This window comes from Hypanus sabinus, chromosome 26 (genome assembly GCF_030144855.1).
Source record: "Hypanus sabinus isolate sHypSab1 chromosome 26, sHypSab1.hap1, whole genome shotgun sequence".
In the NCBI taxonomy this organism is placed as follows: domain Eukaryota; kingdom Metazoa; phylum Chordata; class Chondrichthyes; order Myliobatiformes; family Dasyatidae; genus Hypanus; species Hypanus sabinus.
In genome coordinates, this window is record NC_082731.1 from 10,184,444 (window position 1) to 10,256,532 (window position 72,089).

A 72,089-nucleotide genomic window follows, 5' to 3' on the forward strand; every position below is an offset into this window, starting at 1 on the left:
AAGTAAAATATCTTAGATAACACCTCAGTTCAAATGAGACCCCTGGAAGCTTTGCATTTCTGGTATGGAGCTTTCAGAGAAGAGGGCAGTTAACAGGGGAAACCAACATGAGATATTGAAGGAACTCAGCAGTTCACACAGAATCTATGGAGTGAAATGAACAGTAGACGTTTCCTCCACCGTTGATACTGCACTCATCCGCATCTCCTCCATTTCCAGAGCATTCATGGTTACCTGCCCCCTTAGGAATATAACTGCCCTTGTCCTGTGCTACCACCACATAATTTCCCGCATCCGACACATCATTCTTCGAAAAGTTCGTCATCTGCAACAGGACCCTGCCACCAAGGCATCTGTGTCTGTTTCCGCCGCACTCTTGCTTTCTGCAGGAATCGCTCCCTCTGTCATCACCATGTCTATTCATCGCTCTGCACTAATGCCCTTCCTGGCACCTAACCTGCAAGTGGCAGAACAACAACACCTGCCCATTCACTGTTATTTGACGTCTATTCAGGGCCCGAAACAGTCCTTCCAGCTGAAGCAACACTTACCCTGCATAGCTGTTGTGGTCGTTTGCTACATTCTGTGCTCTTGATGCGGCCGTCTCTATACAGGTGAGACACGATGTACCGTTTTGGAAGCACTTTGTCAAGGCCCTCAGCTCTATCGCTAAAAGCGAGATATTTGGGTAGGCAATTTCAATTCCTATCCCCATTCCCGTTACAGCATGTCAGTCCATGGCCTCCTCTTCTGCCACGAAGAGGCCATTCTCAGTTTGGAAGAGCCACAACGCAGACTCCCTCTAGTTAACCTCTAACCTAATGGAATGAACTTCGATGTCTCCAACTACCAGTAATTTATTTCCCTTCCCTTGCCTTTTCTTAATTTCCTCACTTTGACCTCTTGTCTCTTTTCCTCAGCTGCCTATCACCTCCAATGGAAACCCTTTTCCCTTTCTCGCATAGTTCACTCTTCTCTCCTATCAGATTTCTTTTCGCCAGCCGTCGCTGGAATTTAGTAGGATGGTAGGGAACTCATTGAAACTTTCGAACGTTGAAAGGCCCAGACAGAGTAGAGGTGGAAAGGATGGTTTCCCTTCGTGGGGGAGTCTAGGATAAGAGGACAAAGCCTCAGGCGAAAGGAGCGTCCATTTAAAACAGTGATGTGTAAAAATATCTTTAGTTGGGGGCTGGTGAATTTGTGAAATTTGAGGTAGATGGATTTTATTCCAAACATGTTCAAGATGTTGCACTTCAGTAGGAGAAATCAGGGCTTGGAGTATGGTGTGCAGTTTTGGTCACCAACCTCTAGGAAAGATATAAATAAGATTGACAGAATACAGAGAAAATTTGGAAGAATGTTACCGGGACTGGCAGACCTCAGTTATGTTGAACAATTGAATAGGTTAGGATTTATTCCTTGGGGCATAGAAGATGGAGGGGAGATTTTATAAAATATGCAAAACTATGAGCAAATATAAGCAAGTTTTTTCCACTGAGGTTAGGTGTGACTACAGTTAGAAGCCATGGATTAGGGTGAACGGTGAAGTGTTTACGGGGGGATTGAGGGGAGATATCTTCGCTCAGAGGGACATGCCAGCTCACCCGAACATGTGAACTTGATTTAAGAGAAGTTTGGATAGGTACATGTATGGGAGTGGTATGGTGGGCTATCGTCCGGGTGGAGGTCGATGTGCGTGGCAGTTTAATTCAATGGTCATGGACTAGATGTGCTGAAGGACTTTTTACTGCGGCTTACATTTCTATGACTTTGACTCTAACCTGCAGAAAGAGGATCTGGGTAATAGGCTGGGAATGAGGGTGTGGGAGGGGAAATAATGCCTATAGGACAAGAAGGATGAGAAAATAAGGAGAAGGAGAACAGAGAGGACTGGTCACCAGAAGAAAAAGTTTATAGTGATGACGACAGTATGGGGACTGTGAAGACGGAATATGAGGTGTTATTCCTTTAACCTGCGATAGATCTTACCGTAGAATTACCGGATGCGTTTGACAGATATGTCAGTTTGGGAAAGGGAAATGTTATTAAAATGGCTAGATGTTATGGATGACTGAGTGATGGTACTCAACGAAGCTGTCTACCAGGTTCGCCTCGTCACACAGTTGCAGAGGAGGCCGCACCGGATGCAATAAATGACCTCGGTGGATTCACAGGTGAAGCAAAGCCTCATCTGGAAGGAGGCTTTAGGGCATTTAAAGTCTAAAAATGTTGGGTCTCTGGCCAAAAGAAGTTCTGTGTGGTCAAGACCCTCCAACAACATCGCTTCTGCACCCGAAAAAATGCAATCATATTTTCCCTGCGGTGGGGTGACTAGAATTTAAGTTCATACTATCGCTTTATCTTCAGCCCTCTCTGCACCGGCGTTCCCTGCGTTTGCCAACAAAAGATTCAATATGCTTTCGTCAAAAGTTGTTTTTTTTCCATAAACAAGACGGTAATTTAACTACTGATCATAAAGAAGTTAATAATACCTTTCAAGATTTTTATAAATCTTTATATCATTCAGAATTTGATGGTGACCAGTCTATGATAGATAATTTTTTTAACAATTTGAATATTCCTAAACTGACTGATGAAGACCATAACCTGTTAGATGCTCCTATTTCTATAGTGGAAATAGGAGAGGCTATCTCATCAATGAATTCAGGGAAAGCTCCTGGTCCTGATGGTTATATAGTAGAATTTTTTAAAACTTTTTCTTCTTTGCTCTCTCCTTGGTTATGTGAAATTTTTAATGATGCGTTTGCTAAGAAGAGATTACCTCAATCTTTTTATGAAGCTAATATTTCTCTAATTCTTAAAAAAGATAAAGATCCTACTTTATGTACATCTTATCGCCCTATATCACTATTAAATGTAGATTCTAAGATTCTTACAAAAATTTTAGCTATTAGATTAGAAAAAGTACTATCTCAGATTATTTCAGAAGATCAAACTGGTTTTATGAGGAATCGGTATTCCTTTTTTAATGTTAGAAAATTGATTAATATATTTCATACTTCACCACCCACAATCCCAGAATGTGTTATCTCATTAGATGCTGAAAAAGCTTTTAATAGAGTTGAATGGATATATTTATTTAATACATTGAGAAATTTTAATTTTAGTCCTAAATTTATATCATGGATAAAATTAATATATCATAAACCTGTTGCTTCTGTTTTTACAAATAACTATAGATCCTCTTTTTTTCAATTATCTCGTGGTACGAGACAAGGCTGTCCCTTAAGTCCTTTATTATTTAATATTGCATTAGAACCTTTAGCTATTGCTATTCGTGAATCTCCTAATATTTTTGGTATTACCCGTAATGAGAAGTTATACAAATTATCGCTTTATGCTGATGATTTGCTGTTATATATTTCTGACCCTGATAGGTCTATTCCTGTTATTTTATCCTTGTTGGTTCAATTTGGTACTTTTTCTGGTTATAAACTAAATTTAGATAAGAGTGAATTATTTCCTTTAAATGCACAAACTTTATTGAGTGATAGGATACCATTTAAAGTTGTTACTGATAACTTTACCTATTTAGGTATAAAAATTACCAAGAAATATAAAGAATTATTTAGATTGAATGTTTTACCTATGCTTCATCAAATTCATCAACTTACTACAAGATGGTCTCCTTTGTTTTTATCATTAATTGGTCGGATTAATGCTATTAAAATGATGATTTTACCGAAATTTTTATACTTATTTCAAGCCCTACCAGTTTTTATTCCTAAATCTTTTTTGATAACATTGATTCAAAAATTTCCTCATTTGTGTGGCAAAATAAAAACCCTAGGTTAAGTAAAAAGCAATTACAAAAATCAAAAAAAGATGGTGGCTTAGCTTTACCCAATTTTAGATTTTACTATTGGGCAAATAATATTCGTAATTTATTGTATTGGAAACTAGATTTGGATTCACCACTGTGCCCACAGTGGGTAAATTTGGAATGTAATGAGGTAAAGGGATATTCTCTATTCTCTGTTCTTGGTTCTTGTCTCCCTGCGGATTTAGTTAAATTTAATAAACAAATATCTAATCCTGTTATTAAACATACATTACGAATTTGGTTTCAATTTCGTAAGTTTTTCACTTTGAAAAACTTTGTTCTTGATAGCCCTATCTTACTTAATTTCTTTTTCAAACCCTCTTGGACAGATCAAGCTTTTAACATATGGAAAAGGAAAGGTATAAAATGTTTTCGTGATCTTTTTTTTGAAGATAGTTTGATGTCATTTGATCAACTTTCTAACAAATTTGAATTACCTAAATCTATTTTTTTCAGATATTTACAAATTAGAAATTTCTTACATAAAGTTTTACCATCTTTTCCTAATTCAACTTTGGTGGACATTACAGATTTGATTTTTACCTTAAATCCTTGTCAGAAGGGATTAGTAGCTTTTATTTATAATATGATTATGAAGATACAACCAGAAATATCAGTTAGAATTAAACAAGAATGGGAAAAAGAACTTCGATATAACATATCAACAGATAAATGGGAAAAAATTTTGCAAATGGTTAATTCTTCTTCTATATGTGCTAAACATGCTTTAATACAATTTTAAATTGTACATAGAGCTCATATGTCTAAAGAGAAACTTGCTCGATTCTATTCTCATATTAACCCTCAATGTGACAGATGTCATTCAGAAGTGGCCTCATTGACCCATATGTTCTGGTCATGTCCCACTTTACATAATTACTGGAAGGACATATTTACTACTATTTCTTCAATTTGGAATATAGATTTACAACCTCATTTTATTACTGCAATTTTTGGCATACCAAATGAAGATGGTAATCAGTTTTCCCCTTCAATCAGACGAATGATTGCTTTTGTAACATTAATGGCCAGAAGGTCTATATTACAAAATTGGAAAGAAGTAAATCCTCCTACCACATTTCAATGGCTTTCTCAAACTATTTCTTATCTGAGTTTGGAAAAAAATTAGAAGCACTATTTTTGACTCATCAATTAAATTTGAAGAAACTTGGAGACTGTTTATTCGACATTTTCATATGAATTAATTTGGCCTTTTCCAGACCTTCTTTCTGCTTATTCATGTTCAGGTATGGAGTTCCGGAGTTCTTTAACACTATCATATACTTGTAAACTGTTATTATTGCCCATGTTAGTTTAGTTTAGTGTTTTATTTTTCTTAATATATACTTTTTTTCACATATTTTTATTTTTTTTTTCTTTTTTTAATGGTCATTTTTGTTTTTTTTCATATAATCATATGGACTTGATTGATTAAGGTATTTTCTTCTGTTGATGTTTAGTAGGATATTGTTATCTTATTATCAACGCGATTTCAAGTCTATTGTATTCATAATTTACTTATTATTATGTTATTTTTTGTGTATATATGAAAATCAATAAAAAGATTGAAAAAAAAAGTTTTTTTTCCACAACCACGAATCCTAAATCCTAATCACTGGTCCAAATCGCTCAGCTCCTTCCAGTAGTTCACATTGTTCAGATGCCTGACAATAGACCATATACCAGACAAGTATTGATACGGAAAGAGATTAAAAGGCGGTCAACAGGAGTTGAAAGATTTACTCAAAATCCCCTTGGGAAAATGTTGCACCCAACTGATTCCTAAACATTCCATGCCTGTCACTGTTTTAAGTGGTGATGCAGTGCGACTGATCATACTGAGAATCTTGCACTGAAGTACACTGATATCCAATATAAACGGTAAAAGTACAACATCCCATTCAGACATCATCCAGGTCTTCCTCCTCATATGAGGTGTATTCTGGGACCTAAACAAAACCTTTGTTCTGTAAAGAAATCCTCTGAGTTATGTTACTTTATGGAGTTGAATTATGAAGCAGGAACCTGAAAAGCCCCTGAACAATGCCACTAAAGAAAATTAAGATATGTTTTGAGGATATGCTGAAAGGACAGACGCACTACAGCACTGGAGGAAGCCAACATGAACAGCACCTCCATCAGGATAAAGCAACACTATGTCCGATGGGTAGATCATGTAAATGAAATACATAATTCGCTTCTCCCGAAAGAAATAGAGAATAGACAATGGACAATAGGTGTAGACCATTCGGCCCTTCGAGATGGCACCGCGATTTTGAGATCATGGCTGTTCAATTGCTATCAATACCCGGTTCCTGCCTTATCCCCTTATCCCTTGATTCCTCTATCCATAAGATATCTATCTAGCTCCTTGAAAGCATCAGGAGAATTGGCCTCCACTACCTTCCAAGGGAGTGCATTCCAGACCCCCACTACTCTCTGGGAGAAGAAGTTTTTCCTTAACTCTGTCCTAAATGACCTACCCCTTGTTCTCAAACCATGCCCTCTTGATACTGGACTCTCCCAGCATCTGGAACATATTTCCTGCCCCTAACTTGTCCAATCCCTTAATAATCTTATCTGTTTCAATCAGATCCCCTCTCAATCTCCTTATTTCCAGCGTGTACAAGCTCAGTCTCTCTGACCTCTCTGCGTACGACAGTCCAGACATCCCAGGAATCAACCTCGTGAATCTACGCTGCACTTTCTCGACAGCCAGGATGTCCTTCCTTAACCCTGGAGACCAAAACTGGACACAATACTCGAGGTGTGGTCTCACCAGGGCTCTATACAAATGCAAGAGGATTTCCTTGCTCTTGTACTCAATTCCCTTTGTAATAAAGGCTAACATTCCATTAGCCTTCTTCACTGCCTGCTGCACTTGCTTATTCACCTTCAGTGACTGATGAACAAGGACTCCGAGATCTCTTTGTATTACTCCCTTACCTAACTCTACACTGTTCAGATAATAATCTGCCTTCCTGTTCTTACTCCCAAAGTGGATAACCTCACACCTATTCACATTAAACGCCATCTGCCAAGTATCTGCCCACGCACCCAGCCCATCTAATTCACCCTGAATTCTCCTAACATCCTCATCACATGTCACACTGCCACCCAGCTTAATATCATCAGCAAATTTGCTGATGTTATTTTCTATGCCTTCATCCAGATCTTTAACGTAAATGGTAAACAGCTGATGTCCCAATTATGAGCCCTGTGGTACCTCACTAGTCAGCACCTGTCTTTCCGAGAAACACCCATTCACCGCTACCCTTTGCTTTCTAACTGCCAACCAGTTTTCTATCCATGTCAATGCCTTCTCCCTCAATGCCATGAGCTTTGATGTTACCCAACAATAATCTATGTGGGACCTTATCAAATGCCTTCTAAAAATCGAGGTACACTACATCCACTGGATCTCCCCCGTCAAACTTCCTGGTTACATCCTCGAAAAACTCCAATAGATTACCCTTGGGAAATCCATGCTGGCTCGGCCCAATCCTATCACTGCTATCTAGATATTCCACTATTTCATCCTTAATAATGGACTCTAAATTCTTCCCTTCCACCGATGTCGGGCTGACAAGTCGATAGTTCTCTGTTTTCTCCCTCCCTCCTTTCTTAAAAAAGCGGGATAACATTAGCCATTCTCCAATATTCAGAAAATGATCCTGGACCTAAGGAACATTGGAAAATGATTATCAATTATCCGCAATTATCCGCAATTTCCAGGGCCACCTCCTTTAGTACCCTAGGGTACAGACCATATGGACCTGGGGATTTGTCAGCCTTCAGTCCCATCAGTCTTCTCATCACCGCTCCCTTCCGAATGTCAATCTGTTTAATTTCCTCTGTTACCCTATGTCCTTGGCCCATCCATACATCTGGGAGATTGCTTGTGTCTTCCTTAGTGAAAACAGATCTAAATTACTCTTTAAATTCTTCTGCCATTTCTCTGTTTCCCATAACAATTTCACCCAATTTATTCTTCAAGGGCCCAACACTGTTCTTAACTATCATCCTTCTCTTCACATACTTAAAAAAAAAACTTTTGCTATATTCTTTTGTATTTCTGGCTAGCTTGCGTTCGTACTTCATTTCTTCTCCCCGTGTTCTCTTTTTAGTTAAGTTCTGTTGTTCCTTAAAAACTTCCCAATCATCTGTCCTCCCAATCACCTTAGCTCTATCATATTTCCATTTTTTTAATGCTATGCAGTCTCTGACTTCCTTTGTCAACCACTGAGGCCTCTTGCCCCCCTTTGAATCCTTCGTTCTCTGGGGGATGAACTGATTTTGCACCTTGTGCATTATTCTCAAGAATGCCTGCCATTGCTGTTCCACTGCCTTTTCTGCTAGGCTATCCGTCCAGTCAACTTTGGCCAGCTCCTCCCTCATGGCTCCATAGTTTCTCCTGTTCATCCGCAACACCGACACCTCCGAGCTGCCCTTATCCTTCTCAAATTGCAGATAAAAGCTTATCATATGGTGATCATTACCACCTAATGGCTCCTTTACTGCGAGATCGCTTATCAAATCCTGTTCATTACATAACACTAAATTCAGAATAGTCTTGTCCCTGGTCGACGCTCTTACAAGCTGTTCCAAGAATGCATCCCGTAGGCACTCTGCAAACTCCCTATCCTGTGGTCCAGCACCAACCTGATTCTCCCAGTTCACCTGTATGTTGAAATCCCCCATAACTACTGTTACATTACCTTTGCCACATGCCAATGTTAACTCCCTATTCAACTTGCACCCAATATCCATGCTACTGTTTGGTGGCCTGTAGACAACACCCATTTGGGTCCTTTTGCCCCTACTGTTCCTCAGTTCTGTCCACACAGACTCTACTTCTCCTGACCCTATGTCCCTTCTTGTAAAGGACTGAATCTCATTCCTCACCAACAGGGGCACCCCACCCCTTCTGCCCACCATTTCTGTCCCTACGATAGCACGTATAAGCTTCTACATTCATTTCCCAGGTCTAATCTCCCTGCAGCCATGTCTCCGTTATCCCAACAACATCATAGTTACGCATTCGCACCTGGGCTTCAAGCTCATCCGCCTTATTTCTGGCACTTCGTGCTTTAATCTCAGTTAAATGAAGTTCAGCAAGGATCTGATTGAAGAGGAAACGCTTCAAATACATCATCAAACTCAGACTGAAGAAAGTCAACAAACTACAAACATCTACAAGCCGAGAAGACATTGCACTTAGTTCATGTACCTGGAGGAACTATGATCCAGATGGAACTGCGATACATTCGAGTACCTGCACTGTGCCGCAAAGAACGTAAGCGGGTGATGGCACAGAGTGGGTTTCCAGGCTCTACTTCTCCTCGATGCAATAATAAGGAGAGGGTATGTCTCAGATGGTGAGAATGCTTAATGATGGATGCCGCTTTCTCGACACACCGCCTGCGGAAGATATTTATGATAGTGGAACAATTGTGTCTGTAATACAGTTGAATGAGCCTCTAACAGTCAGCAGCCTCTTCCAATACTTCACATTGGAGCAACTACAACAGCCTACACGATGCAACCAGTTAGAGCATTCTCCACCGTGCGTATGTAGAGATTTGCTTGAACATTTGGTGATATCCCAAATCTCCTCAAATTCCTAATTCCTGATTCCATCAATGTGTTGGGCCCAGGATAGTTGTTCTGAGAGTACGTCACCCAGAAGCATATCTAATATCTATTGCTTATTTATTTCACCACTGACCCATCAACCACAGAAGGACCAAATCACATTCCAGAAGCTTGAAAAAATCTGCAGAAGAGTTGATTGGCCCAGGACTGCACTTGTAGTAGTTTTTTCCATATAGACTACTGAAAAGCTGAACAAATGCGATGAGTTCTTTCCATGTACTTGATGCCATATTTCATTGAACTTTAGGTTCATTCACTGAAGTCACAACTGTGTTGGGTTTCTTTTTGAAAAGTCGAAAGCCGTTTTACAGGCGAATGCTTTTTCATCTCTTCAATGAATCTATCAAACTCAGGGACTTACCATCCCGTGCTCCAATAATTATTACAGTACTACTAACGTGAAAATCGTAATTGTACCTAATGCTCCCACCCTTTACATTTTTTTGGCCTCCGACACTTTCTGGAGTATAACCTCTGACGAAAATTGACACAAATATATTTTTAAAAAATCATCTGCCATCTTCTTGTTTTCCATTATTAATTCCATCACACTTTGGAGAAGGAGAGTTTTAAAATTTTGCTCAGTGTTTATTTGGACCCCAGAAACAATATTGGGAATGTGTGCATATGGCTTTTTCAATCGAATTGGTGAGCGGTTACAAAATCATCACTGTAGTGTGTCTGAAACCCCCATAAAAGCTAAATGTACTGAGGAGCCACAGGTTAAAATCTCAATTGAGTCATTTGCTTACATTTGTCCAACATTACCAAGTGAATGCCCATTGAATATGCTTATGGCTTTGATTTTTCAACGCAGTGCAGGTGGCAGATCCACTCACTGATACAACTGCGGCCTCTGCCCACCCTGTGGTATAATTGTATTCACTGAGTCATCCTGTAGTTTTACTTCCTGAAAGTTAAGTGAACACCTCCTTCTAAATGCAGTACGGGGCAAACCCGCCCTCAGATTTTGCGGTCACCAATGCAGAACAGATGGACGGTACAGGACGGCAACTGAAGATAGGTACGCAGGGGTCACTTACTGGTCCTCCTACACGTTACACTCTTTTACTGGGCTGTTCCTTCAAGACACCATGTTGTAGCGAAATGGAGAATGGTTCTTCAAAGCTCCATGTACTGATTTGAAGCAGCAACCTCCTTATATCAAGACGGTCATAATATAGTACCAAGAATCAAGAATAGATTAGACTGCTTGCATGAATAAACATATTTAAAGTCACGGCAATACCATCAATCGAAAGTGTTCTTCTTAGACTGTGAAAATTATGAATATCCATCTCAATTTGTTTAAGGCTCTGCCGCCTTAAATAGAGACATTAAATCGGCATGGGTGTATCACATCACATGGACTCCAATCTTGGTTCCCTTGCCCGTGCAGCTTATTCAGTCGATTGTCACTAACAGGAATTAACATTCCAGAATGAAGTAAAGAATAAACATGCGAGTAACGAGCTTCGGAGGTAGACTGAGATTTGGGTAAATAAATAAAATTTTTGGACAGGGCGAGAAGCGTCATTGTGTTTTGGGATGTTGAGAAAGGAATATATAATGTAAGTATTCTTGTGTTAAGAGGAACTAGGAAGTTATATAATACGTACACGACGCTGGAAGAACTCCGCAGGTCAGGCAGCTTCTATGAGAAAAGAGTAGCCAATGTTTCGGGTCGAGACCCTTCATCAGGAATTGGGTGGGGGAAGACAGGGCCGAAGCCCAGTAATGGAGATAGTGGAAGTGGAAGGGCTAGAGGCGCCAGGTGGAGAACCAATCAGAGGAAAGATAAAGGGGGGAGGGGATAAGCATGAAAGAACTGTAGAGATAAAGTAGCGGAAAGTTGAAAGGGGAGAGAGGCAGAGAGGGATCTAGGATAAGGGAAGGGGGAGGGGGGGGAAATATCGGAAATTGGAGAATTCAATGTTCATACCACCAGACCGGAGGCTACCCAAACTGTAGATGAGGTAGGTGTTGCTCCTCCAACCTGAGTTTAGCCTCATCATGGCAGTAGAGGAGGCCATGTATGGACATATCTAGATTGGAATGAGAGGCAGAGTTGAAGTGGGTGGCAACTGGGAGGTCCTGTCTATTGTGACGGACGGAGTGGAGGTGCTCGACGAAGCACCTCATCGACCGTCTGGGTAGCCTCCATTCTGGTGGTATGAACATTGTATCCTCCTATTTCCGGTAATTCCTTCCCCATTCCCCTTCCCCTATCCTGGTTCCCTCTCTGCCTCTCTCCCCTTTCAAATTTCTGCTCCTTTATCTCAACAGTTCTTTCATGCTTATCCCCTCCCCCCTTTATCTTTCCTCTGATTGGTTCTCCACCTGGCGTCTCTAGCCCTTCCACTTCCACTATTTCCATTACTGGGCTTCGGCCCCGTCTCCCCCCCCCCCATTCCTGATGAAGGGTCGCGACCCGAAACGTTGGCTACTCTTTTCTCACGGATGCTGCATGACCTGCTAAGTTCTTCCAGCGTCGTGTACGTATTCTTTGATCCACAGCATCTGCAGTTGTAAATTTTGTGTTTAGGACGTTAAAGAATTGGATATATAATTGCCTCAACAACATAACACTTTTACAACAAGCAACCAAGAGCAAAATTCTGCTCACTGCCTTGGCGGGATCAGAATGTTAAATAGAGCCCCTGCCAAATTCTTTCTGAGTCCTCAGCTGGAAAGACATTTGAAATATGTGGATATGTGGATAAATATGCCTTTCGAATGATTATCTGGTACACATCGTTTTTAAAGTTCAGCAGTTTAGATATAAAAGGCCATAAGACTATACGGCATGGAACATATTTCCTCAAAGAATTACAATGTCAACTTGGTGTGAAAACATCGCAGATTCCAACAGCTTACTGCAAACTTGGAATTCAAAAGTGATGTGCCTTATTGCCTGAAGCACTCTTCGCATTATGCATTCTACATTCTGAAAACTAGTAATTTGTGGATTTGGCGACCTAGCGTAACAAGTTTATTCTGATTTTTACCCAGAGCAAGGGAGACCTTTATCTTCACATCCATCTTCCTTCGTAAGCACGCAGCGTCTTCCCTTCATTTTGTTCTCCAAGCATATGTTGAACATGAAGATATGTTCTGATTCGCGCATTCAATCTTGCCTTGATCAATGCCCAATTCACTTAAATATAACCTTGTAATCAATGAACCACAGTTTTGAATCGTAATCTACTGGAGACTGTTGCTTTCAATCTATCCGGTGCTAAGACATCATTTCCAGAGGCATTTTCACTACAACAACCGTTAATCCGAGGAACACACACAGAATGCTGGAGGAACTCAGCAGGTGAGGCAGCATCCATGGAAAGTACAGTCAACGTTTCGGGTCACAGCCATAGATGCTGTCTGGCCTGCTGAGTTCCTCCAGCATTTTATGTGTGTTGCTTGGATCTCCAGCATCTGCAGATCTTCTCTTACTTATGATTGAATCCTTAATCTGAGATCTTCAGAAGGACGCCTTCCGTCTCATCGTTAGTTTTTCCCTATATTTCGTCAGAGTTGGACTGATTTCCAGAGTATATCAGTTTGTAGCTACTAAAGCCACTGTACCAATGTAAAATGAAGAAAAAAAGCCCTACAATCTATAATGATGGCTCAAACTGAAAAAATCTATAATGATTGCTAATCTGCCAGTTATATACTACGCTTATGATAATAAGTTCAAGTCATATTATTTTATTGTTAATGTTATTAACCAGAAATTTTAATTCTAATTCAGCTAATGATGCATATTTACATTCATCCGTTCGGCCAGGACATGATTCACCGGCTCCCCCTCCCCATACATGCACACAGAATTCTCTGTATTTTCATGTGCCTGTGGAAGACCATCCAGAACATCTCCATTGTATCTATATCTGCCATGACCCTTAGCCGAGCATTCCAGACACACATCACTCTCCATGTAAAACGCATGCGCCGCATGTCTCTTTTCAATTGTCCCTCACACCATAAATATATGTCCACTAGCACTACACATTTCGATCCTGTGGAAAATATTTCGGCTGCTTACTCTTTGTATGCTTCCCATAAATTTATAAGCGCTCTCAGGTTTTCTCTTGCCACGTCAGTCAAGAGTAAGCAATTTCAGTTTCCCAAGCTCTCCTTATACCCCATACCCTCTAATACAGACAGCATTCTCCTAAACCACTTTTGCATTACTGAAACATTACTTCCTGATGCTTGAACACAGTTCTCTGATTAATAAAGGCAAACATGACATTTATCTTCTTTACTCTCCTATCAAATGGGATGCAACTGTGAGATGTCGACATGGATTCCCATGATCGCTCTGTACCTCAAAGTTTGAAAGGATCCTGTCGCTAACTGTGTAAATGGGACTTTACATTAGATCTTCAAGAGTGCAGCATCTATATTTGCAGGGCTAAAGCTCTATCTGAATTTTCTCTGGCCAGTTCGGCCACCGATCTATTTTCTGTTCTAACACTTGACAATGTTCTGTATTATCCATAATACCACCTACCTTCCTGCCATCTACAAACTTAATATTCCCCACATCCACGGTTCGTTTAAAGCAATATTTATGTAAATATAATCACAATCACCAAAAAATCCGAGAACAGAAGAACATTAGTGACGCACTTGCAACTGGAATAAGAGCCATTGATTACTGCACTCTGTCTTCTGTAAGCACAATTATGAATACAAACAGACAAGTCGCTCAGGATGCAGTGCTTCTTAATATTCTATACGAGTTTCCCAAGAATGGTGTTGTCGAATATCTCACTGAAACCTACGTAGACATATTCTATCTCAATATCTTAACCAAACACCTCAATCTTCTAGAAAACCCCAGTAATGTTACTCAGACACGATCTGCCTTTGCACAACGCCATACTGACCATCCCTAATTAGGTCATGATTTACCAAATGTTCATAAATTCTGTCCCTAAGAATCATCTTCATTAGGTTCCCTACCACTGACATGAGAACCACCAATCTGTTATTTCCAGATTATCTCCATCCCCATTCTTGAACAAAGAAACAACATTGGCTACATGCACCTTCCTTGAGATGCAAAAATACAAGTTATACAAAGCATTGCCAATTGTAAGTGCACATTGTGTATCAACAGCAATCATGTCTTCCTTCCTAATAGAATGTCTTCTATCCACGATTGGACCAATTAAATGATGCAACATCGAACGAAGTTCCCTCTCTTTCTGGCAAACAGGTACCATGACTGGTGGCAGCTGAGTCGAGGAGAACGCTATCCAGGGTAAATCCATGCAATGCTGCAGGTCTGGACAACATACCGGGGCAGGGACTAAGGAACAGAGCGGCCCAGTTGACAGAGATATTAAGGGAGATATTTCTATTTGTCTGAAACAGTCCACTGGCCCTGTACGTTTCAAGGCAACCACAATCATTCCGATATCCCTGAAAGCAACGATAACTGATGTAAATGACTGTCGCCCAGTGGCACTGACTTCAATAATCATGAAGTGGTTCGAGCGGCTGAGTAATAGAATACATAAAATCCTGCCTCTTAGCTACACTGGATCATTTCCAGCTCGCCTACAGCTCAAACTGATATGCCATTGATGCTGCCATAGACCAGGCCGTCTTGTCTACCTGGAAAACAATGCCTCGTACTCCAGAATGTTTTTCATTGACTGCAGCTCGGTGTGTAATATTACCACCCCTCAGCAGCTGGTGGCTAAGTTGTCCTCGTCGGGACTCAATATTCCTCTCTGTAACTGGACTTTGGACGACTTGATGGAAATACCCCAATCACTCCGTGCTGGCAGGAAAATCTCAATCTCCATTATGCTGAGCACTGATGCCCCATGGTGTATTCTCAGCCTGCTGTTCATGCTTGAGGCTCACGGCTGCACTGCTAGATTCATCTCAACCCGCATCATCAGCTTCAATGATGAGACTACAGTGAATGGGTTCATCAGCAACAATCACGAATCAGCATTCAGAGCTGCAGTATACAGACAAGTCAAATGTTGCTAGAATAACATTCTGAGTCTCAAGGTGGATAAGTCAAAAGAGATTATTGTGGTCTTCAGGAAGGCACAGGTGGACCCCTCTCCATTGCACAGCCAAAGGTGTGCAATGATGAGAGATACAAGAGCGCAAAGTTTCTCAGTGTGCACATATCTTACTATCTAACCTGGATGTACATCCCCTCTTCACTAGTCAGGAAGGCACGGCAGCTCTTTCATGCGAACTTGAGGCGTGCAATGCTCCCGCTGCCATTCTAACAGCTTTCTACAGAAGTACAATCGAGTGTCATATTGGCTGCATCATTGTGTAGTACCAAAGCTCCAAGGCATCGGACCACAAGATCAGAAGGCACCAAAACCAGCTGAAAGGATCATTGGGGGTCTCCCACATCCCGCACCCCTCCATATGTGACACTTACCAGAAGCATTGTTGTGGATCAATACCACCCATCCCACAATCTCTTAGACCCACTTCCATCCGGAAGGAGGTAAAGAAGCGTCATGACTACTTCTGCCAGACTAACAGCTGAAGAGTTTGAGACTTATCAATACTCTGCCACAACTGAGGTCACGTTACCAGGACTTCGAACTGTGTACTGGTTATCCATGCTGCACTTCCAATTATATTTTATTAACTCATTCATAGTATAATACTTTCGTTTATGTGCTCTGTGTGATATATGTTGTGTTGAACCACCGTGGTCTGACTGTACTGAATGTTATAATATTTGTGTTGTACAATCAAATGACAATAAACTTGACCTTGAACTTGAACAAAGTTGTTGGTCAACAGTAATTGCAGCAATCGCCTCTCTACAGAATACTTCAAATGGACCTGGAAACACTTCGAAAGTAATGATTTTAAAGTGACCTTACTCTACCGATTTTCTTATTGAAATTTCGTAGCATCTTAGCATGCTCCACTCTGATCTCACTATCCTGTAAAGATTTCCTCTTGGTGAAAACCGACGCAAAATGCACATTTAGAACTGCACTGCTCACTTTCCAAAAACATGCTTCCAGCTTTTTCTGTCAGTGGTTCTATCCTATTCCTAGTTATTCCCGAGGATTATTACATCTCTCTCTGTCCTCTAATTTAATTCTGAAGTTCTATTCGGGCTTCTTTAATTTTCTGCGTATCACTGTTCGATGTTTTCCTCCTAAACATTATGAATGCTATTTTTTCTAATTGTCTAAATTTCCCACGCCTGTCGCCATCGAAAGTTCCTTAGAAGTTGTATGTTCCATTCAAGTTACACATTTTTATGAGTAACATCGACCTTCGGTGTTTGATAATCATTCACATTCGTTGCCCATCTGCTTCTTCCCTTCACTTCAAATTGGAATGTGTGTCATATTTTACTATGTTATTCGAATTTCGAACAAATATCTTTAAAATAAACAACCTGACAGGATCTTCATCCCTAAATCTAGCTGCGGTGTTTTCCCGGATCATAAATGACCCGGATTAATGCCCGACATTAGGCACATCTAAGTTTTATTTTCACAGTAATGTTTTCGGTCCAGCCGAATTCCTCCAGAATCTTGTGTGGTGCTTCGTTATTACGCACATACACTGCAAGCGAGGTCACTAAATTCTAAGACACTACCATTGACGATAAACTGAAGGTCAGTTTTCTGACAACGGCTGGCCTCAGATTCATGTGGACTACCAATGATGAACAGACGATGGACCGCGAGATAATAATGTGCAACAACAGGAATATTATTTAGTTATTCTTGGTGATTAAACGAATAGCCTTTAGTGTATTTGCTGTCTCAAGTTGACGGTTACTCATGGACGATTTTAACACATATTTGAAGCCCTCTCCAGATACTAAAGCAAAAAAAGAATGGAAATACATTCAGTGCGGATGGAAAGAAGCAATGGAGATCTTTCTCTATATCTCCATCCATACGTTAATGCGGCACATATTTCACCGATGTAATTATGGAAATATCGGTTATAATATATATCATTAACCGAGCTATAATTGCAGTTGATACGCCTTCTGCATTATGCAAATGAGCCCAGTCTCTCGAGGCTTATAAAGTCTTTGCTCCTTCACAAGGTTGCACAGACAGCCGACGCTGTTGTCTGGAACTTTCTCTACTTAACAGGCTTTCTGGCGGAGAAGAAACAATGAATATTCTGTGTATTTTGACAATTTTAGCGTGGTTACCGAGTACGTGCAGTTCATTTTTAAAGAGAATAATGATTATTGTATTGCCGTTGCGTAGAAAATTTCATTTTATGTTAAATCCTGTGCTGCTTCAGAAATGCGATGATTAAAAATGATTTCCTCGTTTCAGGTGCCTTCAGTGCATGGATGGAACAAACACCAAGCGAAGCAACAAAACAACCAGGCGAAACTCTGACCATCAACTGTATTTTAATATATTCTCCCTATGATTTGGATGAACCACATTGGTACCGCCAAATTCCCGGTCAAGATTATAGGGAACGATTATCGACTGGAGGGCGATTTGCGGAATCTGTCAACCATCAGGCAAAGTCCTTTTCCTTGCAGATCAGTAATCTAGTTGCGGAAGACACAGCCATTTATTTTTGCAATAATTACTACTCCCACAGTAACGGAGCTGAGCACAAACCAATTCAAATACGTTTTGAAAATCTTTCACGCCAGAAACTATAATTGCTTCGGCCCAGTGGAGAAGAAACTTGCTAGCAGTAACGGAATCCACCGTAGAGCGAGGGCTGGTTCATAAAAAAATTAGCGACAGTCGCTATGCCGCACATATCCAAGCGGGCACAGTGGGAGGTCCAGCGTCACTTTGTCCTTCCAGAGTTATGAAAATGGAGACCTTATTGCTATTGCATCAATCACTGTGCCAGAGACCATGTGTGGATGTGTCACAGTGATTTATCTTCAATCCCCGTCATACATAAATCTCCTCCGCAATTCTCAATGCAAAACTAATGCAAGACATTCCTTCAGCGACTAAAACTTTTCACTGACAAACATTCTGCCTCTGCCAGACACTGGTACGTATAATGGAGCCTTGCTCTATATATTTGTGTAATTGTAGTATAAATATTATAATCATATGAGTAACAAAGCTTTGATATTTTCCTTGATGTCTGTCTGGCTAAGAGTTATTATCGATGGAAGCCAATAAAACATTTTCATTCATGTCCAGTTCCCTCATATCATGGAGGTATAGGATTACTTGACGGATTTATACACTATTTACAACAGTGAGGTTATTGTGCTCACGTGAAATGATGTGCCATTACTATGCCACAGTAGTCTAAGCCATAGCACAAACCTCCGGGACTGTTTTATTTTGTTCCTCGATTTGTAAATGAGATTACAAACTGTGACTTTACGTTCATGGATGTTGCTCGACATAATTTGGAAAAAAATCTTCGTTGCGTTGAATTCTGCCCACATTCCTTGGTGCTCAATCATCAACATTCCTGTTTCAATATCACATACCCTTATTATGCACTGAATAAACAGAAGAGCGGATGAAAACAAAGAAATTGAGACCCATTAATGACTAGAATATATTGTTAAACCATTTGTTCGTGTCTAATTCTGGAAGATCGACCTTTATAAATCGCTCTTAATGATTACTTTCCGTATTGGGATGAATAGGAAGTAAATCATTGTGTGACTTATACGGAGCTGGCACAAAGCTGACTGTGAAAGCTGGTAAGTGACATCTTTTATTACATTTTGGGCAAGCGCATATATTCCCCGATGAGAAGGGCAATGAGATTCTTATTTAAGTAATACAAACGAGGTAGTGCAATTTAATAATGTACTTTTGGAATAGAAAAATACTAACTCGCTGAGATGTCACAGAAGAAATTACATACGCGCCTTTCCTCCCAAGATAATACATTCATTGGCTTAAAAGAAGAAAACCGAACATAGTATTTTTACAAATCGAATCGCACCAATTACCCTCGACCTGCTGCATGCCTCCCCCGACAGTAACTTTAAAGTGTTACCTGATGCATTGATATAATGCTATTTTTCATGTATTTGTATATTTGTGTGCCGATTAGCTTCCCACTGTCACAGACATGAGCTATATTGCCGTGCGATACCTCTATTAGAGGAAACCTCTTTATCGGTTGAAATATATGAAGATTTAGAGTGCCATGTGAACCCGAGTACGAAAGAACCTTGAAGATGAAATAGGTTTCATTGCATAAAAGTGTCGATAGAAATATAAACTGTAATTCAATAATTTGATACTTGGCGGGGAGGTTGAAGCATAAATTCGTAATGAAAACAAATTCGTACTTTTCTGGAATAGAATAACATGCCTTTTATTTAGAAACACACATCGTGGTCTAATAATCCTTATAATGCGTACAAGTCTGGAAGTATGGGCTGAAACAGATTTTCTCAGACTCGTTTGACTTGTATACCTTTGGTTATATTTTAATGTCAGTATCCAGAATGTTCAGGGAAGGCAGAGGCAGGCGAAAGGTGGTTCTGATTGCAAGGCTAGAAGAGATACTGGTTGAATGGTAACATAATCAACTTAGTCTGCGAAAGCGGGACACGATAATATTAAATCTCCACCATCTTGCTCAATGCTTCAAGTCAATTGCCACCGCGCTACTTTCAGTTAAAAGTTACACTCCAGATCGTAATAAATGTTCTTTCAGGTGTTCAGTATCGCTCCAGGCACGAATTGTAAAAGTCCCCAGTGTTAAACAGACTGTGGTGCAGGACAAAATATAAAATTGCCGTCAGTTAAATATAGGGTGCAATGGAAACATTGCTGGAAAACGTGTTTTAATTTTCATCAAATGAATTGAACAATAGTGCCTACAAGTAATTCCTCCCCAATACAAGCTCAAAAGAAGGTAAATATCTGACAGTATCCTGCCACCCACAAAAGCGGAGGGAAGCAATTTATAAAACTACCCATAATTCGTGCAATTTATTTGACCTTATTGCTGTTAGTTTGTTTCATTTTTTTAAGTTTCAAACATGCTGTAAAGTTCCTTTGTCCGAGCTTAGCTCGTTCTAAAACTCCTCTGAATTTCGTTTTTGTCTGTATATTTGTTGGAACCTAGTCCAATTCTACGTGTTTTTTTTATTAATAGGCAAGTAAAAAAGTCGCCTTTGATAGTATGTAGCGCTGAGGAATATTATTCCATCTGCCCAGCCCATTTTCTCCCAATACTAGCAATTAATGTAGACCTTCCCCTCGGGTTTTGATCATTTTGGTGAAAGGAACTTATCAGACGTCAAACACAGCCGATTCCGCGCACTTAAACAAACAATTGGGAAGGGTTCGACAGAGGAGTACCGGAGGATGAATTTATTGAATACTTCCAAACTAAATCAATACCTTTTCTATTTTGATGTGCTTGTGACAATCGAAAGGAAGCTGTCTCATACCAGCACCTGTTATTCAGTCCAGTGAAATGAATGGATGGTTCCTGATCTCCGAGTCGTATCTCAAGATTCCTTCGCTTCGACAAGTGACATCCAGGGTTTTCTGTCTTGATCCCCATAACTCGACGCACATATTTTATCTTCACCTTTACTTCCCTTGCAAATCCAGAGCGGTTAGAATCAATTCTCTCAATCAGTACCCAGGATTACCCATAAGGCAATGACATTGGAGCAGAATTAGGCCATTCGGCCCATCGAGTGTGCTTCGCTATTTCAAGTTATCAACAATCTATCAACCTGACCTTTAAATACACTCAATGATCTGGCCTGTACACCGTGTATTGCAACGAAATCCACAGATTCACCACCGTCTGGCTAAAGAAATTCATGCTCATCTCCTTTCTAAATGGACGTCCCTCAGTTCTGTCGTTGTGCCCTCTGATTCTAGACTCCTTCACAAGAGGAACCATATTCTTCTCGTCCACATCGTTTAGGCTTTTCCACACTTGATACGTTTTTAACGTCATCACCCTCTAATTTTTACTAAATTCCAATAAATACAGGCCAGAGCCATCAAACGCTCCTCATATGATAGACGTTCAAACTTTGAATCACTTTAGTCAATTTACTTTGAACTTTCTACAAATGTCATCACATCCTTTCCAAGATAAGAAGCCCCAAGCGTTGTCCTTCTGCCGAAGTGCATGACCATACACTTCTTCTTTGTATTACAACTGTCACTTCTTTGATCATTCTCCCAATCCACCTAAGTCCTTCCGCAGACTCCCTGTTTTCTCAAAACTCCCGACTCTCAACATATCTGGAATCCTCTGCAAACCGCCACAAAGTCATCAATTTATTGGCATATAACGTAAAAAGATGCGGCCCGACAGACCACTGTATAACACCAGAGTCACCGCAACCAACCGATACAGACTGGCTTTATTCCCACTCTGCCTCCTGCCAATCAGCCAATCCGTGCTAGTATCTTTCCTCTAATACCGAGGCTACGTCTGCAAAGAGTTCTAAATAATTTGTGAAGATTTTTCCCTTAAGGAAGCTATGCTTCCAAGTACCCGAAGCCTCAGCCTTAACAATCGAATTAAACATTTTCCAACCACTGAGGTAAGCTTAACTGGTCTATAATTTACTTTATTCAGCCTTCTTCCTTTGTTGAAGAGTGTATCGACATTTGCAATTTTACAGCCCTCTGGAATCATGCCAGAATCTAGTGATTCTTGAAGGATCACTACTAAAGCCTCCACAACCTCATCAACTACCACTTTAAAACCATAGGTTGTAGTCCATTTGGTCCAGATGATTTATCCACTTGCAGTCCTATCAGCTTTCCAAGCACCTTCTCTCTAGTAATACAGTATCTCCCATCCATGCTTTGTTACGCTTGCTGTTCCTTAACTCTACCTATAGCGATTCTACATCTTCGATCCTTTATCACCTCTTTCTCAGTATTGAATTTCATTTTCTCCTAACAGAATCAAGCCATCCCTTCTACCTACCTGTCAGTTCTGTCCATACAATGTGTATCCTTGGATGTTAAGCTCCCAACTATAATCTTCTTTCAGCCATGACTCAGTGATGACTACATCGTCATATCCGCCAGTCTCAAACTGCGCTACAAATCATCTACCTTATTTTGCAAACTGCATGCATTCAGATATAAGATCTTCTGTCCAGTATTCGTCACCATTTTTGCACATGTCTCCCTGTTACACTACAAGTCACTGACTGCCATTTTGCTCAATCATCTATCTGACCTTCTTGAAAATCCCACTACACACTGCCTCTGCTTGCATACCAGCTGCCACAACCTCAGCACTATCTCACCGTCTCCCATCACCTCGCCAAGTTAGTTGAAACCCTCTGCAACAGCTCCTGTAAACATTCCTGCAAATATATTGATCCCCAAGCACGCTCCTATTGTGTAGGTCATCCAGAAGAGATCTCAATGATCTTCAACAGTGCCCCTGCACTATTTCCTCAAACATACATTCATCTGCTAGACTATCCTATTTTGAACTTCACTGTGGCGCAGCACTGGCAGAACTCCAGAGAGCACAGTAAAACACTGGAGGTCCTGGTTTTCAGCTTTTTACTTAGAAGCTTAAATTCTCTCTTTAGGACTTCTCCCTTTTCCTACCTATGGCATTGGTGTTTCTGTGTACCCAGACTTCTGTCTGCTCATCTTCCCCATTTAAAATTCTTTGGACCCATTCCGAGACGCCTCTGAAACTTGCACTTATGAAACAACATATTATCTTGGTGACTCTATCGTGTCCACAGATTCTGGCGTCAATTGCTCCTATTACTAGAGCAAACACGAGGAACTCCGCAGCTCCTGTAAATTCAAACAACAACACTGTCGATGTTTCGAGCCGAGGGTTCTCCCTGTAGATGTTGCCTGGCCTGTTGTGTTCCACCAGCATTTTGTGTGTGTTCTTGTTCCTATCACTAGTTCTGTCCCCTTTCCTTTTGAGCCACAGCAGCAGATGCAGTGCCAGAAACCCTAACGCTGCGGTTTCCCCCTGTTGGTAGGTCGTCGTAGTGCACCCCCCCAACACACACACAGGCACGCAGACACACACGCACACAGACACACACACACACACACACACACACACACACACACACACACACACACACACACACACACCTGCACACACACTCCAAGTGGTATACTTATTATTGAGGGGAAAAGCCAGAGACGTATTCTGCATTGGCTGCCCATTTTCTTTCCTTCTCCTGACAGTCACTATGCTTTGGCGTGACCACTCCCTCTAGATGCTATCTCTCACCACCTCATTTTCCCGTATGAGCCGAAGGTCAACGAGCCGCTGCTCCAGTTCCATAATATGTTGTTTGAGGACTTGTAATTCGGTGAACCTGAAGAAAATGTGGTTATGCAGAATGCTGGAGGTCTCCCAGGTTTCCACTCCTCACACAAAAAACGCAACACATCCCTGGATTAATCCTCACTGCTCTCTGTACCAACCGAGGAAGATTGTAGAAGATGAAAATAACCGAATATTTGCCTCGCCCAAGCGTGTTGTCGCTCAAGCTTGGTGAGTCAGATCCTCCCAACTCCAACACTGGTCCACTCACACAGTGACTGCTCTGCTTATAGATTCCTCGTTTTTATTTGTTCACTTGCCCACTTCATGTAAAATACGCAGGTGATTGAGAGGTGGCTATTGGCACAATCATGCGTGAGAAGGCCCAGAAGGAATAAAGCATTTAGTCCCATAGTACCCAATATGAGCCCAACCTCCTTCACCCTGCAAACTGCAGCGATCCATGTATTTCCGAAATAGGATCACAGTTTGTGCCTGCACAATCCCTTCAGACAGGGACTTCATAACACACAGAAACATTATGGATGTGATGCCTTATCCCATTACCCTCAATTGGTCCAATGATTTAATTAAATCTAGCTACCAACTCTATTCATACCTGGCTTTTGATTCCTTTGTTGACATTAACATTCAAGGCAAGAATGCAAATATACAAAGTAGGAAATGGACTTCGCCATCCCGTCGCTAATCCTACTTCTCCACTTCACCGTCGTCAGTCTTATTATAAGCACTAACCTCCACATCCCCCACCTGTGATATGTTATTGCGCATACATCTCTCTTTTAAAAAGTATTGCAATATCCTTCTGCTGCATGTAAGTAATTCCAATATCTGTAATAAACTACGATAAAAAAATAAAACTTTACCTAGACTCTATCATAAATGTGGGACCTCATTTTCATGCTTCGGTTTTCTCCCACATCCGAAAGACGTGCAGTGGGTTAGTTAATTTTCAAAAGAATATTGTTACATAGAAAATAAATACAGAACAGTCAGGTCCTTCGGCCCATGATGCTGTGCAGACCCTTAAAATCTGCCATATAACCCTCCACCTTAAGTCCTCACATACCTGTCCAGTAGTCTCTTAAATTTCACTTGTGTATCTGCCCGCACCACTGACTCAGGCAGAGCATTCCACGCACCAAACACTCTCTGAGTAAAAACTCCGTCCTCTATTATCCCCTTTGAACTTTCCTTCCCTTACCTTAAATCCATGCCCTCTTGTATTGAGCAGTGGTGCCTGGGGAAGAGGCGCTGGCTGTCCACGCTATCTATTCCGCTTAATATCTTGTACACCTCTATCATGTCTCCTCTCATCCTCCTCTCCAGAGAGTAAAGCCCTAGCTCCCTTAATCTCTGATCATAATGTATACTGACTAAACCAGGCAGCATCCTGGTAAATCTCCTCTGTACCCTTTCCAATGCTTCCACATCCTTCCAATAGTGAGGCGACCAGAACTAGACACAGTACTCCAAGTGTGTCTTAATCAGAGTTTTACAGAACTGCAAAATTATCCCGCGACTCTTAAACCCTAAACCTCGTCTTATGAAAGCTAACACTCCATAAGCTTTCTTAAATACACTATATACGTGTGACGCAACTTTCAGGGATCTGTGGACATGTACCACCAGATCCCTCTGCTCCTCCACACTTCCAAGTATCCTGCCATTTACTTTGTACTCTGCCTTGGAGTTGGTCCTTCCAAAGTGTATCACCTCACACTTCTCTGGGTTGAACTCCATCTGTCATTTCGCAGCCCCCTTCTGCATCCTGTCAATGTCTTTCTGCAATCTTAGACAATCCTCTACACTATCCACAACACCACCAACCTTTGTGTTGTCTGAAAAATTTCCAACCCACCCTTCCACCCCCACATCCAGTTCATTATAAGAATCACGAAAATAGTCCCAGAACCGATCCTTGTGGGTCACCACTAGTCACAACCCCCCACTCCGAATGTACTGCCTCCACCAGGAGCCACTGCTTTCTGCAGGCAAGCCAATTCTGAATCCACCTGTACAAACTTCCCTGGATCCCATGCCTTCTGACTTTCTGAATAAGCCTACTGTGTGGACCCTTGTCAAATGCCTTACAAAAATCCATGTAGATCACATTCACTGCACTACCCTCATCTATATGGCTGGTCACTTCCTCAAAGAACACTATCAGGCTTGTTAGACACGATCTGCCCTTCACAAAGCCATGCTGACTGTCACTGATCAGACCATGATACTCTGAATGCCCATAGATTCTGTCTGCAAGATTCTTTTTCCAACAGCTTTCCCACCACAGACTTAAGGCTCACTGGTCTACCCGGACTATGCCTACTTACTTTTTTTAACAAGTGTCAACATTCGCCTCCCTCCAATCGTCCGGTATCATTCCCATGGACGACAAGGACAAAAAGATCCTAGGTGGAAGATCAGCAATCTCTTCCCTTGCCTCATAGAGCAGCCTTTGGAAGATTCCGTCAGGCCCTGGGGACTTATCCGTCCTAATGTATTTTAACAAATCCCATACCTCTTCTGCCTTAATATCAACATGCTCCACAACATCAACCTCACTCATATTGTTCTCACAATCATCAAGTTCCCTCTCATTGGTGAATACGGAAGAGAAGTATTCATTGAGGAACTCGCTCACTTCCACAGCCTCCAGGCACATCTTCCCACCTTTATATCTAATCGGTCCTATCTTCACTCCTGTCAAGCTTTTGTTCCTCACATAATTGCAGAATGCCTTATCCATACTTGCCAAAGCCTTCTCCTGCCCCTTTCTTGCTCTCCTCAGCCCCTTCTTAAGCTCATTTCTTGCTACCCTATATTCCTCAATAGACCCATCTGATCCTTGCTTCCTAAACCTCATGTATGCTGCCTTCTTCCACCCGACAAGATTTTCCACTTCACTTGTCACCCATGGTTCCTTCACCCTACAATTCTTTATCTTCCACACCGGGACAAATTTATCGCTAACATCCTGCAAGAGATCCCTAAACAACGACCACATGTTCATAGTACATTTCCCTGCAAATACATCGTCCCAATTCACACCCGCAAGTTTTAGCCTTGTAGCCTCATAATTTGCCCTTCTCCAATAAAAAGAAATCCTGTCCTCTCTGATTCTATCCTTCTCCATGATAATCTTAAAAGCCAGGGAGTGGTGGTCAGCGTCACTCAGATGCTCACCCACAGAGAGATCTGTGACCTGACCCGGTTTGTTACCTAATACTATGAACTAGTATTAGGTACTAGTTACTAGGAAAGTTGACGAGGGTAAAGCAGTGGATGTTGTCTATATGGATTTCAGTAAAGCCTTTAACAAATTTCAACACAGAAGCTTAATGAGGAAGGTTCAACCATTAGCTATTAATATTGAAGTACACAAATGGATTCGACAGTGGCTGGATGGGAGATGCAAGAGAGTAGTGGTGGATAACTGTTTGTCAGGTTGGAGGCTGGTGACTAGTGGTAAGCCACAGGGATCGGTACCGGGTCCAGTGTTGTTTGTCATATACATTAATAATCTGGATGATGGGGTGGTAAATTGAATTAGGAAGAATGCAGATGAAAATAAGATAGTGGTGTTGTGGATAATGTAATAGGTTTTCAAAGCTTGCAGAGAGATTTAGGCCAGTTAGAACAGTGCGATGAAAGATGGAAGATGGAGTTTAATGCTGTTAAGTATGAGGTGATAATTTATGGTAGGAATAATCAAAATAGGTCATACATGGTAAATGGTAGGACATTGAGGAATGCAATAGAACAGTGATCTAGGACTGATGGTGCATAGTTCCCTGAAGGTGGAATTTCATGTGGGCAGGGTGGTGAAGAAAGCTTTTGGTGTGCTGGCCTTCATAAATCAGAGCATTGAGTATAGGAGCTGGGATGGAATATTACAATTATACAAGGCATTGGTGAGGCCAAATTTGGAGTATTGTGTACATTTCTGTTCACCGAATTATAGGGAAAATTTCAACAAAATAGAAAGAGTACAGAGGAGATATATAAGAATGTTAAGTGTGATTCAGCACGTAAGTTACAGAACAAGTTAGGTCTTTATTCTTCGGAGCATAGAAGGTTGAGAGGGGACTTGATTAAGGTATTTAAAACTATGAGGGGGTGGATAGAGTTGACGTGGATAGGCTTTTTCCATTCAGAGTAGGGGAAATTCAAACTAGAGTATATGAGTTGAGAGTTAAGGGGCAAAAGTTTAGGGTTAACACGAGGGGGAATTTCTTTAGTCAGAGAGTGTTAGCTGTGTGGAACGAGCCAGTAGAAGTGGTAGATGCAGGTTCTATTTTGTCATTTAAAATAAAAATTGATAGGTATATGGACAGGAAAGGAATGGAGGGTTATGGGCTGAGTGCTGGCCAGAGGGGGTAGGTGAGAGTAAGCATTCAGCCCGGACTAGAAGGGCCGAGATGGCCTGCTTCCGTGCTGTAATTGTTATATGGTTATATGGTTATAAAGGTAATAGCTATGTTTAAGAACTGTTTCGACAACGCAGTAAAATAGTCAAGGCATAGGGGGACACTGTCGTACAGTAAACACATAGGATTTATGTAGACGGGTGAGGAATATCAGCATAGGCTTGGTGGGCCCGGTTCGGTGTTTTTGTAATGTATGATTGACTCCCAGCAGTTCCACAGCTGACCTGTCCCAGAAATGCTGGGAGTCAGGAACAGGTGACAATCCACATGGAAGAATTCATCAGAGGAGAAAATACTTCTGTGAGATTTTAAATTATATCTGAAAAAGAATTCCCATTAGCCGTTATCGCTCATACTGCTTGACGACAGTATGGTGCCGTGAGGACGTGTTAGGAATGGTCAACTAATCTGTGCAGGTTAGTAGTGAATTAGTAGTGAATGTATAAAAACAGGATGATTCTGTCAAACAACTGTGCATGAAAAGTGTAGGCCCCTGGCACGCCTTTGGCTCTCTCAGCTCACTGCCGTCTAGGGGGAGCAGCCTTCGGCCCCGCCAAACTGGATAATCAGCTTGTGTGGATGCTGTGTGATGTCTCCACCCCGCCAAATAACAGACAGTACACCATATGCGATTAAATGATTACACTTTATAGACATTGCTAGAACTAAGTGATTAATAACGATACAGTATATATGAAGGAAAAGAAAGTAAAGAAAGGGCGCCAAACTTATCAAAGTCCAAACCGTGCACAACCGTTGGAGCTCAATTATCGAAATCTTCTGGCAGCATTCGATCCCCTCAGACCTCCTCGACTGGCAGCTCAGGACCACCCGCAGTGATCAACCAAGCACCCCCGGCACATTTGACTTCGTCTCCTCTCCTAACCGACAATCCTGGCCTCGGACCCCCGCTCGGGGTCCGTTCCGTCGCCCAGTTTACAGCATCGCGTCCTTTCTCTCTCAGCCCCTCTCATCGACTCCCCAAAAGCCCGCCAACGCTAGCTTACAGACCCAGAAGACAGAATAACATTAATACAAATTGGTTAATAAACAAATACAATTCTATTTATCGGTAAATTTTTACCCAAACAAACTGCGAGAGAAAGCATTTATCATAACAAAGAAGCCATTTTGATTAACATACGCAGTAACATAAAGAAAGAAGAAACCACCTTGAGAGTTAAGGGGCAAAGGTTTATGGGTAACTCGAGGGGAAACTTCTTTATCTTGAGAGTGGTAGCTGTGTTGAACGAGCTTCCAGTAGAAGTGGTAGAGGCAGGTTCTATTTTGTCATTTAAAAAAAGGGATAGTTATATGGACAGGAAAGGAATGGAGGGTTATGGGCTAAGAGCAGGTAGGTGGGACGAGGTGAGAGTAAGCGTTTGGCACAGATTAGAAGGACTGATATGGCCTGTTTCCGTGCTGTAATTGTTATATGGTTATACTATATAGAACCATAGGACCATAGAACATTACAACACAGAAACAGGCATTTTGGCCCTTCTTGGCTGTGCCAAACCATTTTTCCGCCTAGTCCCACTAACCCGCCCCCGGCCCATATCCCTCCATACAACCCCCATCCATGTACCTGTCCAAGTTTTTCTTAAATATTAAAAGTGAGCCCACACTTACAACTTCATCTGGCAGCTCATTCCACAGTGGCACCACTCACTGTGTGAAGAAGCCCCACCTAATGTTCCCTTTAAACTTTTCCCCCTTCACCCTTAACCTATGTCCTCTGTTTTCTTTTTCTTCCCTAGGCTCAGTTGAAAAAGTCTGCTTGCTTTCACTCTATCTATACCCATCATAATTTTATACACTTCTGTCAAGTCTCCTCTCATTCTTCTATGCTCCAGTGACTAAAGTCCTAACATATTCAACCTTCCTCGTTAACACAGTTTCTCAAGTCTGGGCAACATCCTTGTAAACCTTCTCTGCACTCTTTCAACCTTTCCATAATTCGGTGACCAAAACTGTAAACAATACTCCAAATTCGGCCTCACCAATGCCTCATACAACCTCACCACAACATTCCAACTCGTTTACTCAATACTTTGATTTATAAAGGCCAATGTACCCAATGCTCTCTTTAATACCCTATCTGACTGTGACACCGCTTTTAGGAAATTTTGTATCTGTGTTCCTAGATCCCCCTGTTCTTCTGCACTCCTCAGTGCCCTACCATTTACCTTGTATGTTCTACCTTGGTTTGCCCTTCCAAAGTGCAATACCTCATACTCGTCAGTATTAAACTCCATCTGCCATTTTCAGCCCATTTTCCCAGCTGGTCCAGATCCCTCTGCAAGCTTTGAAAACCTTCCTCGCTGTCCACTGCACCTCCAATCTTTGTATCATCAGCAAATTTGCTTATCCAATTTACCACATTATCATCCAGATCATTGATATAGATGACAAATAATAATGGACTCAGCACTAATCCCTGTGGCACACCACTAGTCTCATTGACAGATCTAGTGAAGCACTTTCCCTAGACGGCTTGTCAACTTACTATGACAGGAATCCGTCTGGATGCACTTAACAAACACCTCCTCGTCTAAACCAGTGCAACTAATCAGGTGCCAATCAATATTAGGGAAGTTAAAGTCACCCATGATAACAACCCTGCTATTTTTGCACCTTTCCAAAATCTGCCTCCTAATTTACTCCTCGGTATCTCTGCTGCTGCCAGGGGGCCTATATAATACTCCCAATAGAGTAACTGCTCCCCTCCTATTCCTGACCTCTACCCATACCGACTGAAAAGAGGATCCTGCGACATTATCCACCCTTTCTGTAGCTGTAATAGTATCCCTGACCAGTAATGCCACCCCTCCTCACCTTCCCCCACCCCTCTCTATCCCTTTTAAAACATTGAAATCCAGGAATATTGAGAATCCATTCCTGCCCTGGTGCAAGCCAAGAGGCAGTACTGGACACTGCATCATAATTCCATGTATGTATCCAAGCTCTCAGTTCATCACCTTCGTTCCTGATGTTTCTTGCATTGAAGTACATGAACTTTAGCCCCTCTACCTGACTATCCTTACGGCCTTTAGTCTGTTTCTCTTTCCTCAAAGCCTCTTTATATGTTAGATCTGGCTTTACTCCATGCACTATACTCGCAGCTCTCGCATGACCTTTAGCCGCCTCCACCTCACCATCTGCTCTAACACTCTGGTTCCCCTCCCCCTGCAAATCCAGTGCTAGTTCACAGTGCTTAGAACAATGGTAGACTTGGGTGGAATTGATGTGATTGTGGAGGTGCATAAACCAAAATGGATTCACGTAGAATTAGTGTAAATGACTTGTACAACTACAGTGCACATTCGGTGGATCGAAACTCTTCTAATTTTTTCGTCTGTTGCTTTTATTTTATTCAGAGGTACAGCACAGAAACGACTTTCTTTTGCAACTAGTCACCCCACCCTACCGCTCTCCATTTTAAACCTAACCTAATCAGAGGATAATTTTCTAACCAATCTGCCTTTGGACTATAGGAGTTAATGAGAGTATTGGGAGGAAACCCACACGGTGTCGGGGAGACCGAGCAAACTCCTTAGACATAGCGCTGGAATAGAACTCCAAAATCAAACCCGCCGTGCTACAATAGTAGCACTGCTGAGTTATCACTTGGCTTCTGCTTCTCCAAAACTCTTTCTAAATATTAATGTTGCCTTCGTCCTTATCGTTTAGACTTATTATAAATATTCGGGACCCAACACCGATCCATGTGATTCTAGTGAGCAGTTGGCATAACGCTATCACAGTGACAGCCACATGATTGGGGCTCAATTCCTGTCTTTCAGATGTTTGTACTTTCTTCTCCGTCATTGTGTGTGTTTTCTCCAGGTGCTTCGGTTTTCTCCCATATTCCAAAGCCGTATTCTTACGGTTACTGAATGTGAGCATGCTGTGTCGGCGCCGGAAACAGAGATTGCTGCAGGCTGCCCAGGACATTCCTGGCTAATTTGATTTGACACAAACGGCGCATTTCACGAGTTTGCTTCAGTTTCATCCCACGTGGCACAGCAAATTGTCTCTCAATGTGTCAAATGGGATGTTTAATGGAGAATTAAAGTGGCATGATGATCGATGTTATCTAATGCCACGTTCATCTCAGCGGGCATACTGTAAACTTGCTATTTTGATTCCCACACTCAGTACACGTCAATACTCATCAACAGCAAGATGCAGTTTGAGAAAAATGTAATTGTGCAAATTATAAAACTCAGTGTTGTCTGCTGTGGGCAAATTGGTGACGTTTCAGCTAGGATCACCTTTTAACAAACTTTGCACTACTCATATTTTATGTACATCATGATCATCAAAGTACAAAGTTCAAAGTATAATCAATATTCATATGTCATCATATAAAAACCTGAAATTAATTTTCTTGCGGACATTCACATTAAATGTATTTCATTGATACCATTGAACAGAATAAAATCAATGAAACCCCGTTCACATCAAGATGAACAAAAAATGGGAAAAACGCAAATTGTGCAAATACATAAAAATGCAAATATAATAACAATAAGAAATAAATAAACAAACAAATAAACAATAAATATCGACAACATGAGATGATTTTTTTACAGTGAGCTGTGGGTTGTGGGAGCAGCGCAGTGTCAGGGTGAATGAGGTTGACTGAAGGTATCCTTGCTGGTTCGGAAACCTGATGCTGAAGGGGTAATAATTGTTTCTGAATCTCATGGTTTGGGTCCTGAGGCTTCTGTACCTCCTTTCTGATGGCGCTTGCGATAAGGGAGTGTGGCCCGGATGGTGGTGGTCCTTGAAGATAAATGCGGCATTCCTGTTTCAGCGATCCATATAGATGCGCTTAATGGTGGGGAGACCTTTTCTAGTGCTGAACTGGGCAGTATCCACGACCTTTTTGTAGCCTTTCTACTCTAGGGCATTGGCATTTCCAATGGCATATTGCGTCGCATAACTACATAAGTTTGTCAAAGTTTTAGGTGACATGCTGAATCTTCTCAAACTTCTAAGAAAGTAGTTGCGCTGCTATGTTTAATTTCTAATGGCACTTACGATCTTGGACTCAGGATAGGTCCTCTGAAATGATAACGTTGAAGTTGGTGATTCTCTCCCAAGATGAGGACTGGCTCATGAACCCGCTGTTTTCTCTTCCTTCACTCAATAATCAGCTCCTTGGTGTTTTTGACATTAAGTGAAATATTTTCATTCCGGCAGCTAGATTTTCAATCTTTCTTCTCTGTGTTGCTTTGTGAGCACCTTTGAAACGGCCAAAAGTTTATCAGGCGAAATTTCAAAGTACCATTCAAGGTACATGATATATTCACTGCAAACTCTGATACAGTGTACCACTATACTGAAGGAAATACCGCACCTTGAGTCGCCCCTTCAGCCAAAACGTCTTAGAAGCGCTAGCATAACTCTTGATGTAAGGAATATTGCAGCTGTCTTATGCCTAACACGTTGTCACCAAGAACAGAGTAAAATTGATTCAATCAGTTCAACTATGCTTCTGAAGATGAATATTTTGCAGGATAGTGATAAGTGTCTAACCAAATCAGTAGAAGTAAGTCTTTTGTTTTCGTTAATTTTAGCAAGTTCACCAAACATCAATGTCTATTCTGCAACTGATGGACAAAAGGCACAGGGTTTTGTGGAATTGATTTGTGTCATGAGCGACTACCTACCTGAAAACATCGCAGTGAACTGGCAGAAAAACCAACGAGCCGTACATTCTGGCATTACCACCAGGCCTCCTGCTAAAACATCGGATGGAACGTTTACCTCAGCAAGTGTGCTGAAAGTGCCGCTGAATGAATGGGCCAGTGGTTCTGTGTTCTCGTGCCAAGTATACCACTCTGCAACGGGCAGGAACATCCGCAAAGACATACGAACCGAATCAGGTGAGAGGGAGTTCCCGATATACAGGTGAAATATTTCCACTTTCATCCTCAGTTTTACTGTTGTTGGGTTGTGATAATGTATCAACACGGTTTAAAAAGAGTCATGCTAGTAAATATTGAAATGCCTGTCAATATAGAGTTTGGGTAAGGGAAAGACAGGAATGTGATTCTGAACGTTTAGGCAGCAAACATGAAATAACAGAGGTAAGAATTCCAAACAAATCCTGAAACTGTACGCACAACATGTCATGTTGCATCAGTGAATATTGATTTCTGGTCAAATTAATAGAACAAAATGTGTGTATCCGAAAATATTATAAGGAGTCCGGGCCAATTAAAGGAGAAGCACTGGCAAGGGGTCGTGAAAGATCTTCTGTGATCCTTTTTAAATTTCGATGCATATTAAATTTTACTGATATGTTATATCCCTGGCAGGAGTCAGCATGCAATAATGAAAGTGTTGGAAAAATATAAATGAAAGGAAGAAAGTAGTCGAGGCAACCACAGAACGACTCAAACAGTGAAACCTTGTGCTAAACTGTTCTTGCTAAATACACGGAATGATCTTAGACGCTGCATATTTTGGCACTTTTCTCCATCCAATATTCGCTTCCATAATCTAGCTTTCTGTGTTCTGTCCTCTCTCAGTCTGCTTCCCTCGGCTGGCTCCATACCTCTGACTATTCTGCCACAAGCCACTGACTCTTTCCCCTCTCCGGTATGTTATCACTGTCGTCCTTTAAGGGAAAGTCTGAATGCATCCGTCCCATCACCCTTCTTTATTATTAAATTGAATTCAGTGCTAAGTTTCAGGTTCGTCATCAATAAATCATCCTCTCAATTTTGTGCTCTAGGTTTCGCATTGTTTCTCAGAGATCCTACTGTTGAAGAAATATGGATAAACAAAATTGCCACACTGGTGTGTGAAGTGATCGCCACAACTCCAGCTGAGGTTTCCATCTCCTGGACAGTGGGTGGAAAGAAAAGGGCTGATGGTGTTCAAACTGGACAAGCAACAAAGTTCGGAACCCAATACCGGACAGTTAGCCGTTTGACCAGCAGTGTTGCGGAGTGGGACAGCGGGGTTGAATACTCCTGCTTGGTGCAGAACAATCAATTAGCTACGCCATTATCAAAACTGACACGGAACAGAAAAGGTGTGTGCGATAAGGACAATCGAAACACAAAGTAGTGTGGATGCAGAAAGCTGAACAGAAACTGCTGGATGTCAGATAGTATATTGGAGAGGAAAACTGGCATGACTTTGAGCGAGTTGACCTCTGGTAGACCCGTAAGGCAATACGTAATTCAGGGGAAGATGGGCGTTGCGACAATTAGGACACCGATAAAATTCCCCCAATGCATAGTTAACCGAAATGTTGGATACATATTATCCTAGAACATAAGAGCAGCCCCATCCCCCCAGTAAAACCCAGTGAGCATAGGCACTATGGAATTGTACATTTTTAAAATTGTTTTGTTGTTTCAACAACTCCTCACAGAGCCTACCCTCCTCCTCCACATTTGGAATAAGTTATAGTTGTCAACGTAGTCTGTACCTGCATGTATTTCGACATTGGAATTGAAGAAAATAAATTAAACGCGCGCAGTCACTCGACAATCATATAAAGTCCAGCAGAGCACGTCAATACTGAAACCAGGTTTTTAGAGATTTGTGTCAGACATACTAATAGCGGAATCCCTGTGCTACCACACTCAGTCGTCGCAGTCATTATATCACGCAACACACAAATACAGTTGGCCCTCTGAAAACTGTTTAACATCTATCTCAATCCAATGTGCAGTAACAGAAAATAATTCTTTAAACGTCTTTCCTAATTCTGTGAGGTCCAAATACTTTCTCAATATAGTGACCACATCCACGTCCAGCACGATCCAGATATCAACAATTGTCTTTGATATACCTTTCCCTAAAGCTCCTTCTCTTAACTTAAGCATATGCTCTCTTTGGAGTTTATAGTCTAGTAATAAGGAGTGATGTTGTCAATTTAGCTTATCTTTGTCGCTGATAATTGTATCTGCTTTTATCGGGTCACTCCTCAGTTCTCTTCACTCCAGAGAAAACAAGCACATTCTATCTAATTACTCCCCATAAGTAAGGTTCTCCAGCTAGATTACATACAGTTGACCATGATATCCACTCTTACCAGCGCAATGACATTCATTTTATAAAGTGGTGAGCAGAACTGAACTTCGTATTTCAAACGAGCGTTCACGAATATTTGGTAAAATTAAAACGGAACTTCCTAACACTCACATGATAAGTCCCGATCTATTAAGGCAAGAATGTCGTGTTGCTTTGTCAACATTCCACCTAGCGGTGCTGCCACTGTCAGTGTACTATGGACTTGAACTCCAATATCTCTCTGTTCATTAACGTTTCTTAATAATATGTCATTAAAGTTCATCTGCCGCCGCACAAGTAACTTTCTATTTAATCTATGTCGTGTCACAGGTTTAGACACCAAGCCTCACGATTCAGCAAGTTTAGTGTCAGCCATAACCTCAGAAATTATATTTCTTATAAACACATGCAAATCGTTATTTCGATCACAAACAACAAGATCACAGTACTGTGGTACGCCACACGTAGCATAATTCCGAACAGAATGTTATTGTCACCATTACCCTTAGCAGCTCATTAACAAGCAGGCTGCTCACCATGCAGTCTTAACAGATTGTCAAGCGTATTGATAGAAACCCTGTCAAATAGAAAGGGGGGGGCAATGTTTCTTCTCGGCAGATCCTACAAGACTAGCGAAATATTTGCACCGTTTCATTTCAACTACATTTGAGAAAGGCAGTTTTTGGAGGTTAATACTGTTTGACCTTCTTTTGCAGCCAAGCCATTGGAACCAAGCTTACACCTCTTGCCCCCGTCTCCAGAGCAGATTGAAACTGCGGGTTTCGCTGCGCTCACATGCATGATAACGGGATTCTACCCCGATGACATAACCGTTTTGTGGCAGAAGGACGGAGCCGCGTTCCACTCGAACACTACCATCTTCTCCACAGCACTTCAACAGGACATGACCTTCAGCACGAGAAGCCTCCTTTACTTGACTTCAGCCGATTGGAAGAAGGACGCAAGATACTCCTGTGTCGTCACGCACCCACCTTCAAATGCTATTGTGAAAGCAAACATCACGACCCCGAAAGGTAAGTACAGTTTGCCAAAATGCACATATCCTTTTTATGTTCGACATCCCAGACTAGAGATAAAATGTATCAACCGCCTGCAATGAGCAGAGTGGAACGTTCATTGTAATGTACTATAGTAGAAATCAGACCATTCTGATGGTCCGCAATAATAATATTATGAGCGTTAACTAAAATTAATGAGATACAAACGGATCTCTATTGAACCTGCAAAGACAAAGTGCATTATAATATTAATTTGCCTCACCAATAGAAGCTAAATAGGGTAAAGCTGAAGGAATGTGTGCGGACATTAATTGATGAATGACAATATGAATGGAGCCCATTCTTGCCGTTTCTGATTATATTCTAAGAAGATTGTTTAATGGATCACACTTGTAAACAGACATGATTAAGCTCAAGTGGAGTATCATAAATATATACGATTTAATGTACTAATAACTCACAGGTAACCGAGGGATGGTTTAGCGATGAGTCTCCAATGCGTTTGGCGTAAATAATTGTATGGGACGATCCTCTTTAATGATTTTGTACGTCCTTTCTGTGCAATGCGTGGACTTCCTCCAGTTACTCCGATTTCCTTCCACAGTCTAAAGATTTACCGGTTAGTAAGTTAATTGATCGTTGTAAATTGTCCAGTGATTAGGCCAGGGTTATATCGGGAGTTGCTGGCCGCGCTGCCAGAATGGCCGGACGGCCCTATTCTGCCCTATATCTTAGAATAACCAAAGAAATGTAGGTCCAACTAACTGATGTGAGTCATAGAAACGTAGAAAACCTACAGCACAATACAAGCCCTCCGGCCCACAAAGTTGTGCCGAGCATGTCCCTGCCTTAGAAATGACCAGAATTACCTATAGACCTCTATTTTACGAAGCTCCATGTACCTGTCTAAAACCCTCTTAAATGACTTTATGGTATCTGCCTCCACCACAGTTGCTGGCAGCCCATTCCCCGCACTCCACACTCTCTGAGTAAAATACTTTTCCCCTGACATCTGCTCTGTACCAACTCCCCATCACCTTAAACCTGTGCCCTCTTCTGGCAACCAGTTCAGCCCTGGGAAACAGCCTCTGACTATCCACAAGATCAATGCCTCGCATCGTCACCTCTCATTCTGCGTCGCTCCAAGGAGAAAAGGCCAAGTTCACTCAACCTATTCTCATAAGGCATGCTCCCCCAGCCGGGCAACATCCTTGTAAATCTTCAGTGCACCCTTTCTATGGCTTCCACGTCCTTCCAATAGTCAGGCGACCAGAACTGAGCACAGTACTCCAAGTGGGGTTTGACCAAGGTCCTATATAGCTGCAACATTATCTCTGGGCTCCTAAATCCATTTCCACGATTAGTTAAGTAAGTATTGAAATTCTCCATACCATCAGCAGCCATCTGACCGGGACTGGTGAAAGCTCGTCTGAGTGGAAAACTTTCAACCTGACGAGTGTCAGTTTTTGTTTTCTCTCGCATGGTGTTGATGGTCATCGGCAACAAAAGATAATATCATCTACGACTATCTAGGGGCAGATTAGTGATTTCACACGTAGCCGTTTCATGAAGAAACTGAACTGTAATTCACAGGAAGAAGCAAAGTCAACATAATTCTGTCAATTACTTGGTCCATTAGATCCCACTATACAGTGAACATTCATTTAGCGATACAGTGTGCGGTAGTCTATTTCTGTCTTTCGAGCCACGTCACCCCAAAAGCTGCACGTCCCTGATTAACGCTAACCTAATTACGGGTCAATTTTACAGTAAGACTAAAAAAAACATGACATAGGAACAGAAGTAGGCCATGCAGTCCACCGTCCGAACCGCCATTCCATCATGTCTGATCCTGGATCCCACTCAAACCCATAAGCCTGCCTTCTCTCCATATTATTTGATGCCCTTACCGATCAGGAAACGATCAAATTCCGCCTTAACCATATGCACGGGCGGCCAGCACCGCAGTCTTTGGCAGAGCATTCCAAAGATCTACTACTCTCTAGCTGAAATAACTCCTCGTTAACTCTGTTCTGAAGGGTCGCGGGTCAATCTTGAGGCTCTGCTTTCTAGTTCTAGATACCCCCACCATAGAAGAATCATTTCCACATTACCCTATCTCGTCCTTTCAACATTAGGTAGGTTTCAATGAGATCCACACGCATTCTTCTAAATTCCAGTGAGTATGTTTTCCCAATCATTCCTGGAATCATCCTTGTAAACCTCCTCTGGACTCTCTCCAATGACAACAAATCATTTCTGAGATATTGGGCCCAAAACCGTTGACAATACTTTTAAGTGCGGCCTGACTACTGTCTTCTAAAGGTACAGCGCAAACTCCTTGTTGTTATATTCTATTCCCCTTGCAATGAATGCCAAAGTTGCATTGGCCTTCGTAACTACAAACTCAACCTGTAAATTAACCCTCTGGGAGTCTTCCACGAGGTCATCTAAGTCCCTCTGCAACTCCGATATTTGAAACTTCTCCCCATTTAAATAATAGTCCACACTACTGTTCCTCTTACCAAAATGTGTTATCATATATGGCCCACCACTGTGTTCCATCTGCCACTCTTTTGCCAATTCATCCAATTTGTCTAAGCCCTGCTGCAATTGAATTGACTCCTAAGCACTACCCCCCGCTCCAACTATCTTCGTATCATCCACAAATTTTGCCGCGCAGCCGTCAATTCGACTATGTGAACCACTGATCAACAATGTGAAAAAGAGCTGTCCTATTTCTGACCCCTGAGGAACATCACTAGTTAGCAGCAACTAACCAGAAAAAAAGGTTCCTTTTATACCCATTCACTCCTGCCTGTCAGCTATTCATGCCAGCATGAATGAACGAGATAGGGTTTTATCGTGTTGAGCAGCCTCATGTGTGGCACCTTGTTAAACCCCTTCTGAAAATCCAAGTAAATTACATCCACTCCCTCACCTCTATCCACGCTGGTTGTCACTTTCTCGAAGCACTGTAAGAGATTTGTCAGGCAAGATTTCCCTTCACAAAACCCATGTCTTCTTTGACTTATTTTTTATCATCAGTCTCCAAGCACGTCGAAACCTCATCCTTAATAATGGACTCCAAAATTTTCCCAACTTCTTAGATTAGGCTAACTAGCCTATAACATTCCCTTCTTAAAGGGTGCAATGAAATTTGAAATCTTCCAGTCCTCCGAAACATGCCAGAATCAAGTGATTCTTGAAAGATCATGGCCAATGCATCCGTTATCTCTTCAGCAACCTCTCTCAGGAGTCTGGGATGTAGACCATCTGGCCGAGATGACTTACGTACCTTAAGACCTTTAAGTTTGCCTTGCACTTTTTTCCGTTTCAGTAGCAAAGGCACTCATTCCTGCTTTCTGAAGCCCATGGACTTCAGGTACACTGCTTGTACCTGCCACAGTGAAGATAGGATCAAAGTACACATTACGTTCATTTGGCATTTCTTCGGCCCCATTACTACCTTACCAGGATCATTTTCGAATGGTCCAATATTACCTCTCACTTCCCTTTTACACTTTATATAATTGAAAATTAAAACTTCTATTATCCTGCTTTATATTATTCGCTAGTCTGTCCTCACATTTCAAATTTTCCCTTCTTATAGATTTTTTCGTTGTTTTTTGTTTGATTCTAAAAGCTTCCCAATCATCTAAATTCTCAGTCACTTCTGCTACCTTATATGCCCTTTCCTTGGCTTTAACGCAGTCCGTATCTTCCTTTGTCAACCACAGTTGCCTACACCTGCCATTTGGGAAATGCTTCCTCTGTGGCACATATCTGTCCTGCGCCTTGTGAGCTATTCCCAGAAACTTCAGCCATCTTTACTCTGCCGTTATTCCCGCCAGTATCCTCTTCCAATCTACCTGTACAAGTTCCTCTCTCGTGCCTCTGCAATTCCATTTATTCCATTGCGATACACATACATGCGAGTCATGCTTCGCAATGACATCAATTAACCAACCCGGTTTGTACTTCTTTGACTCTGGGAAGAAACTGGAGCAGTTGGGGAAACCCCGAGCATTCCACGGGGAGAACGTATAGGCTTCCTTACAGAACAGCACAGGCATTAATCTCCGAACTCCAGAACGCTGCGAGTGGTAATAGCGTCGCGCTATCGTGCTCCATGTTGCTGGTTGGCAAAGGTCGGAGCCATTAATTGCACCAAAGAAAATGATGTCAATCAATTATACAAGCACAATGACGTCATTGTATTTGATAGTTTGTGCGGTTCAATACAGTTCAGGAGCCTCATGAATGAACTTCTTTCCATGATAAGCACAGAAGGTCGTGAATGTAAGCATATTGGACAAATCTAATCACAACGACTCATCAAATGAAGCAGTCCATGTCTTCTTCCGGGAGGAACGATATCCTGTCCTAAAGTTGGCACCGACTGTGAATTGAGATTTCTGTGACATGTTCCAAACAATAACTATAATAAATTGTAGCAATCTGCTCTGCATATTCAATGGTTCATGCACAAGAACATTCAGACCACTCCGAGCACCAACATTTTCCAGTTTTCGACCATTCATAAAATACACTATTGTCATATTGATTTCTCCTAGGTCGATATCCTCACGTTTTCCATGTTACATTCAGTCTGCTAGGTACTTATAAATCTACTTTTCTTGTCTAAATCCCACCAAATACTCATAGGATATTTCCTGCAGCCTACGATGGCTCATAGCTTGTATATAAACAGGTATATTACAGTATATCCCCCAGTGATATCATTGAATTAGATTGAGCATCCGAGCCCCCAGTATCGATCGTCATGATATCCTGTTCCCCACAGCTTTAAGGGCCTTGAGCCCTTATTCCATTCGCTTCTGGTACATGGTTGCTGTACTGTTTAACGTGCACAAATGGACTTCTTTTGCATCCTTGAATGGGGAAAAGTACTTACTGTTAAAGTCGTGTCAGTGTACTGTTTGCGCTGTGGTATCAATAACTGGGAGAGTCAATGAGCATATCACGCAAGGAAGACACAGGTGTCAGACTGATCAGGCAGGAGTAGCTGAATTAGGGAAGCTGGAAAAAATTCACAAAGAAATGCGTAGTAAGTGGGATTATCAGCTACTGTGACCTGGTTACAGTTGATATAATCCACATCTTGAAAATCACAGAATGAATATAACCATTCCCACTTTTTTGCCAGAAGAATGCCGTGGGGCAGACATTAATGCCATTATTAAAAAGCCTTCTTTTGAAGAGATTTGGATGCTTCGGAGGGCAACAATTGTGTGCGAAGTGGTTTACACTGATTTACAGAATGTCACAGTCTCCTGGCGAGTAAACGGGAGACGAAGAATGAACGGAGTAGTGACTCGCGGTCCAGAGTGGAGGGGAAGTAAATCCGTCATCATCAGCAAGCTGAAGATCAGTGCAGAGGAGTGGAACAGTGGAACTGAATACCTGTGCTTCGTCGAAGACCGTGATATGCCAACACCACTGACAATCGCCACCAAAAAAGACGAGGGTAAGCGCAATTAAGCTCCGTGTTGAGGCCACGTAGTGTATTAAATAAACTGTTGGACCGTGACATTCATGAACCAGTCAATAGAATGGTAAATAAAATCTCCTCTAATCTTGAAGATTACGGAGTAATCTGCAAATCACAGACGAAACTAATCCAGCATATATTTTTCTATTCCAGTTACTGAAGTGCACCGTCCGAAAGTCTACCTCTTGTACCCATCAGCTGAGGAGATTCAAGCCGAGGAAGCAGCTACTTTAATTTGCTTCGCGACCGGTTTTTATCCGGAAGATATATATGTCGGCTGGATGGCTAATGACACCCTTTTGCATTCGGGATTCTCCATCCAGTTTAACAGCGATAAGGAAAACGGCTCTAACTCGGTCACCAGCAAACTGAGGATCAGCGCAGAAGACTGGGAGAAGGGAACCACCTATAGTTGTTTGGTTGGACATCCGTCGCTACCAACAAATTTAGTCAGAAGTATTAATAAATCCCACGGTAAACCAACTTTAGTTAACGTGTCACTTGTACTAACTGACAACTTTAAATCGTGTGTCTAATTTTGCTTGATTCAATGACTAATACTTTGGAAGTATTTCTTGCTTACTGCATAGCTGCTTGAGTTTTCGTTTTGCAGATTCGCAGAAGACCAAGCATAGTATTCACTCTTCAGATTATCCCACGTGAAATATTCCATTAATGTCATCTGTTCGGTAACATTGTGATCAGCTCTGGATAATAGTACAATGGTTTACACTGATTCTGAAAATTTAGTACTTCGGAGATGTTATTAAGTCACGGAATAGATAGCAGATAGCGATTTTTTCCGTATGCCACATTACATTGAAATAAATTCAGAATGAAAATCTCTTACCTTCCAGGTGTGTTCTTTTATGTTTTCACTCGGTTTGACTCGGTTTTACATATTAGCTTCATTAATACATCTGGTATACTTCTATTCTTTCCTTCTCACATATTGCAAGTATGGCAGGGAGACGGGAGAGGCAACGATGTGGGGGAAATTGCTGAGGATATTCAGATACTAGCAGTTCTTGGAGATTAGATTCGAGATCTGGTTTGATAGATGGACTCGTTCGTGCATCTGTACCTCTCATCTGAACTTTGAAAGCAAAAGGTCCATGGTCAACAGCTCAGATTAAGAATGAGGATCAAGTTTATTTTCATGTACATATGCCGTGAATATTGTTGGATCAGCTCAATGCAATACATAAAACGTATTAAAACTACATCAGCAAAGCGATACTTAAGAGACCAAAGCGAGCGAGCTATGTTCATGAGTTCATGGATTCTTTAGAATCTGTTGATGAAGGGAACAAAATCTGTTCCTAAAACCCCTTGTGTGTGCCGTCGTACCCCTGTATCCCTGGTGACAGCAGTGACAGTCCTGGGTGGTGGCAGCCCTTAATGACAGTTGCCAATTTTTTGAGGCATCGACGTTTTGAAGATATTCTCAATGTTGGGTGTCTCGTGCCAATGACGGAGTTGGATGCGACCCTCTGTAGCCTTTACCGATCCTTTGTGGTAGCGCCTATATACCACATGATGATTCCACTAGTTCGACTTCCGCAGAAGTTGTCTTTGGTGATATACCAAATCTTCTCAAACTTCAAATAAAATTTAACACTGGCTGTTTTTTTTTCCTAATTGCATCTATATTTTGGGACCTGTATACTTATTCAGGGAGATTGGCGTCCTGGAGATTAAACTTCAGACCATATCAATTGCTGACCCGTCAATTAGGCTGACGTGTGTTCTTTCGCCTCCCCTTTCTGAAGTCGACAATAAATTATTTTCCCTTAATGACGCTGAGAGCAAGGTTGCTGTTGCGGCACCACTCAACCAGCTGATTAACCTCAGTCTTGTGCGTCTTTTCGTCACACACTGAGATCTGCCGACAGCACTTTCATCGACAAATTTATAGATCATGGTTATGCCAAAATCGTATTCGAGAGATCAGCTGAGCTGCTGGTTTTCAGATTTCACGTAAGTCTACCCATAATTCGCCAGAAATTTCCCTTCCGTAATAACTCTTCTTAATTCCGGATTATGACTGTGTCGTTTCTATGGCGAATATTTGTGCGTACAGTACATGATGTTTGGTTGCTGATTTCAAGCAAAAACATACCTGATGCTAAGTAAATAGCGTTCTCGTCCAAGCTCGATTTGACCTTTGAAGCTGAGTATACTTCATCCAGTGCACATTTGAATGAAGCATACCGAAGCATTCGACATCAGCGAATACAAAAGTCATTCGACTGCCACCATTCCTATTCCTTGTAATTAATTGAAACGGAAATAGATATCCATGCTGGCTATAACCTGCACTTATTTAACACCTGCTTCTACGTCTGTCACAACTGAACTGCCACTACAAGCTTATCCTTGCATTAGTTCTGAGCACCCACAACTGTGGCAATTCCCTCCCGAGAGCCCTTTATATATCAGAAAGTGTGTCATCGTGTTCCAGCAGACAGGGCATTTGGCTTACCTTCCCTATGCATATTGACATTCACTAGTTAAAGATCTGCCAAAGTCTCTGTGTGAACATATTTGTCTTGAAATTCGGAGCTCCACAGCCTCGTCCTTGTCCTCTCAGTCTATTTGTGCCCAACCAGATATCTCAAGCTGAACCCAGTTTTGGGCAGTCGTGTGAAAGTCCCAAACATTGCAAATAGTTCAAGAACTGTCTGCACCTTTTCCCCTCTATTTCTATTAATATGTTATTTAAATCTGGATATTTAAGCGATATCCAATTGATAGTGGATAAGATTTTTCCTTTGAGTGTAGGGGAGATTCGAACAAGAGGGCATGAGTTGAGAGTTAGGGGGCAAAATTTTAAGGGTAACAAGAGGGGGGATTTCTTTGCTCAGAGAGGAGTAGCTGTGTGGAATGATCTTCCCGTAGAAGTGGTAGAGACAGGTTCGGTATTGTCATTTAAAGTAAAATTGGTTAGGTATATGGACAGGAAAGGAATGGAGGGTTATGGGCTGAGTGCGGGTCAGTGGGACTAGGTGAGAGTAAACGTTCGGCACGGACTAGAAGGGCCGAGATGGGCTGTTCCCGTGCTGTAATTGTTATATGGTTATATTTAGATCGTGCGTTTGAAAACACCAAGGAGTTTGCTGTTAAATATTCCCCGTGATTTCTTTTTCGGTGAATGGTACTGTGATATACTAACTAACTACAAATCAGTGAGTACTATCATCCATCCAACTGCTCCACTCGACCCTGCGCTGTCCTTTGCCGCGCGAGACAAATTGAACATCAACAGGCAATTGTATCTCTGGCGACCTATCCTGATAGTCCTACTTCTACGCTGTGCTGGGGTCCTTTAACTCCTTGCAAATAATCTTCAAATCCTTGCAATAATTCTGAAACATACTGGTTAATACGTTAAAACTGATGTGCAACAAATGTATTTTGAAAGCGCTGACAGTGTTAAAAATAAAGAAAGCACATACTGAGGCTGCAATGGACAATCGCATGTCCATAGTTAATAGATTTTCAAGGAGATGTAACTTGTTGATATTTAAGTATCAGTTCGACATCTGCAGTCGAAATCGATACATTGTTACTGTATCAGTCCTTATGATTTCAGATGAACCCTAATATGCTTCTGAAGAGGTGATACCTCTTATCTCACATCTAGAGCGGTGACATAAATCAGTATCTTATTATGTTGGCTCGGCTGCATGTAACTGAGTTTTGAGGATTATATGGTCTTGCTTGGTGGGGCCCATTGCATTTCATTTAGCACTCCTTTCCTCAATTATTAACCGATCAGCAGACCGTACAGAGAAGTGTAAGTGACTGGTGGTTATAATGTTGCCAGCATTGTTAACAATGTGATCTTATGAAGGAAAATTAATGACTCAAATAATAGGCTATGTTCCGGCAAATATTGTGAAGTGTCAGGTGCTCAGTTTAGAGGATAAGTGAAAAATATATTTAAAACATCGGCGTATTAGAAGCCTAAGATATTCGAACGAGAAGAAGGAAATTCATGCATGCAGATTACTGAAATGTTACAAACTAAAGCAGTCGCCATTAGCGAAGTTTCATTTTGCATTTAGAAAAATAAAACGCTCGTGGAAGGCAAACTGCAACTACATAAAGCAAAGCTCGCCAGAAGTAAGCAATATGACAGTATTTATTGAATTATTTCTTTACTCTAAAGGGATTGGATAGGGAGGCAACTGCTTGGAATATGTTAGGGATGAGGGGGTCAATATTGTCAAACGCCTGTTAGAACAGTGCACTTCCTCATTTGATGTCACTTTCATGTACTTAACTACAATTATGATAAATAGAACTCTACATCTTCAAATGAATATAATCGAATTCCTATATGTGGGAGATAAATTTCACTCCCTCAACACTTTGATTGGGACTTCCATACTATTAAGGGTCTAGATGGATTAGCGTTTGTGAAATGTGCTCAGGAAAGTTTTCTAAATAAATATATTGATGTACTAACTAGGGTGGATGAAATATTGGATCTCCTATTAGGAAATGAGAGAGGGCAGGTGACGGAAGTATGTGTAGGGGAGCACTATGGTGCCAGCGATCATAACGTCACAACTTGAACATGGATAAATATAGATGTTGTCCTCTGGTTGAAGTTCTAAACTGGAAAAAAGGCCAAATTTGAAGAAATGAGAAAGGATCTAAAAAGCGTAGATTGGGACAGTTTGTTCTCTGGCAAAGATGTGATTGGTAAGTGAGAGGCCTTCAAAAGGAGAAATTTTGAGAGTGCGGTGTTTGTATGGTCCTGTCAGGGTAAAAGGCAAAACGAATAAGAAGAAGGAACCTTGGTTCTCGAGGGATATTGAAACTCTGATGGAGAAGAAGAAGAGAGATGTATAACATGTATAGGCAACATGGAGGAAATAAGATGCTTGCGGAGTATAAAAAGAGTAAGAAAATACTTAAGAAATAAATCAGGAGGGCTAAAAGAAAACATGAGGTTGCTTTGGCAGTTTGGGTGCAGGATAACCCTAAGAGCTTCTAAGGTTCGTTAAGAGCAAAAGGATAGTAAGGGACAAAATCGGTCCTCTTGAAGATCAGAGTGTTCGGCTATGTATGGAACCAAAAGAAATGGGAGAGATATTAAATGGCTTTTTGCCTCTGTATTTACTGAGGAAACTGGAATGGAGCTTATGGAAACAAGGCAAACAGGGAGGGAGGTCGTGAAACTTATACAGATTAAAGAGGAGGAGGTGCTTGCTGTCTTGAGGCATTTCAGGGTAGATAAATCCCCAGAACCTGACAGGGTATTCCCTCGGACCTTGAAGGAGACTTCGGTTGAAATTCCAGAGGCCCTGGCAGAAATATTTAAAATGTCGATAACCACGGATCATCTGCTAGAGGATTAGAGGATAGCTCATGTAGTTACATTGTTTAAAAAAGGCTCAAAAAGTAGACTGGGAAATTATAGGCCGGTAAGTTTGACTTCGGTAGTAGGTAAATTATTGGAAGGAATACCAGGAAAGTGGATGAAGGGAAAGCAGTGGATGTTGTATACATGGACTTCAGTAAGGCCTTTGACAAGGTCCCGCATGGGAGGTTAGTTATGAAGATTCAATCGCTAGGTATTCATGGAGAGGTAGTAAATTGGATTAGACATTGGCTTAATGGAAGAAGCTAGAGAGTGGTAGTAGAGGATTGCTACTCTAAGTGGAGGCCTGTGGCTAAAGGTGTGCCACACGGATCAGTGCTGGGTTCATTGTTATTTGTCATCTATATCAATGATCTGCATGATAATGTGGCAAATTGGGTCAGCAAATTTGCTGATGATACAAAGATTGGAGGTGTAGTGAACAGTGAGGATGGTACCACAGCTTGCAGAGGGATTTGGACCAGTTGGAGGAATGGACTGAGAAATGGCAGATGGAATTTAATGCGGACAAGTGTGAGGTATTGCATTTCGAAAAGATCAAACCAAGATAGAGCATAGAAGGTAAGTGGTAGGACACTGAGGAGTGCAATAGAACAGAGGAATCTGGGAGTACAGATACATAATTCCCTAAAAATGGCGTCACAAGTTGATAGGGTTGTAAAGAGAGCTTTTTGTACATTGGACTTTATAGATCAAAGTATTGAGTATAAGAGTTGGAATGTAATGGTGAGGTTGTATAAGACATTGGGGAGACCGAATTTGGAGTATTGTGTGCAGTTTTGGTCACCTAATTACAGGAAGGATATTAGTAAGGTTGAAGGAGTGTAGAGAAGGTTTACAAGGATGTTGCCGGGACTTGAGAAACTGAGTTACAGAGAACGGTTGAATACGTTATGACTTTATTCCCTGGAGCGTAGAAGAATGAGGGATGATTTTATGGAGGTGTATAAAATTATGATGGGTAAAGATAGAGTGAATGCAGGCAGGTTTTGTCCACTGAGGCCAAGGGAGAAATAAAAACAGAGGCCATGGGTTGTGAAGAGGGAAAAGTTTAAAGGGAACATCATGGGCGGGGGGGGAGGCTTCTTCACGCAAAGAGTGTTAGGAGTGTGTAATGAGCTGCCAGATGAATTGGTGAATACGGGCTCACTTTTGACATTTAAGAAAAACTTGGACAGGTATATGGATGAGAGGGGTTTGGAGGGATCTGGCCCCAGCTACAGGTCAGTGGGACTCGGCAGAAAAATGGTTCGGCACAGCCAAGAAGGGCCAAAAGGCCTGTTTCTGTGCCGTAATGTTTCATGGTTCTATGGCTGTAACAACTAATTAATTCCAACTCTAATTCGCACTGGGCATTCACGTACCAGAAGTTAAACTAGAGAAAGCGATCTCACCGTCTACGATTGTTATCCGAAATCTGGATCGAGTGGATACCTGATCAGTAATATTAAAAATCACATCAAGTAAAATTGAGCTGGACTGTATAGAACAATTTCCTTGAGTTCTTACCAATCTAGCCAATTGAACCATGCGCACAGCGAATTAAGTTTGGAATCCAGTACCTGTTAAGCACAATTGAACGAATGTTCAATTGAAACCTGAAGTTCAGAACAGTCTGAAAAACAAGTGCTCAAGGGAAGTGGGTCATCAGTGCACTTTGCTTTCCTTAAGATGACATATATTTCGATTTCAGAAATCTGTCAAATTCTGGAAGACCTGGATGGCTATTCAGACCGTGAAGAAGTATTCGGAAACGTAGATGAAGATGGTTGTCCTTCAACGCTTCCCGCCTTTGTGATGCTTTTTATGATGAGTATGATATACAGCGCATTTACAACGGCTATAAAGGTAATAACGTCTTTCAATGGTCCAGTAGCCGAAGAAAACTTATTGCAATATTTGACGTATATATCACTTTTTATCGTGGTGCAAGTTGTGAATTAATTATTCTAGCATAGGTAATTCAGCTTTTCTCCAATGTATGTTTGTGTTTCGGTGGAGTTTCCCTAGTGTCTACATTCCATACTTAATAATGCGAATGAATGTGATGTAAGGTAAGTAAAATACCATGCACGAAGATTATAACTCTAAAGGAAGGAATTACTGACAATGTCCGCGGGATTTGCAAGGCGAATGCAATAAACGAGAGGAAAGAAGCTGAGAGAACGATATGTTTTAATTCATTATTTGAATGCGTATAGATTAGATTCTTTGACTCACTCGTAAGTGTGCGTGTGTGTGAGAGAGAGAGAGAGAGCGAGAGAGAGAGGGAGCGAGAGAGAGATAGATAGAGAGAGAGAGAGAGAGAGAGAGAGAGGGAGCGAGAGAGAGATAGAGAGAGAGAGAGAGAGAGAGAGAGAGAGAGAGAGAGAGAGAGAGAGAGGGAGAGAGAGAGAGAGAGAGAGATAGAGAGAGAGAGAGAGAGAGAGAGAGAGAGAGAGAGAGAGAGAGAGAGAGAGAGAAAGGCACGGAGAGAACTAAGAACTGGGACGGTGATGAGAACTGATCAATAAAAGAATTATTTATGGTTAAATTTCTTCGTGGTGAAGAACGGAGGAGCAATGGATAAGGAAGAGGTGGTGCACTTCCCAGTTAGGAAGCTGATGGAAAAAGAAAGTCATTTTCCTGGAAATGTTATCGGCGTGTCCAAATCCTGGAAGAGAAAATGTAATGATAATATTGAATGGTGGGACGACTAAGTATTTATCAAATAACGTTGAATATGCTAATCAACATAGGTGACGTTGACAGGATTGACAACTGAATAACGAATGGAACGTGGTAATCAAATTTTATGATGAAATCTCTATAGAATTCTGTTCACCTTCAGATCAAAGCACTCCAGTGTGTGGAGGAAACTGCGCAGCAGACTATCGGCACCCAATTGACCACCATTGGCAACATCTACCATAGACGCTGCCTGGGGAGGGTGAAAAGCATTGTCGAGGATGTATCTCACCCTAAACATGGAAGGTTTTCTCTCCTCCCATCGGGTAGACTCTATAGGAGCGCCCGTTCCCACACCAGCAGGTACAGGAAGAGCAACTTCCCTGAGGCTGTGACGCTGCTGAACCTCACATCACAGCGCTAAGCAGTATTGCACCCATATTGTACTGTCTCAGTACTTTCGTATTTGTCTGCTGTAGCACTTACTTTTTATTCACAGTTATTTTGCAAATAACACTATTCTTTGTATTTCTGTTCAGATGCTAACTGCATTTCTGTTAGCTTTGTATCTGTGCACGGAACAATGACAATAAAGTTGAATCTAATCTAATAACAGCTGCTCCACAAACAAAGAACAGAGCGATCGTAAAATTGAATGTAAGGATGCTGTAGAGAAACAGAGCACAAGTGATTTATTTCTCTCGTTTATTCATACACCTTTAAATAATTCTTGATTCGGATGTATAAGCAACCTATGTAGCTTACACGACTAAAACAAATTAAGCAATTACCTTTAAATCATTCATCCGCAGCAGTAATAGCTTCCCGGGCGAAAGTATTCCAGGCGAACCTCAGTGCCAGTGGCTAAGGAATATTTTAAGTTTATTCTTATCTTATTGCAGTATCTTCATCTGGAGGAAATTTGTGGCATTTTATTAATCTTCAATACTGCGAAGAATTAAAACAGAAAACTTTGAAACGCTGTAAATACTCAGCAGGTTAGGCTGTATCTGTGACAAACGAAATGCGGTGATCAATTGACGTAGAAACCCCTTCTTCAGAACTCGAGAGGAGATGAAGAAACTTGGAAAGCACAGCGAATAATTAGAGTTCTTGTTACAATAAACCCAGGATGACCAAAATAAGTTATGACCAAGGCTGTCTGATCTAAGACTGAATAAGGACCATACGAGAATTAGAACGCAACGAAAGGTACACAGACATAGGAATGGACCACAAAAAACTGCAGATGCGGGGACTGTATCGAACAAACCACTGGAGGAATTCTCTGGGCCTTGCAAGATTGTGAGGGGAATGTTTCGGATATCGAGGCAGTACCTCAGAACTGAGTGTGGAGGAGAAAAGCAGCCTATGTGGAGAAGAGAGAGGGAAGTTGACCCAAAACGCTGGAGGTGAAAATCTTACCAAGCCGGGGTGATGAACGTGGACTGTTGCAGATAAATGTGGGAAAGAGAGAGAAGGTGTTGCATTCTGATTGGTGGAGGCAAACAAAGGCAAAGCAACGAATCATACAGATGTAGTCAGACCGGAAGGATTAGATGAATATGGAGACAAAGGATGGAGGGTAACAAGTGGGGATAGAAGGGCCATACTTGCTGGAATCTGACAACTAAGGGATACGATTAAGGGGAAAATTAATGTAAGAGCTCTGAAGTTCTGAGCAGGTTTACCATCACAGCATGATGTTCTGGGTGTGTCCTCTGCTCAAAGCGAAGTAAGGAGAGAGAGTGGAAAGCTGGGGCAATACTACAAACCAAGTACTGACTTAGACAAAAAATCGTTACGTAAATTTTTAAAAAATCATTATTCTGGGTACCATAAAGCATGAGTTTTACGTCCGTGTTGGGCAATCTATTACAGCTAATTCTCAGAGACAGCGTTTACGAGCATTTGGCGAAGCCAAATCTGATGAGGTGTTATGATTGTTCCTTTGTGAAGTTGAGGTAATGCGTCACGAGAATGATTAACTTTTTAGAGAAAGTGAAAACAAGAAGCAATAAATATTGAGCAGTGGATGCTGTAAATATACATTTTAGTAAGGCATTTGTCACGGTTACCCAGAATAGGTTAATTTGGAAAGTCAGGGGACAGGCGATCTTGGGACATTTGCTGAATGAACCGTAATTAGCTCTCCCACAGAAACAGAACTGTGCTAGTAAGTGGAGGATATTTCGACTTGAAGACTGTATGTAGTGAATTCCTGTGTGCAAGGAACTGTTATGACATCCAGGTAGTTTGGAATTGTTACAGATGACTTATATGAAGAAGCAGGAAGGTTCTTTAGTCAGCTGGCAGATGACATGATGATTGGCGTTGTTATAGATACTGCAGGTGGTCGTGGTCGTCGTAAGTTACAATTGGATATTAATCGGATTCAGGGCTGGGCTTAGAAGTGACAGATGGAATTTAATACAGAAAACTGTAAAGACTTTCACCTTAGAATTTCAAGAAAATGGGGTTAATGGTGGGATTCTTAGTAGCATGGAGGAGCAGAGGGGAGTTGGTGTCCACGTCCTTGTTCCTGCATAACTCTATAAGTTGGGTAAAAAAGTGTATGCTGTGTTGGCCTTTATTAGTCGAAGGATTGAGCTCAAGCAGCGCGAGGTAATCTTGCAGCTCCATAAAGTTCTGGTTTACCCGATTGTGTTTTGTTCATTTTCTGATCACCTCGCTATAGTAAGGAAGAGGTTGCTTTAGATTGTCCATAGAAATTTACCAGGATTTCGGCGAGATTAGGAACCATCTCGTCGGACGAAAGGCCCAGCGTGCTGGGTCATTTTTTTTTCATTGGAAAGGGGGATTAATGGTGTTTTAATAGAACTATCACACACAAAATGATAGAAGAACATGTCAGGCAGCATCTATGCAAAGTAATAAAGAATCGATATTTCGGGCCGATACCCTTCATCAGTATTGTAAAGTGGTAAGATCCCAGAATAAGATTAGCGGAGGAGAAGATTTACAAGCTAGAAGGTGACTGCTGAACTTAGGTTATGAGGAAGGTAGGCAGCTAGAGGAAGGAGTATGATGTGAGAATCAGGGAAGTAATAGGCGGAAAGGGAAAAGGACTGAAGAGAAAAGGAATTGGATTGGAGCGGAGAGTGGGCTATTTGAAAAAGTCAGGAAGACGAAGTCGGAAAATACTAGGTTAGAGAAATGCATGCGTATGTTGCCAATTTGAAGGCTACCCGCTGAAATATGAGGTGTTTCTCCTCCAGACTGAGAGTGGCGTCATCTTGACGGTAAGAGAGGCCATGAACTAACGTCGGAATGGGAATATGGATCAGAAGTAAAATGGTTGGTCACCATTTTCTGGTTGTGTTTTTGTGGATAGAGGGTAGGTGCTCGTCAAAGTGATCCTCCAATTTACGTTGTAAAGGCGGCTGCAGCGGGAACACGGGATACAATAGATGACTCCAACAGTCTGTCAGGTGAACTTGTGCCTCATCTAGTGGACTGTTTAGGGCCCTGAATGGTCGTGTGGAGGAAAGTTTCGGGCCGAGACCCTTCAGCAATCTGGTGAAAAGAGAAGACGAGTAGATTTAAAAGGTGAGGGAGGGCAGAGAGAAGCACAAGTTGATGGGTGAATCCGAGAGGGAGGCATATGAAGTGGCAGAATGAAGACCAGTGGGGAGTGACGAATGGTCAAAGGAATCACAGACATCTTTATAGTGTGTATAAAAGTGCCACTTTCCTTCCCCATTCGCCATCCCATTTTCCCTCAGTCAAGGTATCTCCTTGGCTGCCCTTGGCCTACTTCTGATGCCCCTCTCACAGCTTCTTTCTTCCATGGACTTCTGCCCTCTCCTATTAGACTCCCCACGTCTCCAGCTCTGTATCTTTTTCTACAATGAACTTCCCAGCTCTTTATCTTATCACTCCCTCCCAGTTACACTTGTCACCCTGTGCTTCTCCCTCTCCTCCCCCACCTTTTAAATCTACTCTTCATCTCTTTTCTCCAGACCTGGTGAAGGGTCTCGGCCCGAAACGACGACTGTCTTTTTCACCCCCCATAGATGCTGCCTGGTCTGTTGTGTTGCTTTGATTTCCATGAGCTGCGGATTCTCTCTTGTTTTTAAGTGGAGAATGTCAGATCTAGGTTTCTTAGCAAGAGAGTGGTCAGTCTGCGCAACACGTTGCCATTGTGTGGTGGTAGATGCAAGTAAATTCAGGATATTTAAGAGACTTTAAGATAGACGGATGTCAGAAAAGTGCAGCGCTATGCCGGAGGCTAACGGATATTGATTTTAGAGTAGGTTTAAAAGTCGATAGAGCGATGTGAGCCAAACGACCTGCATTGTGCAATACTTTTCTATGCTCTGTTCTCTATATTCAGAAGAAGGGTGGCGAGCCTATATTCAAGGTACAGACACATTTTAATCCGTTCAGTATATTGCTCCTAGTCATCTCTGTAGGAGCAAAGTTATGCGTAGGTTACTGGGGCTTTGTCTGACATTGCAGTATTGACCCCAGGATAAGCATTGCTCTTTGCGTCTGAAGTTCTTTGAAAGGAGAGGAGACTATCAATACCATCACGTTGTAATCTAGCTTGCAGCCTGATCACGGCTGTCACTTAGCAAAAATGATGTTCTTGATCCACTTTGGGAAATTCGGACACAATGCCGAGCTCTTTGAACGGACGTTTCCAATATACTCATTTACCTGGCGGCTGAAACTATCCTCACGTTGAACAACAAAACCTTCAACATCTCTTAGTTTATCCTCATGGAAAGTACTATCATGAGAGCTCAGATGAAACCGAGGTACTTTAGGAGCGTCCTTTCGAGGAACGGATCGCCACCTCCATCCACAGGCTTTCCTTTACTACGACCTACATTATTTTGCATCATTTTGCTCTCGGCTGCACATGGACTCACTATGACCTTTCCCTTTGGTTTCTGAATCACTTCGTTTCTACTTCAGGAGATAAGTAAACCTGATGCTTAGCTTCAGTTTTACAATCGGCCTGACAATGAATCATGCCTCACTATTTCTGTTGACTCCAAAAACATTCTAGATCAATGCATATATTTCCTTTGCATCAAATCCTTTGTGCCTCCATACACAATTGCTTCCCCAAAACCAATATGACATTTCCTCATGCCACTGCAGAACGTAAGTCCTTTCATTCCTTTATCAAGGGACACAAACAATTCAGATATAGCAGAGGTTCAGTCTAATGCACACTTCTAATCTAGTGTAATATATTTGTCGTTTATGATGTGGCCTCCTCCAAAATGAAGCCACCACTTGAATGTAAATGATCATTTTGCAGAATATCTGCGTTTCATCCTCATCAGTGATGTGGGACGTCCATTTACCTCTCTATTTAATGCTACATCCAGGTCTCACTCTTGGAATGTGCTTGCATAGACCTCAGTAATACCTTCGATAACGATCTCCAAAGCAAACTGGAAAACTAAAACTATCATTGGCTGGGAGATAGGAAGCAGAACGTAATAACTTTCTGATTGGAAATCTCTGGAGTGGTGCATCACAATGGTCACCTCTGGAACCACTGCTTAATGTAATATTTATTAATTACGAATTTGAGGTAAAACATCTTATTAGTAAGTTTTCCAAAAATGCTTATCAACGGATACAGTAGGATATCAGTAGGAGAGCTGACGAGAACGTTGGCAAGAAGCAAGTTAGGCCTGTGGCAGATGAGGGGATGTACTTTGGAAAATGAAGTACGCTAGGATTAGAGCATATGCGGGACAGGATAGGGCCCGACGAAATTTTCATGAGCAGAGACACATTGGTGTATATGTCACAGCCCCTTCTGGAAATCGCCCATCTGGCTATCTTCTTCAGAGATCGGGCCTCAATCACCTCGTTCAGTTCCCAATCATTCCCAGGTTCCACTAACTACAAACACCTGCTTTCCATCAGTAAATTCAGTATAACAATCCTGTGACCACATCAAGGAACCGCCAGTTCGTTGGTCGACTCGTGTACGAGTAACCTCGTTCCATGGTTCTTAGGGCTATCAGTTCTAGTCTAGCATCGTTCCTGAATTCTCTACTAAAACTCAAGACTCCTGGTAAAGACTCCTATGGCAACAATCCGCGCTCGTTACGACCGTAATGCCTCATTACTCTTCCTCCGCACCCGTGTTCAGCAATTGGATCCGTTCCACCGCCACGTCATTGTAACAGAACGAACTGACCACGATGAACCCAGCAGACACGGATCCCGTACAACAGGCCCTGGCCAGCCATGGCCTCCTATTGGGTGCCCACGACCAACTACTTCGAGAGATCACGGAAAACCTTCACACACTAGCCACGAATGTGCAGAAGGTCAGTGAACAAGTGGACCGGGTCTCCGCTTCATTTCCTCATTCCCCTCCAAGAACCCCTGCTACCCAAACCGTATCGCGCGGAATGGCTTCGCCCCTGGAATCAGCTACACCATCTCCTCGAGAGCCGTATGTATCCGAGGCTGAACCCTATGCCGGTGACCCAGATAGGTTCCGGGCCTTCCTGTTACAATGCTGCATAGTCTTTGGGCTGCAGCCACGTACCTACACTTCCGATAAATGTAAGATTGGATATATCATGGGGATGCCTTGGCCTGGGCAATTGCGATATGTGATAACCGACCAGAGGTTTGTTCCTCCTGCTCCTCCTTTGTTGCTGAAATGAGGAAAGTCTTTGAACAATCCATTCACGATAAGGACCCCGCGAAACGGTTGCTTACTCTTCGACAGGCTTCGCGAAATGTGGCCAGGTATTCGACTGAGTTCCGGACCATAGCCGCAGACTCCGGGTGGAATAACGAGGCATTATGGCGGTGTTTCGACAGGGCCTCTCGGACAAGATAAAGGATGAGTAGGCCGTTTGGGGTGACACGGACTGTCTGGACTCTCTGAACTCAATAGCCATTCGATTAGATGATCGACTTCAGAAGTGTCAGATAGAGAGACAGTCGCCCTGCTCCCGGGGGAAGCACACAGTCCACCTTACCAGTCTCAGACAGCCCACCTTCCCCAGCCGTTCCCAGTGTGGCTCCTGCTACGAACGTCCCCACCCCACTGGTAGAGGAACCGATGCAGCTGGGACGGAACCGTCTCTCCCCGGCCGAACGAATTCGGAGATGGAGAGCTGGGGATTGCTACTATTGTGGCCAGCCAGGACATTTCTGGGATACTTGCCCTCGGCGGCCAAAAGGGTGCGCTCATCAGTGAGAAACGGAGCTCTGGTGAGTCGAATGATACACCCGTCAACGCCCCAGACTCGGATGCATGTCCCGGCAACCGTGAATTGCCAACAACAGTCCCTGTGCCTTTCCGCTTTAGTGGATTTCGGTTCTGAGGGCAATCTGCTTGATGAGGAGATAGCCACCCAGGACGGAATACCGCAAAGCGACTAACCAACCCCCTGGACACCCGGGCCCTGGATGGAAAACTGCTAGCTCGGGTGACACATCCTTTCCGGCAACTATCGGGGGGAGATCCGATTCGGTCTCATTCATTCAACTCAAGCCCCGGTAGTTCTAGGGTACCCATGGCTGACCCAATACAATTCCCATATCGACTGGTCTACCGAGAGGATAGCCGAATGGAGCCAGTCTTGCCATGCCAACTGTCTGCGGTGGGCCCCGTCTGCCAGAGAAACTACCACAACCCCGCCTGTTTTGAAACCCCTTGACTTGTCTCGCGTCTCCACGGAGTACCATGACTTGGAACAGGTGCTCAGTTACAACAGGCCCTTACCCTGCCTCCGCATCGTCCATATGATTGTGCCATCGACCTTCTCCCGGGGTCCCGCTACCCACCAGTCGCCTTTTTTAAGCTATCCCGACCGGAGATAGAAGTCATGTAGAAATACCTTAGCGAGTCCCTCGCGGCGGGCATTATCAGGCCTTCATCCTCCCCGGTAGGCAAAAGTTTCTTTTTTTGTAGAAAAGAAGGACGGGACGCTTCGCCCTTGCATCGACTACCGAGGCCTAAATAATATAACAAGTAGCCTCTGCCCTTCATTAGTTCGACATTTGAAACACTGCATGGAGCCACCATCTCCTCAAAGTTGGACCATCGCAACGCCTACCATTTAGTCAGGATGAGGGAGGGGGACGCATGGGAGACGGCCTTCAATACACCTTTGGGCCGCTTTAAATATTCCGTCATGCCGTTTGGCCTCACCAATGCTCCCGCCATTTTCCAAACCCTGATCAATGACGTACTGAGGGAATTTATCAATCGGTTCGTATTTGTTCACCTTGACGATATCCTCATATTTTACAGTAGCCCCCAAGAACACATATAGCATGTTCGTCAAGTCATCCAGAGGCTGTGGGAAAACGAGTTACTTGCAAAGGTGGAAAAATGGGAGTTCCACGTCCCTTCGGTAAGCTTCCCAGGCTATATCATTGAAAGCGGGCAGAGAAAAGCAGACCTCGAGAAGATCCGGGCAGTGGAGAAATGGCCGAGACCCACGACACGCCAACAACTTCAACGATTCCTGGGGTTTGTAAACCTCTACCGCAAATTCATCAGCCGGCTTACCTCGCCTACCACACCGTTTTGTTGGGACTCCATAACGGACTCAGCATTCACCGACCTGAAGTGGTGTTTCACCACCCCTCCCATCCTGGTCTATCCGGACCCATCCCGTCAATTCATCATTGAGGTGGACGCCTCTGACTCCGGGGTAGGAGCGGTCCTCTCCGAACGGGCACGTTCGGTCGAAAAGCTTCACCCCTGCGCCTTCTACTCTCGCCAACTCTCCCCTGCCGAACGGAACTGCGACGGCGGGAATCGGGAACAGCTGGTGGTCAAACTAGCACTGGAAGAATGGAGGTACTGGTTGAAGGGGGCAGAACACCCGTTTGTGGTGTGGACTGATCATAAGAACCTGGAGTATATTCAGACCGCCACAACGGCTGAACTCTCGCCAGGCCCGTTGGCCATTGTTTTTTTGGGCGGTTCAAGTTCACCTTAACGTACCGTCCAGTATCCAAGAACGGGAAGCCGGACGCGCTATCCCGCCAGCATGACTCCAAGGATGACACCTTCCGTCCCGAGACTATCCTCCCACCATCCTGCGTGGTGGCCACCCTCACTTGGGAGATCAAGGCTAAAGTAAAGGAAGCCCAGCGGGATAACCCCGACCCTGGCAATGGACCAGGCGATCACCTGTACGTGCCCGTCCCCGTCAGGTCTCAGGTTCTCCAATGGGGTCACAGATCCCGGTTCACGGGCCACCCCGGGAGTGATCGGACCCTGGCTTTCCCGAGGAAGCACTTTTGGTGGCCGTCCATGGAGGGGGACACCCGTTCTTATGTCTCGGCTTGTTCCATCTGTGCCCGGGGAAAGGCTCTCATCGACCACCTGGGGGTCTTCTTCGTCCTCTACCTGTCCCTGGTGGTCCCTGGTCACACATCGCCCTAGACTTCGTCACCGGTCTACCCCCTTCCCGCTGAAACACCACTGTCCTCTCCGTGGTAGACCGATTTACAAAGGCGGTGCACTTTGTGGCCCTCCCTACCTTTCTCTTAAGAAACCGCAGATCTTCTCCTCTCCCACGTCTTCCTCCTCCACGGAATCCCCGCGGACATCGTCTCAGATCGAGGTTCCCAGTTCATCCCGCAGGTATGGAAGGGCTTCTGTCAAGCCTTAGGTGCATTCTTCAGCCTGTCATCCGGCTTCCACCCCCAGACGGACGGGCAAGACGGAACTGGTCAACCAAGACCTGGAGGCGACGCTACGTTGTGTAACGGCAAACAACCCGTCCACCTGGTGCGACCACCTCCCGTGGGTTGAGTACGCCCACAGCTCTCTGGTGAGCTCTGCTATTGGGAAGTCTGCGTTCGAGTGCTACCTTAGGTACCAACCCCCGCTGTTCCCACCGCAAGAAGAGGAAATTGCGGTACCGTCGGTTCGGAACCATATTGATCGGTGCATTAAGACTTGGGAGGAAACACACACGGCCCTACTCAAATCAACAGATCGAATTAAGAAGACAGCCGACCAACACAGGATTCCGGCACCGGAGTATCAATCTGGGCAGATGGCGTGGCTTTCCTGCAGGGACATCCCGCTCAAAAACAAACCTAGGGAACTCGCCCCTCGCTTCCTGGGACTATTGAAGGTTGAAAGGGTGATCAATCCCACAACGGTCCGCCTAAAGCTACCAAGGTCCATGCGCATCCACCAAACTTTTCATGTGTTTCAGTTAAAGCCAGTCTCCGTCAGCCCCTTTTGTCTCCAGGCTGAGACTCCCCACCTGCCCGTATAATTGACGACCATCCGTTATACACCGTCCGCAGACTACTGGATATGCGCCGTAGGGACAAGGGTCTCCAATACCGGGTAGGCTGGGAAGGGTATGGTCCAGAAGAGCGTTCCTACGTACCCTACTCCTTCATCCTAGACCCTTGCCTCATCCAGAATGTTCATCAGGACCATCCAGACAGGCCTGGAGGATCGCCGGGATGCTGCCGTTGAGGGAGGGGCAGGGTCACGGTCCCTTCTGTCAATCGCCCATCTGGCTATTTTCCTCAGGAATCGGGCCCCAATCACATCGTTTTGTTCCCAATCATCCCCAGGTTCCACTAACTACAATCACCTGCTTTCCATCAGCAAATGCAGAATAAAAATCCTGTGACAACAGCAAGGAGCTGTCAGTCCGTTGGTCGACTCGTTTACGAGTAATCTCGTTCCATGGTTCTTTAGCCTCTCCGTTCTAGACTAGCATCGTTCCTGAATTCTCTACTAAAACCAAGACTCCGGGTAAAGACTCCCTTGGCACCAATTCCGCGCTCGCTGCGACTGGAAAGCCTTCCTACTCGGCCTCCACACCCGAGTTCAGCACTTGGGATCGTTCCGCCGCCACGTCCTTGGAGCAGTATAAGTCAATTAGGAATCACAAGAGAATGTAGCAGTAAGGAAGGGATGTGACAGGGATGTGACTCGCACTTTATTTCATTAAACTGATAATTTTAATCAGTAATCCATTTGTGATTTCATTCAAATCTTCTCTCCCCATTAGTACAGCCTAGCTGGAGACATTCTATGGCCCTGCCATTTGCAATACCCATGGCAAGTTGGTACAATCGGCTGCTGGCTAATACGTTAAACAATTCATCACCACCTAGAGAAAGAATTTTGGACGCAAAATGTTTGCATTTTCACTGCTCTATTCGTCCCACATTTCCTAATGTTTTACATGTGCAGGGTTCTCAGATTATTAACTGTAATGTTAACTGCATATATAAAATGGCTTCTCTGTAGCGTTACAATGAAATGGCTTCTTTGTAGGTAACTGATGAGGTAATGCTATATTTAGTTGAAATGTTTGGGTTATAAATATTGATAACAGGAACTAACCAATGGAAGCGACGTTTTTCTATCTATATGTGTGGGAACCCGGAGTGAGTGCGCTGGTTTTTCTGAAGGAGAGCCGAATAGGAAGGAGGTGCTGTACGCGCTCTGGTTGACCACCGATGTTGGTCCCAGGTGGAGGACCGAGGAGGTCAGAGAATATTGAATGGTGGACAGAAGGCTTCGATGATTGAGCTCCAACGGTTGTGCACCAACTGACTGAACTCTGATAAGTTTTTGCGCCCATTTCTTTCTTTTTATATTGTACCGCTATTAATTACCTAGTTCCATAAAGATTTATAAAGTGTGTGCTCTCTGATACTGTCTGTGCGAGTTTGTACCAGTGTGCATTAAACAGCAACTACGCAAAAGGGAGACATGGTTTGGCGGGTGGATAGATTTTCCCCTAGACAGACACAAGCCGATATTCCCAATCGTTACACATGTAAGATTCTACAAAATTTAATTATTTCACTTTCCATAGTGATATATGTGCTATTAGATTTCATTATTGTCATTATTTACAATTTCCAAATGCAAAATAGATTCCCATCATCATCGTCGCACCCATTCACGTTGCTCTTGTTGGTCTCATCACAGACCCCACAGCTCTTCCAATTTTACGCAAGGTAGCTGGAGTATACTTCATGCTCACTGTGACGTTGGCATGTTTTGGTATTTGGTTCTATTATTTCTAAAGAGAAGTTAGTTTCTAAATCTCGGAACCTGATTCATTAAATTTAAATCAGCCTTCGTGCCGGAACGCCCAATAACACGTGGCCAAATCACACGACAATTTACAATGACCAATTAATCTACAATCCGAATTCCCGTGGAATGGACCAATCTGCCAACCAAACTGCACATGGAAACCTGAGCACACGGAGAAAACCCATGCAGTCATTGAGGAGAATATAAAAAAATACTGACAGGACGGCGCCAGAAATTAAACCCGCGAGCTACTACTGTAAAGCAGTTTTCGAACCACTACGTCATTGTGAATTACATATTGAAACATTCACCAGAGGGCTCAGAAACTGAATACAACCAAACGATTTAGATGAAGGCATTCAGAATAACATCAGCAAGCTTGCTGATGATACTAAGCTGGGTGGCAGTGTGACATGTAATGAGGATGCTAGGAGAATTCAGGGTAACTTGGATTGGCTGCGTGAGTGTGCAGATACTTGTCAGATGACGTTTAATGTGAATAAGTGTGATGTTATCCACTTTGGGACTATGAACAGGAAGGCAGATTACTATCTGAACGGTGTAGAGTTAGATTAGGGAGAAATACAAAGAGATCTAGGAGTACTTGTTCATCCGTCACTGGAGGTGAATGAGCAAGTGCAGCAGGCAGTGAAGAAGGCTAATGTAATGATGGCCTTTATTATAAAGGGAATTGTACAAGAGCAAGGAAATCCTCTTGCAATTGTACAGGGCCCTGGTGCGACCACACCTGGAGTATTGTGTACAGTTTTGGTCTCCAGGGTTAAGGAAGGACATTCTGGCTATAGAGGAAGTGCAGCGTAGATTCACGAGGTTAACTCCTGGTATGTCCGGACTGTCTTACGCAGAGAGGTTAGAGAGACGGGGCTTGTACACGCTGCAATTAAGGAGATTGAGAGGGGATCTTAGTGCAACATATAAGATTATTAAGGGATTGGACAAGATAGAGGCAGGAAATATGTTCCAGATGCTGGGGGAGTCCAGTACCAGAGGGTATGGTTTAAGAATAAGGGGTAGGTCATTTAGGACAGAGTTAAGGAAAAGCTTCTTCACCCAGAGATTTGTGGGGATGTGGAATGCACTGCATCAGAAGGCAGTGGAGGCCAATTCTCTGGATGCTTTCAAGACGGAGCTAGATAGGTATCCTATGGATAGGGGAATCAATGGATATGGGGACAAGGCAGCAACCGGGTATTGATAGTAGATGATCAGCCATGATCTCAGAATGGTGTTGCAGGCTCGAAGGGCCGAATGGTCTACTTCTGCAACTATTGCCTATTGTCTATAAATCATTTTCAAAAGAAAATAAGGAGCAGAAAGGATAGAAAAAAGGGTAGACTAAACAGACCGCCGAAATTCCATTCATTGAGATCACAGGTGACCTCATCAATGGTTAGAAACATCGAAAACTGGAAAACCAACAGCACAATGCAAGCTCTTCGGTTCACAAATCTGACTATCCACACGATCAATGCTTCTTATCACCTTATACATCTCTATCAGGTGATCCTCTGTCGCTCGAAGGAAAAAGGGCTGAGTTCACACATCCTATTCTCATAAGGCATGCTCCCCAATCCAGGCAACATCCTTGGAAATCTCCTCTGCACCCTTTCTATGGCTTCCACATCCTGCCTGTAGTGAGGCGACCAGAACTGAGTAGAGTACTCCAAGTGGGGTCTGGCCAGGGTACTATATAGCTGCAGCATTACCTTTCGGCTCCTAAACTCAAACCCACGATCGATGAAGGCCAATGTACCGTATGCATTCTTAACCACAGAGTCAACCTGTGTAGCAGATTCCAGTGTCCTATGGACTCGGGCCCCAAGATCCATCTGATCGTCCACACTGCCAAAATTATTACCATTAATCCAATATTCTGCCATCATATTTGACCTACCAAAATGAACCACCTCACACTTATCTGGTTGAACAACGTCCCGCTGTAACTTCTGACAGCCCTCCAACTACCGACAACACCACAACCTATATGTCATCAACAAATTTACTAACCACTTCCTCATCCTGGTCATTTCTAAATATCACGAAGAGGACGGGTCTCAGAACAGATCCCTGGGGCACACCACTAGTCACCGACCCCGATGCAAAATATGACCCGACTACAACCACCCTTTGCCTTCTATGTGCAAGCTAGTTCTGGATACACAAATCAATGCCTCCTTGGATCCCATACCCCTTTATTTTCTCAATCAGCCTTGCATGGGATACCTTATCAAAACCCTTGCTGAAATCCGTATACACTACATCTACTGCTCTTCCTTCAACAACGTGTTTAGTCACATCCTGAAAAAATTCAATCAGTCTTGTAAGGAACGACATGCCTTTCACAAAGCTCTGCTGACTATTCCTAATCATATCATACCTCTCCAAATGTTCATGAATCCTGCCTTTCAGTATCTTCTCCATCAACCTAACAACCACTGATGTAAGACTCAATGGCTATAATTTCCTGGACTAGCTCTAATCAATTTCTTGTAAAATGGAACAACATGTGCACCCTTCCAAATCTCCGGAACCTCTCCTGCCCCTATCTATGATGCAAAGATCATCACCAGAGGCTCAGAAACCTCCTCCTTCGCCTCCCACAGTAGTCTGGGGTAAATATCACCTGGTTCCAGTGACTTATCCAACTTGATTGCGTTCCAGAAGCTCCAACACATACTTTTTCTTAATATCTACATGATCAAGCTTTTCAGTCTACTGTAAGTCATCCCTACAATTGCCAAGATACTTTTCCATAGTGAATACTGAAACAAAGTACTCATTAAGTACTACTGTCTGCTCCGATTTCATGGACACCTTCCCATCTCACATTTGATTAGCCCTATTCTCTGACGACTTATCGTCTTGCTCTTCACATACTTGGAGAATACCTTGAGGTTTCTTAAATCCTGTTCGCTAAGGCCTTCTCATGGCCCCTTCTGGCTCTCCTAATTTCTTTCTTAAGCTCCTTCCTGCTAGCCTTATAATCTTCTCGATCTCTACCATTACCTAGCTTTTTGAACCTTTCGTAAGCTCTTCTTTTCTTCTTGACTAGATTTACATCAGCCTTTGTAAACCACGGTTCCTGTACCCTATCATCCTTTCTCTGTTTTACTGTAACGTACCAATCCTGAACTGCCCTCCTATATACCCTGAACATTTCTTCCATATGTTTCCCTGAGAACATGTTCTTAATTAATGCTTCCAAGTTCCTTCCTGACAGTCTTCACTCATATTTCCCTTTACTCCAGATAAACATTTTCCTAACTTGTCTGTTCTTATTCATCTCCAGTGCTATGTTAAAGGAGATAGAATTCTGATCACTATCTCCAAAATGCTCTCCCACTGACAGATCTGACACCTGAGCAGATTCATTTCCCAATACCAGATCAAGTACAGCCTCTCCCCTTAGGCTTATCTAATTATTGCGTCAAGAAGGTTTCCTGAACACACTTAAGAAACTACACCCCATCTAAACCCCTCGCTCTAGGAACATACCAATCGATATTTGGGACAGTAAAGCCTCCTACAACGACAACCCTGTTATTATTACCCTTTCCAGAATCCGGCTCACTATCTGCTCCTCATTGTCCCTGTTACCATTGGGTGCTCCATAAAAACACCCAGTAGAGATATTGACCCTTCCTGTTCCTAACTTCATCCCACAGAGACTCCGTAGACAATCCATCTACGTCTTTCTCCTTTTCTGCAGCCGTGACATTATCTCTGATCAACAGTGTTACGCCTCTTTTGCCTCCCTCCCTGTCCTTTCTCAAATATCTAAAGCTTGGCACTCGAAGTAACCATTCCTGCAGCAGAGCAATCCAATTCTCTGTAATGACCACAACATCATAGCTCCAAAAACTGATCCACGCTCTAGGTTTATCCGCTTTGCCCATAATTCTCCTTGCATTAAAAGAGACACATCTCAAATCATCGGTCTGAGCGCGTCCCTACTCTATAAACTGCCCATACTCCCTCTCGCACTGTTTCAAAATTCTCTCTATTTCTGAGCAAACCGCCTCTTCCTCTGTCTCTTCAGTTTGGTTCCCACCCCCAGCAATTCTCTCCCCGTAGCCTTCGCAAACCTCCCCACCAGAATATTGGTCCCCCGGGAGTCAGGTGGAACCCGTCATTTTTGTACAGGTCACTCATGCCCCAAAAGAGGTCCCAATGATCGAAAAATCTGAATCGCTGCTACCTGCTCTATTCCCTCGTATTTGTCCTCCACCTCATCCTATTCCTATACTGATTGTCACGTGGCAAAGGCAGTAATCCCGAGATTACTATCTTTGTTGCCCTGCTACTCAAATTCCTTCCTAACTCCCTGTAGTCTGAATTCAGGACGTGCTACCTTTTACTGCCTATGTCGTTGGTACCAATATGTACTACAACCTCCGGCTGCTCTCCTCCGCACTTCAGGATATCATGGACGTGATAAGGATCATCCCGATCCTGGCACCTGGGAGGCAAATTAGCATCCGTGCTTCTTTCCTGCGTCCACAGAATCACCTGTCTGACCCCCTAACTATAGAGCCCTTATCACTGCTGCCGTCCTCTTCTTTTCCCTGCCCTTCGGAATCACAGGGCCAACCTGTGCTTTTCTTTTGCTTTTCCCGGTAGGCCATGCCCCCCCCAACCCCCCCCAACAGAGCTCAAACAGGAATACTTGTTGCCAAGCGGTACAGGCACAGGAGTGCTATCTGGCATCTTACTTCTGCCTTTCCCTCGCCTGTTTCCCACTTTTTTGTCTCCAGAGGCTCCAGTGTGACTATCTGCCTATATCTCGTCTCTATCGCTTCCTCACTTTCCCTGACCAAACGAAGGTCATCGAGCTGCACCTCCAGATCCCTAACGTGGTCCCTAAGGAGCTGCAGCTCGACGCACCTGGCGCAGAGGTGGCCGTCCGGGAGCCTGGGAGTCTTCCGGGTTTCCCACATCTGACACCAAACACGGAACACCGGCCTCACACACATTCTTCCTGACTGTATTCTACACAGGCAACCTGCCCCGCCTTGACCCGGCCAATCTAATCGCTCGTTGCAACTATATCGATAACGATGCAATATGTTATGTATTCTGTAAAACGTGCTGTCATGTATTATGTATTATGTGTTATGTATTCTGTAAAACGGGTTCTGATTTAAAGGTTTCATAACACTTTGAAAGACAATATTCCTCCCCATCACTGTCTTTACTTCATTGCTCTTTCCTCTTAGCTGCAGATCATTCTGCACATGTTGGAAATCCAGTGCAACCACAATAAATCCTCACCGAACTCAGCAGGCCAAGTAGAATTTATGGAGAGAAATGAAGAGTCACCGTTTAGGACGGCAACTGCTTAGTCCTCTCCACAGACACTGCCTAATCTGCTGCGTTCCGCCATCATATTATAACCATGTTGTTTCTATTTCTCTCAGTTCTAGTAGCTCATACGTGGAAATTTTCACAATATTGATCATTATCATTTAGAAGGCGATATTTTTTGTTTCAAAGCATCAGCGCACATGATTCTCACTTCTGTTATGTTCAATTACATGATTTTTCAATTCTCGTTCCTTGAGGCAAGCTTTTCAGATCAACGAATCCACTACTAATCATTTACTGTAGTGCTATCAATACAAATGTCTGACATTTATTATACAGACTGGAAGTATTGGTATAATTCAAAGAGTGCCCTGAGCCTGACGTTGTAATTTTCGACTTCCATTTATTGGGCAATAAAGCTGGACGACTCCTAATACACCCTGATGATCTGCAACCTTGTTCGGCAACATTCTCCCTTTTACGTGCAGGGACTATATCCAACAACACAACAGTTCAGACAAGAGCAAAGAAGAATTTATTCTTGGTGATTAACGTGGATACTGGGTCTTGTTCACCAAAATAATATGTAAAACTATGCACAGCGTATTTTAGAATATCCGCTCGCTGCAACGGGATAAGAAAATACAACGGGATAATTAAAAAAGGGTAAAACTTTCTCCGAAAGTACACCACGCGATATGAGGTATCAGATCAAGTAGAAAGCATCAAAGTACATCAACTCCTTCATATCTGACATATGAGGGATTAGATTTTGGTTGGAAATAAACCAGTCGCCCAATCATTTCCTTGTATAAATACGACTTACAAGTACATTTAATAGAGCATTCAGAAATATAGAATGACGATGCAGCCTTGAGCTGATAATGAATCTAGCATTTTACAAGGAAAATATTAGAACATTTTATTTTGTTACTGTACTCTTCCAACCATTCTGTCATTTTGACTGTTTGCCTCTCGCTCCTGTTCACTGGATTCACTGTTTGTATTCTGTCATTACAGGTGAAGTAGAGAATGCTGAAACAGACGGAGCTCCAGCTGTTGTTTTAAAGGACCCGAAGTTAAATGATGACGAATGGTGACCATCTTGATGAAGCGTCTCAGCCTGGAGAGTCCATTGTTAGTCTGCTCCATAGATGCTGCCTGACCTGCTGAGTTCCTCCAACTTTTGGGATGTTGTTCTGGATTTCCACTGTCTGCAGAATCTCTTGTGTAGATGATAACAGTAGACGACTGCTCTCTGTATCATTTGTATTAATTGCGATATCGTGCTTGTGAAATTATAAGGGTCTCGGCACGAAACGTCGACAGCGCTTCTCCCTATAGATGCTGCCTGGCCTGCTGTGTTCCACCAGCATTTCCTCCACCAGTTTTAATTTCCAATATCTGCAGATTTCCTCGTGTTTGCTCTGTTAGATTATAACTTTGTTTCCCTTTCTTCCATCAGTTTGATTCTGATTTCTGCTTTGTGAAGCATCTGCTTTAGTTAGAAATTTACAGAAAGATTGACAAGCATAGTCCTCTAAATATTGTAAAATAAACTGCGATTAAAATATTGTCGAACAGTGAGAGATTGGAGTCTACCACAAATGTGAAAAAAATCCAATACGCCTTGCAATCTGGCATTCCTGTTTTGAACTTGAACGAAGCAATTAATTTAGTGTGACTTCATTAAGGGTGCCCTCTCCGTGTATTCTTATACACCGACAAAGCAATAAATTGTTTAGAAATGAGTCTTCGTACCTTCCTCCTTTGACCAAGCTCCAAAATATTGTTTGATAGTCAAAGCTCCGCACTAAGAAAGTGCAAACTATAGTTCTCTGTGTCCTGTATCTTAATCAGTTGCTTTGCTTTAAAAAGTCGGGGTGGAGAGCACATGGTCATTATGAGCAAGCCTTGTGGAACTATTATAATAGTTCGCTTAATAAAGTGAATAGGTTTTAATAGCGTCTGTTGTGTGTGTTTGTGTCCATAAAAATCACTGATATTTGGCGAGAAATAAACAGAAAAATAATTCTGAATTCTATTGCTCAATGAGGTTTCAAGTATTCAAGCGTGGAGATCTCATAAACGACCAGGAGTGAAAATAAAACCGCTTGACAACTTCAACAGAGACAAGAAAATCTGCAAATAACCCATCAGCTCTGCTAACCGATATACTCACATTTTCTCTTCCTGGTGAATGCACCTTGCCATATGAGCATCCAAGTCGGGTCCCGTTTCTCTGCGATCATCCTTACCAGAAGTTTGCAAGTTCATCCAGAAGTTAACTCCATAAATAAGATGATTTTCAATTATTATGGTCAGTCACAATTAGACTATGTGAAAGTAAGGAGTTCCGACAGCTTGCTGGTTACAGAATTGGGAGTCTGGAACACTAGAATTTTTATCCTCCAATGAGTGAAAGACTTGGCAGTGACATCTAATTGGACGTCGTCGCTCTCGTTAGACAGATGAGTCCATGGCAATAGAGCATGTTGTGTGGTCGCAAAACATGGAAAAGAGAATAGAAAAGGATTTAGGGAGAAGGGCTGCATCAGGAAAAGGAAAAGGAGTGTAGATATTTCAACTCAATAAATGCTCCCTAGTTTGCTGAGTTCCTTCGGCGCTTAGTCCGTATTGCCGGTTTAAGGTTCGGGCATGTTGCTCTGAAAGTGGGTGAAGGAAAGAAAAAATGAGTGAGCTTTGATAGAATGGATGATTATTTTCGATACCTATGTGCCACTAGACTAAGAGCCAACAACTGCAACTCGAGAACTTGAGATCATAATCTCATTAAAAATAAATGGATTTATTTTAAAGTTAGCTTTGGCAGATCGCAAGGCATGAGCTAAAAAAAAACAGGAAGAAAACTAATTTTGCTCGCCAATGCTGTGTAGGAACGAATATCTCTTCTCCTTCCCCAGTTGGCTCCAGTGTTATGAACTGAACTTCTTGACCATAATCACGAAACATTTCGCATCCTTGTCTTTAGAAAGTTAATAATCCACCGTAATTGAATCCAAACATTTATAAAACTGGAATACCATAAGAATTTGAATTTAATATTTCCAATTCTACCTTATGGATTGGAATATATGTCATTTCAGGGAGACCTTGTTACTGCCATCCTGTGATCATTGTACGTATACCAAGACAAGATTTAAGTATTCATCATGTTCAAAATGTCTGTGTTCTGAATCCATTTAAACGCCTTATCTCATGAATATCCACACTTTCATCTAAAAGAAACTACCCAAAATTTCCCAAAATATGAAGTTTTACTCATATCTCACCATTTTATTCATATCCTTTTATAGAATACAACAACCAGCCTTAGTTTTTGCATAAATTTTATTCACACTTCAATACAATCACTCTTATTCTTATAAAGTGTAGAAAAGACAATGGACCTCTCCGTTTTGTACACCTTTGGCCACCGATATCACTTCACAAATTCAACACTCAGTGCACAGAGAAAATATTCTTATAAATAAAACCATAGCTCAGAAGAACCACAGTTCACAATGAAATCCCTTTGTGCCTCTTCCAGACGTAGTGCCATCTGGCCCGTTTTGTGCTACAGACATACGCGACTGTTACTTTGCAAAGAGTTACAAGCATCCGTGAAATTCAGCATTTGTGAATGCTTGCTGAATTACGTGCTTGCCGCATTAACTGTGGTCAGCTACAGAACTCTCCTACAGTTGGGTTCCATAGGATGCAACTGAACTCAAAAGAAGGAAACGCTGGAAATAATCAGCAGCTCGCTGCATCAATAGGAAAGATTCAATGTTGACATTTGAATTTGATAACCTCCAATTGGAAGTGTGGAAGTTATAAATGAAAAATTCTTTTGGCGAGAGA

General features: G+C 42.6%; 1 gene segment (V, D, J or C); it reads left to right on the forward strand.

The window, feature by feature from the left end:
- The first annotated feature begins 17,605 nt into the window (after nt 1-17,605).
- On the forward strand, nt 17,606-43,582 carry LOC132381826 (Ig heavy chain C region-like). The segment is given in 7 exon segments: nt 17,606-17,696; nt 17,824-18,135; nt 33,789-34,097; nt 34,952-35,254; nt 36,960-37,277; nt 42,433-42,753; nt 42,931-43,582. Coding segments are annotated over 7 exon segments (1,989 nt in total).
- Nucleotides 43,583-72,089: the final 28,507 nt, after the last annotated feature.